The sequence below is a fragment of the Eurosta solidaginis genome, chromosome 1, assembly GCF_040869045.1.
Source record: "Eurosta solidaginis isolate ZX-2024a chromosome 1, ASM4086904v1, whole genome shotgun sequence".
NCBI lineage: Eukaryota > Metazoa > Arthropoda > Insecta > Diptera > Tephritidae > Eurosta > Eurosta solidaginis.
In genome coordinates, this window is record NC_090319.1 from 57971017 (window position 1) to 58043105 (window position 72089).

Here is a 72089-nt window from a genome sequence, read left to right on the forward strand (position 1 = left end):
GTCTCACCCAGCGCATCTAGTCGTATCTCTGCGGTCGAACGCAAAAAGTTATTTTTAAAAATACTCTTTCTAATGTCATTGATGTTCCCTCTGGCGTCCCACAGGGCAGTCATCTAGGTCAAATTCTGTTCTTGCTATTTATTAATGATATTTGTAGCACAATAAAATATTGCAAATTCTTAATGTATGCCGATGATGTACAACTTTTTAGGTCTTATGCGTCTATCGAAGAACGTCCCTTGCTTCAAGCGGATTTAAACTGCCTAGTTACCTGATGCAACCTGAATTCAATGCCGCTTAACCTCAATAAATGTAAATTTATGTCCCTCTCTCGGAGATCTTTGCCAGCAGCCTCTTTTATAATTAATAATTTTTGTCTTCTATCAGTAAACTATTTTGTGGACTTGGGAGTCACGATAGATACTAAACTTAGTTTCAACCTTCATATTATGGTACTGTCAATAAGGCTAGAGGTGTTCTTTCACTCGTGAAACGGTGGTCCAAAGAATTTAGTGACCCTTATGTAACTAAAGCACTTTTCACCACTTTAGATAGATCTATACTAGAATACGAATCAATAGTCTGGAATCCTAAATATCGAGTTCATGCAGATAGACTTGAATGTTGAAATTTGACGTGTGGACTGATATTGCGACTCTTGATACAAATTAGAAAAAAAAAATTTTAAATGGGCGTGGCACCACCCACTTGTGATAAAATCAATTTTACAAATATTATTAATCATAAATCAAAAATCCTTAAACCTATCGTAACAAAATTCAGCAAAGAGGTTTTCTTTACTATAAGGATTGCTTTGGAGAAAAATTAACGAAATCGGTTGAGGACTTCGCCCACTTTTATATAAAAGACTAGAAGACCCGGCAGACGTTGTCCTGCCCTAAATTTGGCTTATCTGCATACATTTTAATAAGCCTTTTCCGTCTGACTCTGCCCTGCCACCCCCCCCCCCCCTCCTCCCTTTTTCCTAATCCTTTTATTCACTCCTCCCTCCGTCTTTTTCGCTTCATCTATCTCCATCTTCGTCTCATTCTCTTTCTCAATCTCCTTCTCTTTTTCTCTTTTCTCTTCTCTCAATTTCTTCTCATTCTTATTCATCCCTTATTGCCTGTCCCAGAAGGTGGTATGTATTTTATTCCAGTCCCAGTTCCACTCCGAGTTTCAGTCCCAGTCCTAGTCCTAAACCCAGTCCCATTCCGTCTCTGGATAATATATTACTCTGTACAAAAGCACTCATCAACAGCTTTCATTTGAAATCCATATTGTATAAAGACTGTCTAGGCATTCACTGGCCCACCTTTTGGCTAATATCTCGAGACCCTAGTCACCCAAGGGTTTTCAAAATTACCCTCTACGCAACTAAAGACTCCTAGGTCAACCAACTGGACTAAATTCCAGAAAGAGGTAGAAACAAAACTGGGACAACCCAAAGAGATTGCCAATGTGGAGGAACTGGAGGAGTCGAATGAATTCCTAACAAGGACGCTTATGACTGCGTATACCAAAGCTTGCCCTCTAAGAAGATTCAGAGGAAAAGCAAAGCGACCGTGGTGGAGCAATGAGCTGAGTCTTCTAAGAAGACAGGTAAAAGAAATGTTTAAGCTCGCAAAAACCGCGGAAAGCGGAGCGTGTCAGGACGAGTACAGGGATCTACTGAGGATCTACAAGCGTGAAATTTCCAGGGCGAAGAGAATCTCGTGGAAAAGTTTCTGTATCCCAAAGACTATAGACCCCTCAGCTTAACATCATTTCTGCTCAAAACCTTTGAGAGGCTGATAGATGTGTACATAAAATCCAACGTGGATGAAAAGCTGCTCTCCACACCACAGCATGCGTACACCAAAGGCAAGTCGGTAGACACCGCATTGCATAGGGTGGTATTATGGATGTTCTTAATTACATTAAAGTACATCCAGCCTTAACCAGATGGATCGGCTGCATGTTAAATTGCAGGAAGATTACATTACAATGGGGATTGTACGAGGCCACGAAATTAGTGGACAGAGGAACGCCGCAGGGAGGGGTGCTGTCACCTCTGCTGTGGACGCTGGTCATCAACCAACTGCTATGGCAATTCAATGAGGGGCCCGTAAAACTTACGGCTTACGCAGATGACGTTGCAATTGTCATAAGTGGAAAGTGCCTTCCAGCGATTAGTCCTTTGTCGGGTTGAAAGTCAATGCGGAGAAGACGGATATGGTCTTGCTTACAAAGAGGTACAAGGCCCAAATTGGATTAGGTCTAACTTAGGAGGGGTAACCGTACAGGAGAAACCTTGCACAAAGTATCTAGGAATAATCCTAGAGGAGAGGGTGAGGAAGGCCTTAACGGCACTTTATGCATGGAAAAGAATGCTGGGATGTACGTACGTTGGGTTTTTACAGCGATTGTAAGCACTATTCTATACTATGGAGTTCTTGTTTGGTAGAAAGCCACACAAAAAGCAACCTACCTCAAAAAGTTAGAGGGGGTATGCAGACTATCAATGCATAGCATTACGGGAGCCCCGAAAACAACCCCGACGGCTGCACTGTATGCCATTCTGCACATTCCACCTGTAGACCTGGTAGCAAAGAACAAAGCGTTAACGACCACAACCAGGCTCGGTGCTTCGGGGCAGCTTGAGCGCCGACCATAAGGCCATAGTAGTATATCGTCATCAATCACAAGACGAACAGACTACATGATTCCCTATCTGCGCTTCGAGTAAGATCTTAAGGCCACAATAGAGGTGGACGGTTGGCGCAAAGGTGTGCAAATGTGGACGAGGTGATACATGTGTAAAGCGATGGTTCCAAAGTAGTGGAAGGAGTAGAGTCTGTGGTATACTGTGCTGATCCGGAAATAAGCAGATCCTACAGGCTGCCGGATTACTGTAGCGTTTTCCAAGCGGAAATAGTAGCCGTAACCAAAGTAGTAGAAACCCTGGAAGAGAATAGCTTAAGCTGTAACCGTGTTAACTTTTATATTGACAGTCAAGCAGCAATTAAGGCAATAATCTCGCATAGCACAGCATCTAAATGCGTGTTAGAGTGTAAGCAGTCTATGGAGAGAATCGGGACAGGGAGAAGCATACATCTATATTAGGTCCCAGAGCATATGGGAATAGATGGGAATGAAAAAGCGGATGAATTAGCTAAAAAGGGCGCATCCCTTGAAGCTTGCTCCGTAGATGTCCCAATTAGATTGGGCGAGATTAAGCGAAGGCGAGAGGTGCACATAATCGACCAAGCGGGAAAGGCGTGGGTTCAAGCGCGGGGCTTTAAAGTGTCGAAGATTATGTGTAGGTCTTACAACCTTAAAATAACAAAGTTGCTTCTATCATTAAAAAGAGAGGACTGTAGACACATGACGGGTATTCTGACTGGACACTGCCTTCTGGCGTCACATGCCTTTAAACTAGGCTTGGTCAGTGATAGCAGATGTAGGAAGTGCGGGTTGGAGGAGAAAACGATCGAGCACGATCTGTGCTAGTGCCCTGCACTTGCCAGGCTAAGACTCCAGCTATTAGGAGTGATACATCTATCAGATCTAGAAGCAGTAAGTGGCTTAAGTTCTAGGTAGCTTCTAGTATTTGCCAAGGGGACGGAGGTATTTTATAACATAGGTCCTGGTTTTTGATAGGGTTTTTCGGTTTGGCCGTTAAAACAAACTTCTGGTAACACTACGGACTCAATCAGTCTATGTGAGGTCCTCCTGGACCGGCCAGTTCAACCTAACCTAACATCTCTTATTTGGCGCTTAGGGCCACATTTTTCGTAAATCGAGGGCCTGACGCTTTTTTTCACAATAATACTCGTATTTTCGTTCATTATTGTTTTAAACTTATTTCGAAAATTATTTTTAATTTTTTAGTTTCATATTATTTGTTTTTAGTTTTTTTTTTTTAACTATATTTATTTATTTGCAGGGATGTAAACTCATTTTCTATTTTCCTATAGATGCCGTCTTAACCTCATTAAATTTAACGAATATATTAAAGATGAACAGACGTTTAAATCGGTAGCAAATTAACGTTCCATTAACACTTAATACAAGATCTCGATTATGTCAACCCACTTAGTTTGGAGCAGTGTTGTTGCTCAAAATTTAATGCACTGCCCCCATCTATGGTTTTGTGGTAGAAGAATACAATAGTACTAATTAGCAGTTTGAAAACAGATGAACTAATTAAGTATAGCCTTTGTACTTTTCTCTATTTGTTCCTTGCAAATACAGTTATTGTACACATATCACACGATCTTTCTCAAATTAATATACAAACTCAGTTGTGCAAATACTTATAGTGATGGAAGAAAGAATGGGGATAATTTACTGCAAAATACTAAGTCAATTATATCAGCAGATATCAGCAGAACTAATATCTTCCTTGGAATAGTGCACCCTATAAAAAGTCGTTGCGATAATTGGAAAGCGTGCATCGAGGAGCGAGTGCGGAAGGCCTGCGTCGCTTTCCATTCTTGTAAAGCGATGTTCGGTAAGAAGTCGGGTCTCAGGACGAAGATGGTCTTTTGCCTGTATGAGGCAGCAGTGCGGCCAGTGCTGACGTATGGCTCTATAGTGTGGTGGGAAACTCTTAGCAAGAAGTGCAACCTCACTAGCCTACATAAAGTCCAACGTACTACGTGCGTTGGGGCCACCGGAGCCTGCCGCACCTGCCCCACTGCGGCTTTGGACCCCATCTTAAACCTGCTACCGATAGACATGTACATACTATGTACAGCGGCGCAAGTCGCACTGAGACTTAGACAATCTGGGTGTTGGAAGGATACTCAGAAGGGGGATGGCAGCATCCTTAATCTACTCCCGATGGGAGTACTAAATTCCGATATATATTACATAATCCCCGCAAAGTTCAGCTTGAGGGCAACATAACCACTATCATTTCAAGTAGGAATGATTGGAAGAGGGGAGCGGCTCCAGTGGGTAGCGGCATACTAATCTACACTGATGGCTCTAAGATGAACTCAGGGCTGGGAGCTGGTATCTTCTCGCACTCCCTAGAAATGTCTACGTCGCTCAAACTACCGTCATACTGCAGTGTATTTCAAGCAGAAGTCCTCACAATTTGGCAGGCCTCTAAACTGCTCGAGGCCAGGAGCATAACTGGCAAAGTGTCTATTTTTTCTGACAGTCAAGCAGCAATTAAGGCGATAGCTGCACCATACACTAGTTCAAAGCTGGTATGGTCATGCCAACAAATCTTATCTGCGCTGACCGACACTCTGGAAATATCCATTATCTGGGTTCCGGGACATAGGGGAATCGATGGAACTGAGATACCTGAGGGGCTCAGCAGAGGGGGTGAGGCAATAGCCAGTGTCGAAGTACACACAGAGAAAAAACAATTTTAAATCGAACAAAGTAGACTTAGTTAAAGAATTTCGTATGGGGCCCAAGAAACTTGTACATCCTACCAAAGTACTTACACAATTTATGCTCAACAATGGAAACAAAGCTTAGGCAATTTATTTATTATTTATTAGGATGATGAAGAAACTTAGTAGGTTAATTATGCCTAAGTTTTAGTTGTGGTATACGCGATTTTAAGTTAATTTTACAATAGCTTTTCTCTGTATACCCCTGGGGGTGGCCAAAGGAGTTATTCGAGATTTTTATGTGAACAAAGCCCGACAAAAATGGGAGAGCACCGCGGGTTGTGTGATTTCAAAAGCCATTTGGCCGGACTACAACGAAATGAAAACAAGGTACCTGCTGGGGAGATCCAGGGCCGACACCCATATACTTATAGTGGGCTGCACTGGTCACTGGGCTTTAGGCACGCATGCGGAAAAGATGTGTATTCCGCACAATGACCACTGCAGACGTTTTAAGGAGATAGACGAAAAAAAGACTGTCGAGCATTTTCTGCGTAAATACCCGGCTCTGGCTGGAACCCGTTTAAGATTATTCGGTAGCTATTTTTTGGAATATCTAGGAAGATTAGCGGAAATAGGGATGGCAAACATTTTTGATTTTATAAAGAGCTCAGGTTGGTTGTAACACATATCCATGTAGTACTCAGTAGGTTCAGGCGAGTTTTATGGCATCAAAACGGCTTTTCTTTAGCTACTTTGGCGACCATGGTCGCAGCTATTATACCTACCTACCTACCTGTTGCAATAAATTACATTTCATGACTAAATAACTTATATTACTATTTTAATTTACTGTATATGCATAATCGCCTTGGTGTTGTTATTATTATTATACCTTTCGTGAACATGAAATGGTATATTAACTTTGGTCCGATGTTTGTAACGGTGAGAAATATAGAAAATAGACTCACCATTAAGTATACCGAATTGATCAGCCGAATTGTTGTAGCGATTAGGTTACTCCCCGAAGGCTTTGGGGAGTGTTATTGATGTGATGGTCCTTTGTCGGATACAGATCCGATACGCTCCGGTAACACAGCACCATTAAGGTGCTGGCCCGACCATCTCGGGAACGATTTATATGGCCAAATTAAACCTTCAGGCCATCCCTCTCTCCCCACCCCCAAGTTCCATGAGGATCTTGGGGTCGCCAGAGCCTCGTCTGTTAGTGAAACGGGATTCGCCGCTCGAAGGTGAGGTTGACAATTGGGTTGGAGAAGCTATATATTGCGCTACACAACCCCTTGAATCCCCAACAACAACAACATCAGGGCGACGAACTGAGTTGATATAGCCATGTCCGTCCGTCCGTACCTCCGTCTGTCCGTCCGTCCGTCTGTCTGTTTGAACGCAAACTAGTCCCTCAAATTTTGAGATATCTCAATGAAATTTGGCACAAGAATGTATTTTTGTATTATATTAGACATTTGCCGGATACGGTAGGATCGGATAACTATAACATATATCTCCCATACAACCGATCGTTCAGATAAGACGATTTTGGTCCTTCCTGCCGCAATTTAGAAAGTATAAATGTGAAACTCGGTGATATATATTCTAATATATCATAGAAGATATCCTGAAAAAATCACTTTGATCGGAGCTATATATAGTTATATCCCATACAACCGATCGTTCAGATAGAAAGATTTTTGGGCATTTCTCCCTTAATTTCCAATATAAAAACGTGAAACTTGGTGATATATATTCTAATATATCATAGAAGATTTCCTGTAAAAATAATTTCGATCAGAGCTATATATAACATATATCCCATACAACCGATCGTTCAGATAAGGGGGTTATTTGCAATTTTTTTATATTTATCTTAGAATCGTTTAGTTATGTACATCTGTTCACTATATATTTCTTATCTTATACAGCGCATTATTTGGATATTAGGAATGGGATAAGATTACTGTTCAGCCCCATTCATGAAAGGTATGAAGTCTTCGGCACAGCCGAAAACAGTCCCGCCTTACTTGTTTTTATTTTTTTTTTTTATTTTTTTTTAGGTGTACCACTTATGCAGGTCTACTACTCGTGGTGAAAAATACTATTGTGCTGATTTGATTTTGTACAGCACTTTTTAAAAAATTTACACGCTCTACTGTGCATATAAACACGTCCATCTCTATGTTTGCTTTTGCAACTATTTTCAAAGGGTTAAGGTTTGCGAAATCTTCACAGGTGAGTATAATTTCCTTCGCAGGTACGTAGATTTTCTATGTGAGTGAGTGAGGTGAGTTTAATTTTCTTCTCAAATACCGATCGTAATTTTTTTACACTTACTTAAAACCAAAAAATGGGATTGGAAAATAAAAATTTATATCTCCCCGCTCGTGGACCCGACTCAAGTCTTCACACTTTCACTTTCAAAAGTCATAGAATGGAGAATTTTACTCTAAATGATCAGCAAACCTGATAAGTAACCAAAGAGAATTACTCCTTAAGATAAAAACCCAACAGCTCTAGTAGATTCCTTTAAAACATATCGTTTTATCCATTCCATAAGATTTATACAGCTTCAATAGAGCAGAGATATTAAAAATGCTCTGAAAGTTATGGAAGTTGCATGTCGCCAATTATCGACACCATGCAACTGCTGAGACTCCGTACTAAATCACCTCAACCGTGCCACTGAATTATTTTACGGTAGTTATGAAGACTGACCAGCATTTAGAGATATGTTTAAGGCGGTCTATGATTATCATCACCGATTAGCCCAAGCCGAAAAACTGTATCACCTGCTACAAGGACAAGAGGACTTCTGCCTCAACCCACCTCTTTATGGCAAAAAACAAAGTCGCACCCATGCAAACAGTTCACTTGCCACGACTAGAACTCCTCGGAGCTGTTTTGTTGTCGAAATAAATAACTCAAACTCAATTTCAATTGAAGTTGCCACCACACGAGCTGCCACTGTGGTCATATTCCTCCATTGTGTTGGCCTGGCTAGAAAAACCCAGAACGTCAGCGACACACTTTGGCGCCACTTACCTAGCGATGACGACCCCGCCGATTTAGGAACTCGACGATGCAAACAACAAGATTTAGTTGACTGCTCGTTATGGTGTAATGGATTCTAATAGCTTTCTAAGCCGAACACATTATGGCCAAGATACACCCCTTCCAATTCAGTTCCTCCGGAGAAAAAATACATTATGGCCGTTTCATCCGTCACACTCAAAACCACCCGATTTCCAATTCGATAGCCCTCACTCATGAGTAAGACGCTAAAATGAAACTCATAATGATAACGTAACGCCATCATTTCCCTGCAGAAATCACTCACTTAGAAGAATCAAACCATATCAGCAAGAAAAGCTCCCTGCTGACCCGAAAAGCAACTAACGATACAGAAGGAATACTACATCTCCAGACTCAAGCAGAAAGTAAAAAAGGAGGAGACGTGCACGATATACATATGTATTAGCAACGAATGCGTTCGCAAATAATGGCCGCTATTCGTCGAACGTGTCCCTTACTACGGTGTATTTTAACGTAACCGGCGTTGACTTCGCTGGCCCATTTATGCTGAAGACGTCCCCCTCGCGACGAGTTTCATACTCAAAAGCATACGTTTTCGGATTTGTGTGCTTCTCTACTAAAACGGTCCATCTCAAATCTTGCACAAGTTAGACAACTGAGGTGCTCAGAGCAGCCTTCTCTCGCTTCGTTGGACGACGTGTATTACTTCACAAAGTAATGTATTATTAAAGGCGGCCACCGTGGTGTGATGGTAGCGTGCTCCGCCTGCCACACCGTATGTCCTGGGTTCGCACCCCGGGCAGTGCAACATTAAAGTTTTAGAAATAAGGTTTTTCAATTAAAAGAAAATTTTTCTAAGCGGGGTCGCCCCTCGGCAATGTTTGGCAAGCGCTCCGAGTGTATTTCTGCCATGAAAAGCTCTCAGTGAAAACTCATCTGCCTTGCAGATGCCGTTCGGAGTCGGCATAAAACATGTAGGTCCCGTCCGGCCAATTTGTAGAGAAAATCAAGAGGAGCACGACGCAAATTGAAAGAGAAGCTCGGCCTTACATCTGTTCGGAGGTTATCGCGCCTTACATTTATTTATTTTTTAATGTATTATTTATTATTTCTTCTTACAGCATATACTAAGCCTAGCGTATACCTATACATATATAGTAATTAATATATAATCTCAATTCTCTGTTTGTTATACTCAGTTGAGGAGCGCTCACAGAGTATATTAACTTTGATTGGATAACGGTTGGTTGTACAGGTATAAAGGAATCGAGATAGATATAGACTTCCATATATCAAAATCATAAGTATCGAAAAAAAATTTGATTGAGATATGTCCGTCCGTCCGCTAACACGATAACTTAAGGAAATTTTGAGGTATCTTGATGAAATTTGGTATGTAGGTTCGTGAGCACTCATCTCAGATCGCTGTTTGAAATTAACGATATCGAATATAACCACGCCCACATTTTCGATATCGAAAATTTCGAAAAACCGAAAAAGTGCGATAATTCATCACCAAAGACGGATAAAGCGATGAAACTTGGTAGGTGAGTTCAACTCATGACGCAGAATAGAAAATTAGTAAATATTTGGACAATGGGCGTGACACGCCCCAATTTTAAAAGAAGTCGTTGAAGATATCATAATGAAATTTGGCAGGAACGTTACTCCTATTACAATATGTATGTTTAATAAAAATTAGAAAAATCCAAAGCTCTTAGCTGAGTATGTAATGTTCGGTTACACCCGAACTTAACCTTTCTTACTTGTTTATTGATAAGCACGTTGTTTAATTTAACACCAACCAATTACACGGAAGTATATCCGCACCTGAAAATATGAGTGCCGGTGCGTATACGTAACATTTTATTATTACGTATAAACATATAAAAAAATTTGCAATAAAATAATATTGCGACTATAAACTGAGATATAACCTATCCTATATTTCAAGCTAGATCAAACTACACACGAGGTGCAAAACAAATTCAAAATCCGTTTAGTAGTTTAGGAGTCCATCGGGGACAAACAATGTGACACGTGATTTTTATATATAAAAATTATGTCAACATTCAACTCCAGTAATGATATGGTGCAGCAAAATACAAAAATAAAAGAAAATTTCAAAACAAGCGTGGCTCCGCCCTTTTCATTTAATTTGTCTAGGATACTTTTAATGCCAAAAGTAGAATAAAAATGTACCAATCCTTGTGAAATTTGGTAGGGGCTAAGATTCTAGTTCATTCATTCAGTTTTTATACACAGTCGACCGTTCCTCCTCTCGGCCGTGAACACGATAACTTGAGCAAAAATCGATATATCTTTACTAGACTCACACGTACTTATCTGAACTCACTTTATCTTGGTATAAAAAATGGCCGAAATCCGACTATGACCATGCCCACTTTTTCGATATTCACATATACGACTAAGGGCCACTCCCTTTTAAAATACTCATTAACACCTTTCATTTGATACCCATATCGTACAGCACACATTCTAGAGTCACCCCTGGTCCACCTTTATGGCGATATCCCGAAATGGCGTCCGCCTATAGAACTATGGCCCACTCCCTCATAAAATACTCTTTAATGCCTTCCATTTGAAACCCATGTCATACAAACACATTCCAGGGTTACCCTAGGTTCATTTTGCTAAATGGGGATTTTCCCTTATTTTGTCTCCATAGCTCTCAGCTGAGTATGTAATGTTCGGTTACACCCGAACTTAGCCTTCCTTACTTGTTTTTGTTTTGCCTTTTTGTTGCTGAAAATAAATATTATGGCCCTGAGGATGCCAAGGAGCTTGGCGACGCGTAGGGTGATATTTTTTAGAAAAAGTACGAGTTTTTACTTGGATTAACTACACTAGACCAGCAAAGCCTAATAAAATTCAAATATAATCTAATTTAAGTTATTTATATGAATCTATTAACTGCCCAAATGGAGTGAGAGATAGGTAGCAGACAAATGACACCAACGCAAGGGTTGTACGAGTTGTATCTGACGCTGTTAACGTATTTAAAGAGCGAAGGCAACATCTGAACGGCGATGCACTTATTATGAGTGATGCGTTACAGTATGAGCTTCGGCTTCATTTTACATACATGGGAAAGCTTCCTAGTGCCAGCGTAGAGTACTCGGGATGTATGCAATGCTATTGGTGATTCGAAAGTTTGCCCGCCTTGCACTAGAATGGCAGTGTTCTTCAGTAATTGTACAATTTGTGTTTAAATTCACTTATGTTATTAGATTTAACTTCATTTCGTCATTCCTTGTAGAATTTTAATCCTTTATAGTACAAATTACATTTGTCTACTTCTGTTCTATAAGCTGGTAAAGTAAAATCATTCCTTCTTCTTGTTGTTATGGATTGAACAGTTCTTACATATTTTATGTTACTTTTCAAATAATCAGGCAAGTTGCCTTCTATTATGTTTCTAATAAACTTCATCGTACGATAAAACAATATCTGTTTAATGCTTAGCCAATTTAGAGCAGCGAGTCATAGCGTTTCCTAAGAATAAATCGCATATCTCGGTTCTGTTGCTTTTGCAGTTTGTAAATTTGGCTATCTCTTATAATGAAGAATAATGTTGGGCAATATATGAAGCGAAGTTCGACTATCGCTCTGTAAACCATTACCTTGTACCGTCTACTTAAATACATACAGGTTCTTTGCATGAAATATATCTTTTTGGATATTTTCCCAACCGTGTAATCGATGTGCTCACTAAAATTGAGTTTATCATCGATTTTGATTCCTAATTACTTGAAAGTACTGACTTTGTCAATAACTGGAAAGACATTCATTGGCGCTCAACGAGCTGTTCAAAAAGAGCTCGCAGTGCTCATCAAAGAAGGAGTTGTAGATGTCGCTGAAAGATTTGCGGTACCAGATTTTTCTTGGCAGTTTATACCCCCTTATGCCTCACACATAGGCGGCCCATAGGAAGCCGCGGTAAAAATCTTCAAGACACATTTTACCAAAGTAGCAGGTAGTTAAAGGTTTACGTTCGAAGAATTCACAACACTCCTCGCGGTGCTTAATTCTCGCCCTCTCTCTCCTACGTCACAGGATCAAGTGATTTATTAGCCCCCACTCCAATTCACTTCCTTCCAGGAGCACCCTTAATATCCTCCCAATCTAGCTCACGATGAAATAATTACGCAAGATATATCAATGGAAGCATTCCCAACAGAACGTTCGCAAATACGACCTACACTACCCAAATGACTGGCGTTTATTTACTTGCCGCCACACTATATATGCCTCTCAAATTAATCTTTAAAATAAATAAAAGCGACATTCTTAATACGCATATACAATAATTATAATTAATAATGTTTACACTTATTTACAATTAAAACAAGAGTTGTGGCGCGTTTTTATTTCTAAAAGTGAAGTGCCGATATTTTCCCTTAAATATTTTCTTAGTGCCCTATACCCCATACAAGTGCAATTTTATAGCGCTTTATAAGAAGCTTCAACAACGAATTTTTTACCTTATATAATGCAAAAATGTCAATAAACACGTTTTGTCCCCATTATTTTTTCCAAGCCAAACTTCTACTGGTTCCCTTTTTCGCCAAGGAACAACCTTAGAATGCTGTTTTTATAGGGTGCAGTGTTCCAGGAGCGATATTGAAGCGCCGCTTATATAATTTATTTAGTATTTCGCACTAAGTAGCCCTATTATTTTTTCCATCATTGCATATAAATAAATAATTAAATAAATAAATCGAAGGCGCGATAACCTCCGAAGAGGTTTGAGACCGAACTTCAATTTCAATTTGCGTAGTGCTCCTTTTAATTGTTCCTAATAATTGGCGGGACTGGGCCTACATGTTTTATGCCGACTCCGAGCGGCATCGACAGGGCAGATGTATTTTCACTGATACGCTTTTCATAACAAAAATACACCCGGAGTGTTTGCTGAATCATTTTCGAGGGTTGACACCGCTCATAAAAACAATTTTTCTAAAGTTTTGATGCTACTTTGCCCGGGAGTTGGACCCAGAACCCTCGGTGTGATAGGCGGAGCACCCTAACACCACACCACGGCGGCCACCAATTACCATATATTTCATATTGCTACTACAGGCTTGGTACACTCACAAACATCAGAGTGCCGATATATTGCTGTGTTAATGTCTTTGTTTTTATATTCAATAACCGAATGTAGCTAAATTAAAATTTTTTCTTGTCACACTTATGCTGCTACAATCACGAAAATTTAGTAGGCTGTCTCTTTTCCAATTCAAAATTCGTTTTTATTTACACAACAAAATTTTGTATAAATAGCACCTACAAATTTCAATTTCCTTCACTTCAAACTTAAAAATCGACGGACAATTTTAAAATAAAATGAATTTAAACAATAATTTCGCTATCCTGTTTGTTGTCGTTAGCTGCGTTTCAACTATTACGAATTCGCAAAATCGCATTATGGGTGGCAGTGACTGCGATATAAAGAATAGTCCATATGTGATGGCAGTATATATTAACAAGCATTATCGTTGCATGGGTGCTTTAATCACTTGGAGGAAGGTGCTTACATCTGCATATTGCTTGGAAAAATACACCGCGTCTGCCATCACTGTTAAAGCTGGTGCAACCGATTTAAGTAAGGCAAGAACAGATCGCGAAGCGAAGTATATAATTCGTCAATTTGATTATGATCCTGACATGGTAGAACAAATGGATTTAGCTGTGAGTTCGTTGTTTGACCGCTTCGGCGAGAGCTTAAATATAAAAACAATACCACTTTGCGAAGCTGCATTAACCCCGGGCGTAAAATTGCGAGTGAGTTCATGGGGTTCGAGAACTGGAAAGATATGGAAGTTTCGCATATACTCCAATCTGCTGAATATGAAGTAGTCCCAATTGACGAATGTAGGCATCGCTATGAGGCGGAAGGGGGATATGTACCAGCAGCAGTAATTTGTTTAATAGATCAGGCACAGAAAAGTGATACGTGTTGGGGAGATGCTGGTGCACCGGCCGCTGCGGACGAAAAAATTTGTGCTGTGCTAAGAGGTGGAATAGAACCTTTAAAAAATATTCTGACTGCATATACAAGTATAAATAATCCATATGTTACAAAATAAAATATATAATATATATAAATATAAAATTTGCGATAAGGCACCGTTAGCTGCAAGATGTTTTTTTTAAATCGTCTGCTGAGTTCAACTAACTAGGCTGAACGCCCCATTTCAGAACTTCTTTCGTAAACATCCTAGCTGACGTCAAAACATAGAATTTATGCTAAGATAGAGCGTTTTTGGAACGGCGGCTGAGATATGATGATATTTCAATAAGCAGTCCAAATGGCAATATTTCTTTCTTTTTTTTTTTGTTATATACAAATAAATAATAAAAAATGTAATTGCGATTTAAAAAAAAAAACTTTGGTTGTATGTAATTAAAGTGTGATGCATGCAAATAATGCCTTAGATTGTGAGATCAAACTTTAAAAATAGCTTTAAAGTTCCCTCGTTTATAAATAGAACATGAGACAAAAAGCAAATAACGAAATAAGTAAGGCAAACTTGATCGATCCATATCGGTATAAAACAGCTGATCCAACCAGTCTTATGGAAATCAATCTATTTGTTATCGATATCATAGCATAACGCCTTTGCCATAACATTACCATAGCCAATTAATTAGTTTTTGGTGTTCAGCCATATCCACAATTTATAAATTTTTGCTTTCGCGAATTTATTCACATTTTGGCGTTATTATTTTTTGTTCTGAAATGTTTTGGCTAAGTACGTAAGTTATTGATTGTGTAGCTTGTGATGTTTTTTCGGGTTTTCTATTTTTATTAGTTCTTCCATATGCACGTTATGAAAAATTGTAGAGAGTGAAATTACAAAAAAAAAGTGAGTTGGTGTGTATGTTCGCTGTGAATTCCACGCGCAGAATTGTTTTGCGTGGGATGTACATTAGAGCAGGTTGGTCCACATTATAAAAAAAAAAAAAAATAGGTGTGAAGTCCGCCCCAAGTAAGATTACTGTCTCTTAAAGTACATCAACATTTGGAAATAAAAATAGTAAGTATATATATGGGTCATTATTTTACAAATCGAACAACTTTGAGATTTCATAATTTTAATTCGGTTCAAACTTTTTTAAGTTGCTCGCACGAAATAAGCAAATACCTGTATCAGGATTTCCTCAAAAAAATTTTTTTTCAGAGATCTGCATGTGCTGAGATTCGAAGGGTAAGCAAACTTGCCCACATTCAAAATGCTATATCCTTGGTTCCACTCTTTCCATCTTTTATAAAATCAAAATAATGAATAAAAAATTAATTTTTTAAATAGTTATTACATACTGTTTTGCCCCACGAATATTTTCGAAAAAATATACATAATATGCGATACACTTTCATCTAAAAAACCCTTTTTATTTTAAGTTCGACAATTTTGTGGTTCAGAAGATATTAACGCATTTCTGACCTGACCTAAGAGCCGTCAGAATGCATACTTTGACAAATTACTCGATGTTTTCTCAAGGTAGTCGTTGGTTTTTTTGTCAGATGTATTTATAAAAATGCCTTCTATACATTTTCGTGGGGTATTTGTGTTTATTTTATTGATTGTATTAAATTAATTAATTAATTCTCTTTCCAAAAATCGTAATTATGCAAAGTCACTTCACCGCATAAATATATAGGATTCAGTTAAAGAAAACTAAACAAAACTTCCTTGAGAATCACATTCGACATGACAGGGTTGCTTTGGCAACAACAAAAGTATCGAGTGATGCCTGTTAACAAATATATACTCTTTGATTGTAGTATAATAGGCAATAGAGTACAAATAAAAAAAAAACAATTTCCATTTTTATACTCAGTTGAGCAGAGCTCACAGAGTATATTAAGTTTGATTGGATAACGGTTGGTTGTACATATATAAAGGAATCGAGATAGATATAGACTTCCATATATCAAAATAATCAGGATCCAAAAAAAATTTGATTGAGCCATGTCCGTCCGTCCGTCCGTCCGTCCGTTAACACGATAACTTGAGTAAATTTTGAGGTATCTTGATGAAATTTGGTATGTAGGTTCCTGAGCACTCATCTCAGATCGCTATTTAAAATGAACGATATCGGACTATAACCACGCCCACTTTTTCGATATCGAAAATTTCGAAAAACCGAAAAAATGCGATAATTCATTGCCAAAGGCGGTTAAAGCGATGAAACTTGGTGGATGGGTTGACGTTATGACGCAGAATAGAAAATTAGTAAGATTTTGGACAATGGGCGTGGCACCGCCCACTTTTACAAGAAGGTAATTTAAAAGTTTTGCAAGCTGTAATTTGGCAGTCGTTGAAGATATCAGGATGAAATTTGGCAGGAACGTTACTACTATTACTATATATGTGCTAAATAAACAAAAAATTTAATATCTTTACTGTATATAAGTAAATTAAGTCAAAATTCAACTCCAGTAATGATAAGATGCAACCAAATACAAAAATAAAAGAAAATTTCAAAATGGGCGTGGCTCCGCCCATTTTCATTTAGTTTGTCTAGAACACTTTTAATGCCATAAGTCGAACAAAAATTTACCAATCCTTTTGAAATTTGGTAGGAGCATAGATTCTATGACGGTAACTGTTCTCTGTGAAAATGGGCGAAATCGGTGGAAGCCACGCCCAGTTTTTATACACAGTCCACCGTCTGTCCTTCCGCTCGGCCGTTAACACAATAACTTGAGCAAAAACCGATATATCTTTACTAAACTTAGCACACGTACTTATCTGAACTCACTTTATCTTGGTATAAAAAACGGCCGAAATCCGACCATAACCACGCCCACTTTATCGATATCGAAAATTACGAAAACTGAAAAAAATGCCATAATTCTATACCAAATACGAAACAAGGGATGAAACATGGTAACTGGATTGGTTTATTGACGCAAAATATAACTTTGGAAAAAACTTTGTAAAATGGGTGTGACACCTACCATATTAAGTAGAAGAAAATGAAAAAGTTCTACAAGGCGAAATCAACAGCCCTTGGAATCTTGGCAGGAATACTGTTAGTGGTATTGAATATATAAATAAATTAGCAGTACCCGACAGATGATTTTCTGGATCACCTGGTCCACATTTGGTCGATATCGCGAGAACGCCTTCACATATATATCTAAGGGCCACTCGCTTTTAAAACCCTCATTAATACCTTTAATTTGATATCCATATCGTACAAACACATTCTAGAGTCACCCCTGGCCCACCCTAATGGCGATATCTCGAAAAGGCGTGCACCTATAGACCTAATGCCCACTCCCTCTTAAAATGCTCAGTAACACCTTTCGTTTGATACCCATATCGTAAAAACATTCTAGAGTCACCCCTGGCTCGCCCTAATGGCGATATCTCGAAAAGGCGTCCACCTATAGACCTAATGTCCACTCCCTCTTAAAATGCTCAGTAACACCTTTCGCTTGATACCCATATCGTACAAACATTCTAGAGTCACCCCTGGCCCACCCTAATGGCGATATCTCGAAAAGGCTTCCACCTATAGACTTAATGCCCACTCCTTCTTAAAATGCTCAGTAACACCTTTCGTTTGATACCCATATCGTACAAACATTCTAGAGTCACCCCTGGCCCACCCTAATGGCGATATCTCGAAAAGGCGTCCACCTATAGACCAAATGCCCACTCCCTCTTAAAATGCTCAGTAACAGCTTTCGTTTGATACCCATATCGTACAAACATTCTAGAGTCACCCCTGGCCCACCCTAATGGCGATATCTCGAAAAGGCGTCCACCTATAGACCTAATGCCCACTCCCTCTTAAAATGCTCAGTAACACCTTTCGTTTGATACCCATATCGTACAAACATTCTAGAGTCACCCTTGGTCCACCTTTATGGCGATATCTCGAAAAGGCGTCCACCTATAGAACAATGGATTACTCCCTTTTAAAATACTCATTACCACCTTTCATTTGATACCCATATCGTACAAACACATTCTAGAGTCACCCGTGGCCCACCCTAATGGCGATATCTCGAAAAGGCGTCCACCTATGGACCTAATGCCCACTCCCTCTTAAAATGCTCAGTAACACCTTTCGTTTGATACCCATATCGTACAAACATTCTAGAGTCACCCCTGGCCCACCCTAATGGCGATATCTCGAAAAGGCGTCCACCTATAGACCTAATGCCCACTCCCTCTTAAAATGCTCAGTAACACCTTTCGTTTGATACCCGTATCGTACAAACACATTCTAGAGTCACCCCTGGCCCACCCTAATGACGATATCTCGAAAAGGCGTCCACCTATAGACCTAATGCCCACTCCCTCTTAAAATGATCAGTAACGCCTTTCGTTTGATACCCATACCGTACAACCATTCTAGAGTCACCCTTGGTCCACCTTTATGGCGATATCTCGAAAAGGCGTCCACCTATAGAACTAAGGATTACTCCCTTTTAAAATACTCATTACCATCTTTCATTTGATACCCATATCATACAAACACATTCTAGAGTCACCCTGGCCCACCCTAATGGCGACATTTCGAAAAGGCGTCCACATATAGACCTAATGCCCACTCCTTCTTAAAATGCTCAGTAACACCTTTCATTTGATTCCCATGTCGTACAACTAGAGACACCCCTGGTCCACCTTTATGGCAATATCTCGAAACGGCGTCCACCAAGGGAACTAAGGATCACACCTTTTCAAAATACTCATTAACAGCTTTCATTTGATACCCATATCGTACAAACATATTCTAGAGTCAGCCCTGGTCCACCTTTATGGCGATATCCCTAAATGGCGTCCATCCATAGAACTATGGCCTACTCTCTCTTAAAATACTCTTTAATACCTTCCATTTGATACACATGTCATACAACCACATTCCAGGGTTACCCTAGGTTCATTTTCCTACATGATGATTTTCCTTATTTTGTCTCCATAGCTCTCAACTGAGTATGTAATGTTCGGTTACACCCGAACTTAGCCTTCCTTACTTGTTTTACTTATTTTTAAAATGTATTTACATACATATATTATTGAAAATAAAATGGGAATGCACACTTCTGCTATATCCCACCTTCTTCTGATCCTTCGGTGTATATGGATCATATCTGCATGCTGAAAATCATTAATTCAATGTTGAAGCCCATTGATTCGATGATAGTCCTGGGGGACTTTAATCTCCCGCATATATTATGGACCATATCTGACGATGATATTGTACCTATTTCTTCAAAGCTGTCCAACAACGAATTTTTATCCGAAATGACTGAACTTTGCCTAAAACAGATAAATATAATTCCTAATATGTTCGGGAGGACCCTTGATTTGGTATTTGTTGACGATACATCAAAATGTACTCTTAGCCGAGCTGAACCTCTAACTGTACCTCAAGACCCTACCTTACCATCCTTCCCTGGAAATAGCATACATATTCGAAACAAATTCTCTGAGTATCGCTGTATGTAAATACGAGTCTAGTTTCAGATTTGACTTTGCGAAGGCTAATTTTAGCAAACTTAATCAAACTTTATCTACAGTGGCTTGGCCCAAATACGGTGGAGATATTGACCAAAATGTTTCTGACTTTTATACGATCATTTACGGTATTTTGGAAAAACAAGTACCTACGCGAAAACGTTTGTCTACCGAACCAGTCCAAATATGGTTCAATAGAGAGCTGAGGTCCTTGAAAAACAGAAAATCGCGCTTCTTCAAATTATTCAAAAGGTCCGGCTCTCACTCCGATTACTTGCAGTACTCTATTTTGCGTCATAAATATTTTGAATTAAACAAAAAGTGCTATAATACATACATCTGCAAGAAGAAAAGCAAAATAACTTGCAATACGAAAGCCTTCTATGGTTTCGTGAACTCTAAACGTAGGGTTAAAGGGTTTCCGTCTGCTTTAAAATACCAGAAAGATTTGTCTAGCGACGGCCAAGATATTGCTAACTTCTTTGCACAATTTTTTAAGTCCAACTATTCCGCTGAACTTAACTCTTTTTCAAATGAATATCCATTTCAACTCAACTCACTTAACACAGTTAATATTCCAACAATATCTCCTCATGAAGTTTTTTCATATTTAACGTCTTTGTAGGAATCTTACAAGTACGGTCCTGATTTAATTCCCACTTGCTTTCTTAAAAAATGCGCTGAACACATTTATCAGCCCCTAACTGGTTTATTCAATCTAACTTTTTTCATTTCTACTTTGTTTGTAGAACAGCAACATGGATTCTGTAAAGGCAAATCTACGATTACTAATCTACTTGAATTCACAACTCATGTTTCTAATGGATTTAGAGAAAATCTTCACACCGCTGTTATTTATACCGATTTCAGTAAAATATTTGACAAAGTATCCCACTCCTTACTTATCTACAAGCTTAATCGGCTTCGTTTCCGATCTGGTCTCACCCAGTGGATCTAGTCTTATCTCTGCGGTCGAAAGCAAAAAGTTATTTTTAAAAATACTCTTTCTAATGTCATTGATGTTCCCTCTGGCGTCCCACAGGGCAGTCATCTAGGTCAAATTCTGTTCTTGCTATTTATTAATGATATTTGTACCACAAAAAAATATTCCAAAATCTTAATGTATGCCGATGATGTAAAACTTTTTAGGTCTTATGCGTCTATCGAAGAACGTCCCTTGCTTCAAGCGGATTTAAACTGCCTAGTTACCTGATGCAACGTGAATTCAATGCCGCTTAACCTCAATAAATGTAAATTTATGTCCCTCTCTCGGAGATCTTTGCCAGCAGCCTCTTTTGTAATTAACATGTCAGTTAATCGATATCAATGAAAATTTTTTTTTACTTAACATTCTTCTGGGCGCGAATTTGTTAAATTCGCTTTGCCACCACCTGGTATGGATCCGCCTTACAAAAATTGCGAACTTTTTACTTGGAGTTCTGTAAATTTTTTTGAGTTTGCCCTTTTGTAGCGCAATCAATTTTAGTCTAACAAAGTACAAATTATCTCAAGTACAAGTTTCTCAAAAGCTGCATTGATTTTTGATTATTTTTGTTTCGCAGCGTATTGCAGATTTTCTGTTTGGACTAAAATTGATTGGGCTACATTAAACTTCGAACAAAAATCTAAATTTTGGTAAAATTTTCTCGAAGTTTCGAATTTTTTCACAAATATTTTGACCATGTTTGCATAGTTTCAGTTACCAAATTCATAGAAATTTTGTCTTAAAATATCGAAAAAAAAGATTTAATTAACGAAAATTTTATATTTTTAAAAATTTCCACTGCAATTTTTCAGTACCCTGCTGTAAATCATTTCACGATTCAGTCAGACACGAATAAAAATCGCTGTACGTGAGAGGACATAGTCACATATCACGTCGTTCCTCAAAAAATCACGCGATCTGTCATCTCTAGCCAGCTTCCATTTAAAGAGCGATTTAAATTTTCGTATCTGGTTATATGGGCAAATCACAAAAACTTTTCCTTTTTTGGATACTCGGGTTTTACACACGGGCAAATAACTTACGGCCAGGAAAAAGTACAAGGACATTAAGTTTGCCTTTTGACTATCCGATATGATGATTTTAAAAATCAAGAAAGTTGATAGTAAGTTTTTGCAGAACATCCAAACGTAAAAAAACGTCGATTTTTACACTTTTTCAAGCGATACACTTGATGTTTTTTTTTTTTGAATTTTTTCGATAATATTTTGAGGCATCGCTGAAACGCTATGAAATTTAAACTGAATGTTGTTTTTGAGACGGGGATTATAAAAGTATGAGCAAAATTAATGTGCCCCTCCAAAGCTCAAAACTATCATCAATCAAAGTAGCGATACTTTTTTTTTTTGTCATTTTCAATACTCACAGTTTTTTGCTTATAGCTTTTTGAGGCAACTGAGTATTGAAATTTGGATTATGCACGATAATAGCATATCAGGGGCGCTTTCAGTTTTGAAGGAAGAGACAGAAAAGTGGAAGCGCTTGGTTGCGTAAATTTTTTCAGGAGCAAGTTTTTTGTGGGCACAGCTACAATTTTACTTTTATCACTTCATACCCGTTTGTTAATTTTTTCTCTACACCACACCACAGTAGTGGAATATTCACGCAAGGAAAGTTATTGATGTTCGTACATGGGGCAAATATACGAAATTTTCGACAAAAATTGGCAATCGTCAAAAAGTGTAGAAAAACAAATTTTTTTTTTTTTAAGCCAGGTTTTATTTAAAAGTAAATGAAAAGAAACACAAATTTGGTACAAAAATTAAAAAAAAATAATAAATAAAAATCAATTAAATTTGCTCTGTATACAATATTAATGTTTTAATGAAGTTCTGTGCTTACATAACTTTATTCATAAAAAATAAAATAGTTTTATTAAGCTCTTATAAATAGGAATGTGTATGGAAACGTCATTTTTAAAAGCTTTATAAGCAGTTCATATTTTATATGGATAAGTTAACAAAGTTAACTAAAATTTTTATAATTGGGCCTTTAATGAAGAGATTTCAAGTGTTATGTTCATTTCTTTATACAAAAACTTAACAAAAAGTCGGAGAACAGAGGCCACATGCGTATAACACTTGCGACTATCTCTTAACTCTAATTGAGCAATTGAGCCAGAAAAAATTATTTGTACATGATTTCCACCTTCGCCACCGTCACAGTCAGTATTTTTTTACACAGTTTTGTTTTTGTTTTTCGATATTGTAAATTTTATAAAATTTCGACGATAAGCATAATATTTTTAGCAAAAGATATAAATTTGTTTGTTTATGCAAAATTGTAGGTTGATACAATATTGACTACAAACATTCTAAAAGATATTTTGCTAGTCATTGAATGAATATGTATATTAAACACACTTATGTACATACAGTAATTGTTATATGAATATAATGTAAATGTTTGAATAAATAACTTGTTTGTTTAAAATATAAAAAACTTGGTTTATTTTTTCATAGTAATTTTTCCATCATATACTCCACCTATATTATGTTTCTCGCATCTACCTCCCGTTTGATACCCATATATTTCAAACTTGTTTTATGGGTCCCTGGAACCATAATTCGTACGAAACCTCTTAAGATGTGGAAATATCGAAATGACAACTACAGTAAGTTAAATGTATTTCAAATACCTGTTGTTTGATATCCATATTGCAGGTAAAAAAATATTTGACGGTTACCTACCCGGTTTCATATTTTTGCCGATATCTCTAAACCGGGTTTCGGGTATCAACAAAATTTTACCTAAATATACCCCAATCGGTTTAAATAAGTACAAACATTTAAGGTTTTCCTGGTTTATATTTTTATCAATATCTCCAAAACCGGATCTCGGGTATTAAAACTTTTTTACCTAAACATACTTCGTTCACATATCTATATGTTTTTAAAGTTTCAAAATAATCGATAGAAAGGTGTTAAAATAAATGTGTTGCAAAATTTGCAGTAAAAAATATTTGGCAGTTATTCGGTTTTATATTTTTACGGATATCTACAAAACCGGGTCTCGTGTATCAAAAAAATTTTACATAACTAACAGTTGCATATATCTCCATATTTTGTTAAAATTTCGATATAATCGGTACGGAAGTGTTGAAATAAATGTATATTTAACATTGGTACCTCAATTTATATATGGGGTATTCCATCCCATTTCGACCAATTTTGAACCCGACCCCTTTAGAATTGGCTGAAAGTTTTTCTTCTTTTTCTAGCTTACGAAAGACGTTTTTCAGAATTCTTTCAAATTTTTTCATCCAACTCCAAAAAACTTATGAATTTAAAAAAAAAACACCGTTTTTGGTTTCAAAATGCTATAACTCTTTCAAAAATTGACCGTTTGGGATCTTTTTTTTTTAAATTTGTTTTTGTACTTTTTCGTACTTTTCGGAAAAAGTAAAAAAAAATTTTAAAATTTTTTTTTGTAATTTTTCAGTTTTTTGAAATTTTTCGAATTTCGCCATTTTTTTTTTCTCTTAAAAAACTTCAATCAATTCTGCAATCATCCCCACTAATCCCGGGTGGGCCGATAATTTTTTTTTTATTTAATTAAAAAAAAAAAAACTTCAAAAATTTTTTTGTAATTTTTCCGAAAAGTAAATTTAAAAACAAATTTAAAAAAAAAAAAGATCCCAAACGGTCAATTTTTGAAAAGGTTATAGCATTTTGAAAACAAAAACGGTGTCCAACTCAAAATAAGTTATGAATTAAAAAAAAACGGCGTTTTTTTCAAAATGCTATAACTTTTTCAAAAATTGACCGTACGGGATCTTTTTTTTTTTTTAAATTTGTTTTTAAATGTACTTTTCGGAAAAAATACAAACAAATTTTTAGTTTTTTTTTTTTCAATTAAATAAAAAAAAAAATTATCGGCCCACTACGGCGTTAGTGGGGATGATTGCAGAATTGATTAAAGTTTTTTATGAGAAAAAAAAAAAAAAAATGGCGAAATTCGAAAAATCTCAAAAAACTGAAAAATTACAAACAAAAAAAGTTTAACATTTTTTTTGATTTTTTCCGAAAAGTACAAAAACAAATTTTTTAAAAACAAAAAAGACCCCAAACGGTCAATTTTTTAAAAAGTTATAGCATTTTGAAAGCAAAAACGGTCGGGTTCAAAATTCGTCGAAATGGGATGGAATACCCCATATATTTTGACCGCTTTTTAACTATAAGACCAATTCTAATTATTCTCGCGGAATTTTGTTCTCGCGGATTTTTTTATTCCTGCGGAAAAATTCCTCCAATTCTGTTCTCCTAGGGAGAAGAATAATTAGGGAATAGGAAATTCGAATTTTCGATGTTAGCTGTTTTGCCAATTGAAATTTTGTTGCACATTTCTATTTTTGTTTAAGAAATTGAAAAGTTTAATTATTGCTGCGAGTTTGTTTAAAATTTAGAAATAAAATATGAATAATACACAATATTGCATTTCATATGGAATTGACTACAATTAGTAATGAATTGGTGCCACAGCAACATCGACAAAGGAGCATAAGAAGAAGCAGACGGCGGGATAACACAAATCCGTTGGAGTTGTCTTCTTCCATTCAGCAAAGCAATTTTCTGGCGGTCAAGTCGAGTTGAATTCGTCTTTCGTCATATGCCAAAATCTATTTAAGCCTTCTTAAAAAATCCTTGCACAATTTCTGGATGGCTGCATCAAATATACCAAGAGCTCTTCTGTTGCTTATGATATACTTTTCGACTTGAAATGTACATATTTTAACACAAATTTGTACAAGTAAGTTCTTTTTTAAAAGAACCATTTTTCTTTAATTATTTTGATACATTCCCTTTAATTTAACAAGTGAAAAAACTCCTAAGAAATGGTAGAGAAATCTCCCTCTCACTCACATTCATAATACCTACTTTTCTCCCGTAACCGGTTTCCGCTTTTTCGAACATTGTTCAGAATAGGAGGAAAGGGAGATGTGAAAAAACTCACAAGGAAATTTTTTTTATTTAGAATACGAGGAATGGGAGAAGGGAAAAACCCCGCACGGAATTTTCGTTTAGAATTGGGCTGTATATCTTTTTGAGGCATTATGTAAGACGAGTAACGGCGATGCACTATAGCTCCAATTTACCCCTCAATGTTCCTAACAAAAAGATATTTGCGTGCTACCATGTTTCAAAAAAAATGTTTTCTCCCAAAAAACCAAAGTTTGGCGGATTTCCCCATATAGTATTCAGTTCCGCATTTGTACATAATATATCTTATTTGTTTTAATTCTTCATGTGTGTGTGTGTTTTTTGTTCCCTTTGCATTTGATCCGCCTCGTCGACAACGCACTCAATCGCGTGAATTTTACTTTCCTAAAGTGTTTTCCCTGTCGGCTGCCAGGCACAAATTGAGTGACTGACAAAATGTCGGTCTACGGTAATTGTTGCTTCCGCTGTTATTGTTGTTGTCGTTAGTGCGCCAGCACATTTTCACACCTACGCTATGCATACAATTTCTATGCACTTCCCTTTCTCTCCACCTATGAATTCTATTTATATTTTGTGGCAGCCCATACAATTGCACAAGTTTTCTTTACTTTTCCTGTTTCGCATTCACTTTATCAGTTAAATGCGTAGCGCAGGCGCATCCAGGCACAAAATGTTGCACGTGAATGAATTATCGAAATCACTGAATCACGCGTGCTTGGCTCTGCTAAAATTGACACCAAAGCTGCTGCTGCCGCTACTATTGATTGTGGTGAGAGCCTTTTGTGAATTCATCTGTTTTTCTCAATATTCCTTCCTCTTATACTTTTTGCTTATATTTTTGTTGTCATTGCTACACTGTCGTTCAATCTACGAGTATTGCGTACACATTGAAACGCATCGAAGCGTGACATATAGGGATATGCTTTGCCGGATATTGATGAAATCTAATGGAAATTCTCTGAGGTGTTGAGGGATGTAGCGCGCGTTAACGCATAGAGGGAGAACAAAATTGTGTTAGGGTTGTTGTTGTAAATATACAAAGCGACCGTCTATTGGGAAAATTTCAAAGCCATATATTTTAATTAATTGTTTTTGTATTTTCCATTTCAAACTTATGCATAGAATTGATTGTTGAATATCTCGCGGGCGCGATTAGCGTTTGTTAATGCTTGTGGGAAATTGACATTAGTGAAGGATTAAATATTTCAGCAAGTGATGTTATGGCTGAGTGCTTATCTTTTTCTAATTCGTTGGTTTGTTGATTTGAAATTTGTTTAATATTAAAGTCTTTGTAAATTTCAACAAGAATAAAATAAAAGTTCACAGCTGTTGCGGTGTATTGCTAGAATTGTTTCCACGCATAGGCACTCATATTAGCTATGTATTTGGAGAATGTCATAAACCAGTTGCGACTTGCGAGTGAACGAACGATGAATGAAATGAATGAGATAAAAATGTGCATTGCTTACTTTTTTTACATTTTAAAAGAAGAGCATGTATCTAGAATTATTTGCACTCACATTAGCTACTTTGTTAGAGTACGGCATAAACTAGTTAAGAATTGCAGTCCTATAGAAGGCGAATGAAATAAATCAAAGCAAGATGTGCATAGTTTATTTTTCCTAAATAAAGCACATGCATCTAGAGTTTTGGGCAATTTCATAAACTATACATTTAAAATATTTCATAAGCCAGTTGAAAATTGCGCAGATATGAAAGGCGAATGAAATAAACAAAAAGGTAATATTTTTTGTCGCTTGAGTGAAGTGCATATAGCTGCAGTCCTAACCAATCTCGTTATCTATGTCTTGAAAATATTTCATAAACCAGTTGTGAATTGCGGTCGCTTGAAAGACGAATGAATTAGGCGAAGGAAAAATGGAAAGAGCATTGGGGTATAATGAGCTCAATTTATGCGAAATAAACTATGTGAATTTTTCTTTCATTTATTTCATTTGCTTTCATATGGCCACAATTCGCAATTGCTTAATGAAATATTCTTAAGATATGCACAGCATTACCACCGCACTAAACTGAAGAAATACTTAAACAAATTGTGGATTAAATAAGGAAAAAAATCAACGCAGGACAGTACAAGTTACGTTCGACTCGACATAGGCTATTGACACAGTCAATCATGTGACGTTACACGAAGACAACTTAAAGGGAGCATCATCTCTTCCTCTAAATCTTAAGACGTGGACAGCGGAGGGAGTATAATCTCTTACTTACAGTATTGAGAGGTGAACCGCGAATTACTTGAGTGATCGGCAAGCAGCGCTACAATTTCGGAATGAAATATCTAACTACAGAAAGATTAAACAACGGATTAAAAGGATGCACTGGACGCAGTAACCTATCCCTTCTTTCGATTAATCAATACGTATTGAGTCTAAACCAGAAGTAGGCGAAATTTCGTATGCAGATGGCTGCCTAGCATAAACAACGGTTCGGAGTCCTTTCATAAATGAGATATGTAATAAAACTAATCTTTGCCGCGATCACGGCACTATCACCAAACAAGTCTACAGGGTCCTTATTCCGATAACGTATCAACAGAACAGACATCCAGCGCGAGTGCAAAGTCGCCACCAAATTCCCAAGTCGCATGCTGGCAACGTTTTGGGACATCAATAAAGAAACTCTGCTTACCACTAACAAACAATTATATAAGTTAATAATAGTCGAAAACGCTATCTACAAAGGAGCGAAACGAAGTGCTGAGCAGGCGGTTTCGGTTGAGTTCCGAGAATGTGGGCCTTCTAACAGACAACTGCTTGAACCTTTGCTACTCATGACGATGAGATGGCATCTCTGTGAGCAACTATAAAGGGATCGAAAAAGTTCCTCAGTGCCCTTCATGGACGGTTAATTATTTCGATTGGTGAGCCCCGTCTTCAGAACTCAATAGCGAAGTCTCGCGTAAATATTGCCCAACTTTGATCTGAACGTTGAAACAGGTTAAGCAATTACTTATCCAGAATCCACCTCGACATACTTAATGTGTGTCCTGCATAAAATATATATTTTTATTGCACGGTGGAAACAGCGTTTCTAACACCATTTGTTCAAAGTCAATTGGTTTTGTCATAGGTGTGTTATCGACGAGTTATTGATTTGTTCTCGAAAAGTTATCAGAAAATTTATCGATATTTTTTCAAAAAGTTATCGATTTATCATCGAGAAGTTATAGATAATTTATAAGAGTTGTCGTTACATTGTAAAAATTTATCGATTTGTTGCTAAAAAGTTATCGATTTACTATCGAAAAGTTATCGACAATTTTTAGAAAAAGTATGAAAAAAATTATCGATTTGTTATCAGAGTGTTGGCAATTTTTTATTGGCGTTTTATCGATTTTCTATCGAAAAGTTATCGATTCGTAATCGAATTTTTATCAGTATTTCAAATTTGTTATCGGCGTTTTACCGATTTACTAACAACGACTTATAGGGTTCTTATGAAACAGATACCGAAAAAACTTCAATAGAAAATGATGACATATCTGTGGTCGTCGATGGCAAACCGATTAGAAAGCAATAAGAAACCGTTGACTCGGCGATAATAAACCGATAACTCGACGATAATAGCTCGCTATCGATAATAAGCCGCTAAGAAAATAATAACTGTCGGTTGTTACAAATAAGAAGCCAACAAAAGTTCTAGACTTTCACCTTATTTTTTTAATTTAAACGGTTTTATTTAACTTAACTCTGTGTAGCGAGCGTTGTTTACGAATTTCGGAATTGAAATTTAAGTAACTTTCCGATAAGCTAAAAGCTCGAAACTTGGGAATATAGTTCAGAACTCGACGGCAATGCAATAAAAAGAAGAAAAATCTGCTTGGTGGCGCATGGATCGATATGTTTAAAAAATCGTAATTTTGGTCCAATTTTGCTCATATTTGGAACACATATTACATACAGAAATAAAAATCGCTTTATGAACAAAAATTACCGATAGGTGGCGCAAGGATCGAGATATTCAAAAATGACCCGACCCACGCTTTTATTTATTTTCCTGATTGGCTTAATGAGGTGTGTGATGACTAGTACCTAGGACCTACCTATTTATTTTCTAGCTTTTAGTATTATTATTACTATTCTTTTCAATAAAATCGTTTAACTTAAAAATTTTTAAAATTTTTTTTTTTATTTATTATACTTTTCAGGAACATGAAGTGGTATATTAACTTAGGTCCGATGTTTGTAACGTTGAGAAATATAGAAGATAAACTCACCATTAAGTACACCGAATTGATCAGGGCGACGAACTGAGTTGATATAGCCGTGTCCGTCCGTCCGTCTGTCTGTTTGAACGCAAACTAGTCCCTCAAATTTTGAGATATCTCAATGAAATTTGGCACAAGGATGTATTTTTGTATTATATTAGACATTTGTCGGATTCGGTAGGATCGGACCACTATAACATATATCTTCCATACAACCGATCGTTCAGATAAGACGATTTTGGTCATTCCTGCCGCAATTTAAAAAGTATAAACGTGAAACTCGGTGACATATATTCTAATATATCATAGAAGATATCCTGAAAAAATCACTTTGATCGGAGCTATATATAGTATATATCCCATACAACCGATCGTTCAAATAGAAAATTTTTTGGCCATTTCCCCCTTAGTTTCCAATATAAAAACGTGAAACTTGGTGATATATATTCTAATATATCATAGGAGATTGCCTGTAAAAATCATTTCGATCGGAGATATATATAATATATATCCCATACAACCGATCGTGCAGATAGAAAGATTTTTAGCCATTTCTCCCTTAATTTCCAATATAAAAACGTTAAACTTTGTGATATTTATTCTAATATATCATAGAAGATTTCATGAAAAAATCATTTCGATCGGAGCTATATATAATATATATCCCATACAACCGATCGTTCAGATAGAAAGATTTTTAGCCATTTCTCCCTTAATTTCAAATATAAAAACGTTAAACTTTGTGATATTTATTCTAAATATCATAGAAGATTTCCCGAAAAAATCACTTTGATCGGAGCTATATATAGTTATATCCCATACAACCGATCGTTCAGATAGAAAGATTTTTGGCCATTTCTCCCTTAGTTTCCAATATAAAAACGTGAAACTCGGTGATAGGGATTTTTTGCCATTTTTTATTTTATATTTATCTCAAAAATCGTTCAGGTATGTATATCTATATATTTCTTATCATATATATCCGATTATTTGGAGATTACGAACGGGATAAGATTATTGTTCAGCCCCATTCATGAAAGGTATGAAGTCTTCGGCACAGCCGAAGACAGTCCCGTCCTTACTTGTTTTTTATTTTTTTTTTTTTTATTTTTTTTTTTTAGAAAAGAGAACCGTGGACCGAAATCCCAGGTATGAATGAATGAATTTTCTAAAAGCAAAATTTTTTTATTGTTTGCCAGCAATTTACTCCAAATTTGAGAAGGCGGTCGAGCTAAATGGACTTCTGATTGATGTTCGCTAAGGGCCGTTTTCACATCTCCAGTTAAGATAGAAGTCGAAATACTGGGTCTAGCCACCCAACAGTCTCCATTATTTTATATGCAGATTAAGTCATTATTATCTTTCCTTCTAAAATTATCTTACCATTTATTGAAACTAATTAAAGCTACTCCTCCTCCGGATTAATTACTTTGGACATCTTACCTGTAAGAAGAGTAAGAAAAACATTTATTGGAAAATAAGTTTATAATGTGAAAACTGTATGTAATGTATGCATGTAGGTGTATGCTAAGCTATAAGTAGACGTATGTAGCACAAATTGATGTGGAATAAAAGATTCTTTCGAAAATTATTTACGAATACATTTATTAAAAAAAATTTCAAATACTGCATATTAAAAAAATTTGAAATCTTTAGAAAAATTAACATCAGTGAATTCAAGCGCCAAATTAAATTTTCCCCTTACACCGCCAACGACTTGTTGCTGCATGTTTGTTTTTGCATTATTATTGTGCACGATTGCAGTTGCGGCATACTTTGACATCCAATGCAGCCAGTCGTTTTTTATTGCAACAACAACATCTGAAGCGTCATTTAAAATTTAAAATTGCAATTACCTGGGCTCAGCAGCAAACAACTAATATAGAGAATAACAACAACAAAAAGTAGTTCATATGGGAACTGACGTCAACAACACAAACGAGTAAGAAGAGGAATGCAACCACCCACACATCGATGCACGCACAATGATGCGATACACCCATCTTCAGCCATGCACACATGTACATTAGACTGCGTCGATTTATTAACAGATAAAACCTTAAAAATCAAAAACAAAAAAAAAAACAAAATTCGTAGGCTCGAAAATTACTTTTTTGGGTATGCGTAGTGGAACTTTTTTCCTCAGCCCAAATCCTATCGAAAAATCGATGGCGCGATATCGGTTAACTTTCGTCCATACAAATCGACTCAGGTTAATGTACATATCTGACATATGAACATATGAGCATATGGCTTTTGTTGCTCTTTACCACAAAAATTGTGTTATGGTTCCTAAAGTTGTCGTTGTTGTTTTTGTTGTTGTCACTCAAGCTGTTGCTTGTTACTTGAGCCGGGAGGATGTTGTGGGGACACACATAGCACACAGCATCTGGCAACACCAATCTATGTGGCAGTTCTTCTTCGTTTCTGCTTCCTCTTGTCATTCGCTGGCGGTTGCAAGTTCGAATTGCAACCGGAGACAGATTCATTGAATCGCTACCAACTGAACTAAGCTGACGCTTCTATACAACATTAATAAGATTTCAATATTTAATAATTTCACACTTTGTAACTTAATATATAAATTATCCACATAATAAATATATGTACGTTCATTTGATACAAAAGTAAATTGGCTAAGTGGTTAACAACCACAATGCTATGAATGGCTGTTTTGTTATTGTTATTCCGACATCCACTCTTTTCCCTCTTTTGCATCTCTCTACTCTTTTGGTACATTTTTGAAATGCTAGCATTTGGGATGGATTGTTGTTGTGATTTGGGAAGTGCGCTGTTTGCCGTTTTGATGTTTCAAGGAGCAGAAATTAAGATTTTGTAAATACAAATTAGGAGCAAATAAAAAGGTTTGCTTGAAATTTATGTAGTACTGGGGTACACATTTGCCTAGCTTAATGTTTGAAAACTTTTTCTTTCCGCGAAGTGTACAAAGGCCGATCTATTGGAAAATCGTCTTTATGATGCGATTTCCTTAAAATTCGGTACGTAAGTTCCTTTTAAACTGGCTTAATATTTGGGACGCTTTCCTTCCCCCTAGTGACCAAGGGGCCATACTTGTCTAAAAAAAATAGCATTTCTCGTGCGGTTTGCTTGAAATTGGTACAGGCGTACACACGTAACTTATTATAGGAGAAACGTTTCTGTCCGGAAAGCGCACCACAGGGCGCGACCTATTGTACTAAATCTTATTTATGACACGATTTCAAACTAATTATTTGGACAGCAGACAGACATTAGACTGAAGTATTAAATTTGTTTATCTGCGGTAGCAACGCGGCGGTAAGCAGCTACACAAATGTATACAACAACAAAGAGCGCATATGGCATGCGCTATAGCCACAGCGAATATGAGATACAGAAACGAGAAGTAAATAAGCAAGTATTCGGAAATGCTGTTCGTGAAAAGTCTAGACTCTGGGAGAGAGATAATGATGAACCAACCGAATAGTATATAAGCAGTGCAATCTATGATGTAAGGAATCTGATCGAGTTTGAGTGAAACATGGGAATACTTCCAGTTGTGAAATTTTAGTTCCATTGTTGTGATGAATGAGGAACATTTTGATATACGGGATATTGGAGTTTATTTATTTGATAGGTCTGTGACTCCAACCGAACAGAACAGAAGGAAAATTTAAAAATCGTCACAATATGCTTTTTAAAGGGTATTTCTTCCACATAAGTTGAGTCTGAAAAAATGAGGCTTTCTGAAACTTATTACTATAGGGTATTTCACTAAAGTGGACACCGCCGTGGTGTGATAGCAGCGTGCTCCGCCTACCACACCGAAGATCCTGGGTTCACGCACCTGGCAAAATAACATCAAAATTTTAGAAACAAGTTTTTTTCAATTAAAAGACATTTTTCCAAATGGGATCACCCTCGGCAGTGTTTGGCAAGCACTCCGAGTGTATTTCTGCCATGAAAAGCTCTCAGTGAAAACTCATCTACCTTGTAGATGCCGTTCGAAGTCGGCATTGTTCCATTCCGCCAATTTGTGGGAAAAATTAAAAGGAGCACGTCGCAAATTGGAAAAGAAGGTTGGCCTAAGATTTATTCGGAGGATATGACGCCTTACATTTATTTATTCACTAAACTCCATCTTACACCGCCTTGACAGCTTTCCGACTAATTTTCCACAATGGCATGCCTTACTTTACTAAATTCACTTTAGAACTGATACTCGAGGCTATGTGAGTTTGCTGATTACCAATATCATACTAGTTTTCCAAATTCGTTAGTGAGCGGCAACTAGTTCATTGGCTTTATTGCCTCCAAACTACGACTAGGTTTTTGGGTATACCAGCAAAAGTCATGTGCCAGTTATGAGAGAGCACGTCACATTTTGTTGTATTACACAGCGTGAAGTTTGATAATGAGATCGGTTGTTTTGCTAAGTATTTGTGCAAAGAAAAGCGCTAAAATGAGGTAAATAGAAACTCAGGAATACGAGAAAAACATTGACTAATTTTTTCTCACAGAATTGGTTTTCTCAATCAATCAATGTAATCGGATGAAAAATGTAATTTTCCGGCGGTAAGCGTCGTAATCAGTGATTTACGCTGACAAAAAGCTTGAAAATGTAGGAATAAAATATAAAACAAATATAAAAAAAACAAAAAACAAATATGAAATTTTTTCAAATTAATGGCACTTGTGTTATACTATGTTCAAACAGAAAAATAAATTGAGGAAATTTCGATTTGAATTGAGTGCTGTTCATACAACTCGATTTAGCTTACACAATAGTAATTTGATAGCTGGTTGGCTCATCTGTACAGCAAGAACATACCTTTGTTCAGACTGTCAAAATGAACACGCACATTATTAGGCGAATGAAATGGAATGAAAACATAAAACTTTGAAATTTTTGTGTGTTGTAAGAAAATGTGTTCAATGTTTTGGTTTCATTTTGAGTTTGCCATCTACTTTTGACAATCCCTACTCCAGTGAAATGAAAGACATAAAATCAGGTGATGAGATGAGCCAACCACATATTTCAGCCATGCGTAACTGACGTTAAAATATACTCAATAAACACACTTTACAATGTTGCATTTGCAGTTTGAAACAATTTATTACGCAATTTTTTTTAAATTGGCAATTTATTATTACAATTTATTATATGACAAATTGCGTAATAAATTGCCCAAATAGTATAAATTGCCAATTTGGTGTGTGTTTGAACCTAGTATTATAGCGGAATTCAGTATTGATTTAAAGAAATAAAAAACTTTAAGTCAATGCTTTACAAAAAAATAACCTCGTCTGGCAACCCTAGTTACTCATACAATTTCCAGAGGAGTAATGAGTAGAACGTTTGACACGCTTGCAAAGATCTTTGAGGTTTCATCGAAATTTGAGCATGTTTTTCATACTTTTTCACATTTCCAAGTACTTTTATTATTTTCCTAATATTTCTTTGATATTTTCAATTCATATAGTACAAAAATTGGAAAGGCTCTGGACTAATCAAATACTTTTACTACACTAGTTTTGCAAAACTAAAAAGGAGCACAACAAAGGAGCCTAAATATTTTCGGAGGTAAATTGCGCCAAGTACTTTTTATACCTTTCATGAACATGAATGATGTTTGTGACATTGAGAAATATAGAAGATAGACTCACCATTAAGTATACCGAATTGATCAGGGCGACGAACTGAGTTGATATAGCCATGTCCGTCTGTCCGTCCGTCCGTTTGTCTGTTTGAACGCAAACTAGTCCCTAAAATTTTGAGATATCTCAATGAAATTTGGCACAAGGACGTATTTTTATATTATATTACACATTTGTCGGATCCGGTAGGATCGGACCACTAAAACAAATATCTCCCATACATCCGATCGTTCAGATAGGACGATTTTGGTCATTCCTGCCGCAATTTAGAAAGTATAGACGTGAAACTCGGTGATATATATTCTAATACATCACAGAAGATTTCCTGTAAAAATCATTTCGGAGCTATATATAATATATATCCCATACAACCAATCGTTCAGATAAGGGGGTTTTTTGCCATTTTTTTTATATTTATCTAAAAACCATTTAGGTATGTACATCTGTCAATATATATTTCTTATCTTATACAGCGCATTATTTGGAGATTACGAATGGGATACGATTATTGTTCAGCCCCATTCATGAAAGGTATGAAGTCTTCGGCACAGCCGAAGATAGTCCCGTCCTTACTTGTTTTATTTATGGAGATACCCATGAACTAGCAGAGCCACTGTCAGATGCTGCAGAATGGGTAACCAATAGAGCCTATTCTGTCATTCCTTCTTAGCGATAACTGTCCCCTATTGGGAGCATCTAGGAAAATGAGGTCTTCCTTAAACTGTATTTAAAAATTTGATGGAGGTATCCGCTGAAGATTCAGGTACCGATAGAACGATTTTCTATTCCGAAGCGTCTTTACTTACTCTCATGCCCCAGGCAGTGAAGCCGTTGTTGTTGTTGTTGTTGTAGTACTTCGCCCCATCCAATAGGTGCGACCCATCACAAATTGTCATCAATATCCTCTAACGGGAGTCCAAGGAAACTTGCTGTTTCAACAGGGGTGGACCACAATGAGAGGGGTGTTAGACGCATTGGTTCCACATTACAATTAAAGAGATGGTTGGTGTCATATGGGGACACATTGCAAACAGGACATACATTTTGTATGTCGGGGTTGATTCTGGATAGGTAAGAGCTTAACCTGTTACAGTACCCAGATCGAAGTTGAGCTAGAGTGACACGCGCTTCCCTGAGGTGTGCGTTCATCCTCCGCAAGTTTTAAGTACTGTTCTTTGAGTACTGGATTCACCGGGCAATTCCTGACATAAAGGTCCGACGCCTGTTTGTTGAGTTCACTGAGGACCTGCTTCTGTTTTTTTTTTTTTTCTTCATACGGCTGAGTTCTCAGGTGCCGTATTTCCTCATATTGCTTCCGGAGATTACTCCTTATGCCCCTGCGTGGTGTTGGCTCATCAATCAGATGTCTGTTGGGATGCCCAAGTTTCTGGGTATTCAACAGGAACTGTTTGGTTAGCATCTCATTTCTCTCCCTGATGGGGAGTATTCTCGCCTCATTATGTAGATGGTGTCCTGGGGGCATAAGAAGACAGTCCGTGGCGATTCTGAGAGCAGTATTTTGGCAGGCCTGTAGCTTCTGCCAGTGTGTAATTTTTAGGCTTGGCGACCATATATTGGATGCATAGCATGCAATCGGCTGGCCAATTGCTTTGTAAGTGCTAATGAGCGTTTCTTTGTCTTTCCCCCAAGTACTGCCAGCAAGAGATTTGAGAATTTTATTACGGCTCTGGATTTTCGGTGCAATTGCGGCTGCATGCTCACCAAAATGCAGATCCTGATCAAACGTCGCACCCAAGATTTTGGGGTGTAGGACAGTCGGCAGCGTAGTGCCATCGGCGTGGATTTTCAAAATGGTTGACATTTGGGACGTCCATGTTGTAAATAAGGTCGCGGAGGATTTTATTGGTGATAATGAAAGGTTTCGCGAGGCGAAAAAACTGGAGAGATCAGGGAGGTAGCCGTGTATTCTGTTGCAAAGCTCATCGATCTGTGGGCTTGGGACTGTGGCCATTATTGTGCAGTCGTCGGCGTAGGAAACGATAGTAACTCCTTCTGGCGGCGAAGGTAGCTTTAATATTTAGAAGTTAAACAAAATGGGGATAGGACACTACCATGTGGCACCCCTTGTTTAATCCCTCTTGGTTTTGATGTTTCGTTTCTAAATTGCACCGATGCCTGCCGACCACCCAGATAATTTGCGGTCCACCTTTTAAGATATGAGGGGAGCGGAATGGCTTCAAGCGTCTTGGCTACTTGGCTCGGGCGATATGACTATACTATGTTAGCTGGTTTTTCTAGGCTTTAGTAGCGGGACCACCTTGGCCATTTTCCATTTTTCGGGAATGACGAAGGTGAAAAGAGTCAGGTTGAAGATATGCGCTAAATATGTGAAACTCTCTTTCCCTAGGCTTTTAAGCATCGGCATGGCTATGTCGTCTGGGCCCACTGCTTTGGATGGTTTAGCATGATCGATGGCATCCCCAACCTCTTAGGCGGTGATGGTAATTGGAGACGCGGATGCTGTGCCGCGGATGTTGTGCCGCTTCATGAAATCGACTATCTCCGTGATTTTCCCAGTTAATCCATTACAGTTTAACTACAGAATTCTGAAGTGCAACGGGGGAGACGTCGTCACTCTGGGAGTAAGTGACGGGTGACTACGACTGGGTTGTGAAAGGCTAGGACGCAACTGCTGTTGTGGCCCTGCGACTGGACGTACTTGGGTGAGCATTGGGGTACCCGGTGTATTTGGGCTTACGGCCTGGCAACATGGCGCTATGAAACCCGTCGGGGGGTTGCCGTCGCGGAGACCAGAACATCTAGGAAAGTGGCACCACCCTAGACAGGAGCTGCATTGAGCGGATGTCGCAAACATATATATTCTGTGCTGGCAAACGGTGCAAAAGGAGGTAGGGACTAAGAGTCTGTTTCCCTGACCTACCTGCTGCCGGCAAAGAGTGGGAAGAAGACGGGGGCAGGGGCTGATGCTCGACATTGCTCCCGACTCTACTACGGAGGTTGTAGGTATGAGTGGGAGCGGCCGTATAAGTTGATGGTGACGTGGGGCGCGAGCAGCAGTGTGTACTTGTTGTCGCTTGCTGAGCAGCGGGGCTGCTGGAAGGTAGTGAGGGGGCGCTAAGGCGTAGACTACGGGATGCCCTTGGGCGTGAACAGCAAGGAGCCACAAAAAAATTATAAAAGTTACGTGGACGTCAGGTTTTGGGATCGAGCCCAGAACAACCTGTCCGATGCAACCAACCCTTGCGCGAGACATACTGACAAGAGAATGACCGTCCTAAAAATATTCTTTTCCGGCAGACGCAGCAAAACCATTTCTCAGGATCGGGGTCAGGAGACGGACCCGCATTGGATTCGATACCTTCCCGGAGCAAGAGAATATGGAGCACTCCCGCTGCAAGGAGCTGCTGGGAGGATGACAATTTGTGGGAGGAAACAAATTAAATGGGGTTGCACTGAAATCACAGTCCTTGGTCGGGAAAAATACCGAGTCCCTCCGGTACATAGAACCGACTGCCATGGGAAACGCAGTGAAGCCGTTGGGCTTGCTGGCTGCCATGAGCAAGTTTTGATATTCTAAATTTTGACCACCTACAGTGACACACACAGGACACGACATCACGACATGATAAATTTGGGTTTCCTCTCTTTGAGCTTTTTTCCATGTTTCCTTTTGCTTACCACTGTAGTCGATTTGAAAAATTCATGCATCGCACAGTGTTGATTTGACCTCATTATCAGAGTAAAAAAAATAGCCCCCAAGGTAAATGAAATATTTTTAATAGGTTTTTTCGGAATTGGGAAAAAACCTGCGCAATAAAACAATAATTTTAAAAAACATTTTTTTTTTTTAATCTAATTTAAACAAAAATAAAAATTCAAGAAACATTTTTTTTTTAATAAACGGTGAAAAATAATTTTTTTTTTTTTGTTTAATGATATTTTCAATCTAGTTTCTCGAAATTAAAAAAATAAAAATTCAAAGCATACTTTAACAAAATAAAAATAATTTGGCAATTGTTTTTGTTTTTTCGGCTTATTGATAAAAGATTTAAGGTTTGATTCGAGCTCAAGGCCAGAACAATAATTTTTTTTTGTGATAGTAATTGTTTTTTTTTTTTTAATTATCCTATAATTGAAAAATTGTATTTTGTTTTTGGAATAGTAAGTAGAAAATTTTTCAGACAACCTTCCATAGCTGCGCAGATAGATCCATTTCGAAGGATTCTAAGCCTTCATCATCAGTACGCTTTAGGTACGCTGCGCTAACCATTTAGCTATACAGTGGTGGTTTGTTTGATGATAAATTGCTTCTCCTATTGCTCTTTACCAACTGTATTTAAAACCAAAATACAATTTTGAAAAATTAGAAAAAAAAAAAACAATAATTATCATTAAAAAAAAATATTATTCTGGCCTTGAGCTTGAATCGAACTTCGTAAAAATAATTTGTTTTCACAATGGAAATTTTTTTCTGAAAAAAAAATAGATTTGGACAAATTCATATGAACACGGTTATTCCGTGTCTGAGGTTTTTTTTAATTTAGTAAACAAGTTTTTTATTCAAAATTCGGGAAAACTATATGAGTTCAAAAAAGAAATTATTTTTTCTCCAGAAAAAAATATATCGTAGAAAAAATATCTTCCGATCGATTTTAATCAAAATTAAAAAAAATCTAAAGATAAAAATACTTGTATTTTTTCAATGACTCAGTATCTGAGCCTATCAATGTCTCAAATGAAATTCCACGTGACTTTTCTCTTCTGTATTTTATATTACGTAAATGGGGTATCTCCAATTTTTTGTTTTTTTTTTTTTTTTGGAATTTGAAAAAACTCAGAATTAAACAAATTTTGTTTAACATATTATTTTATTATGTTTTTTTTTTTCGTAATTTTTTTTTTATACATGGTTTATAAATAGAATATCTCTACTGGTTTTTGTTTTTCAAAATTCGAAAATAACATGTTATTCAACCAAATTCAACCAAAGTGTTCAAAATGTTTTTTTTTCTGTAAACCTTGTAAAAAAATGATTTAGATATATGTATAAATTAGTTATTTTCGAATTTTGATATTATTTTTATTGATATTAGAGAAAAAGCACAAGGTTTATAAACTGCGAAGGCATGTTTCTTCTCGGGAGAAGGCTGATGAAGAGGTGAAATTCAAAAACATGCCCTAGTAACCATCGCCGTTTGTAAACTTGGTAATTTTTCATTAATATCAATAACAACAAGTAAGGAAGGTTAAGTTCGGGTGTAACCGAACATTACATACTCAGTTGAGAGCTATGGTGACAACATAAGGGAAAATGAACCGAGGGAAACCCTGGAATGTGTTTGTATGACATGTGTATCAAATGAAAGGCATTAAAGAGTATTTTATGAGGGAGTGGGTCATAGTTCTATAGGTGGACGCCATTTAGGGATATCGCCATAAACGTGGATCAGGGTTGATTCTAGAATTTGTTTGTACGATATGGGTATCAAATGAAAGGTGTTAATGAGTATTTTAAAAGGGAGTGGGCCTTAGTTCTATTGGTGGACGCCGTTTCGAAATATCGCCATAAAGGTGGACCAGGGGTGACTCTAGAATGTGTTTGTACGATATGGGTATCAAATTAAAGGTATTAATGAGGGTTTTAAAAGGGAGTGGTGGTAGTTGTATAGGTGGTCGCCTTTTCGAGATATCGCCATAAAGGTGGACCAGGGGTGACTCTAGACTTTGTTTGTACGATATGGGTATCAAATGAAAGGTGTTAATGAGTATTTTTAAAAGGGAGTGGGCCTTCGTTCTATAGGTGGTCGCCTTTTCGAGATATCGCCATAAAGGTGGACCAGGGGTGGCTCTAGAAAATGTTTGTACGATATGGGTATCAAATGAAAGGTGTTAATGAGTATTTTAAAAGGGCGTGAGGATTATTTCTATATGTGGACGCCTTTTCGAGATATCGCCATAAAGGTGGACCAGGACTCTAGAATGTGTTTGTACGATATTGGTATCAAATCAAAGGTATTAATGAGAGTTTTAAAAGGGAGTGGTGGTAGTTGTATATGTGAAGAAGTTTTCCAGATATCGACCAAAATGTGGACCAGGGTGACCCAGAACATCATCTGTAGGATACCGCTAATTTATTTATAATGTAATACCTGCCAAGATTTCAAGGGTTTTTTATTTCGCCCTGCAGAACTTTTTCATTTTCTTCTAATTAATATGGTAGGTGTCACAACCATTTTACAAAGTTTTTTCTAAAGTTATATTTCGCGTCAATAAACCAATCCAATTACCATGTTTCATCCCTGTTTTCGCATTTGGTATAGAATTATGGCATTTTTTCATTTTTCGTAATTTTCGATATCGAAAAAGTGGGCGTGGTCATAGTCGGATTTCGTTCATTTTTTATACCAAGATAAAGTGAGTTCAGATAAGTACCTGAACTAAGTTCAGTAAAGATATGTCGATTTTTGCTCAAGTTATCGTGTTAACGGCCATGCGGAAGGACAGACGGACGACTATGTATAAAAACTGGGCGTGGCTTCAACCGATTTCGCCCATTTTCACAGAAAACAGTTAACGTCATAAAATCTATGCCCCTACCAAATTTCAAAAGGATTGGTAAATTTTTGTTCGACTTATGGCATTAAAAGTATCCTAGACAAACTAAATGAAAAAGGGCGGAGCCACGCCCATTTTGAAATTTTCTTTATTTTTTGTATTTTGTTGCACCATATCATTACTAGAGTTGAATATTGACATAATTTACTTATATACTGTAAAGGTATTAAATTTTTTATTAAAATTTTACTTAAAAAAAAAATTTTTTTTTAAAAGTGGGCGTGGTCCTTCTCCGATTTTGCTAATTTTTATTAAGCGCACATATAGTGATAGGAGTAACGTTCCTGCCAAATTTCATCATGATATCTTCAACGACTGGCAAATTACAGCTTGCAAAAGTTTTAAATTATCTTCTTTTAAAAGTGGGCGGTGCCACGCCCATTGTCCAAAATTTTACTAATTTTCTATTCTTCGTCATAAGTTCAACTCACGTACCAAGTTTCATCGCTTTATCTGTCTTTGGTAATGATAATATTGCACTTTTTCGGATTTTCGAAATTTTTGATATCGAAAAAGTGGGCGTGGTTATAGTCCGATATCGTTCATTTTAAATAGCGATATGATATGAGTGCTCATGAACCTACATACCAAATTTCATGAAGATACCTCAAAATTTACTCAAGTTATGGTGTTAACGGACGGACGGACGGACGGACATGGCTCAATCAAATTTTTTTTCGATCCTGATGATTTTGATATATGGAAGTCTATATCTATCTCGATTCCTTTATACCTGTACAACCAACCGTTATTCAATCAAACTTAATATACTCTGTGAGCTCTGCTCAACTGAGTATAAAAACAATTGTATAAAGCAATTTGAGCATGTCTCGCTAATTAAATACAGATTATAATATTGTAACAATTTTAGTGCATTCCGCTTATTTGCAACCTTCTGCTAACGCTCGAATCACTAAACTGTTGAATAAATAACTCCAATATTAAATAATGGAAAATGGCCTTTATGAAAGTACTTCACAATAACACTTCTACTTCTCGACAGATAGCGTGCTTAAATCAAACTGATTCATCGTGCTACTTTTATACTGTTTGGTTTCCTCGTTGGCATATTTCTAGGCGTCTCTATTTCTAGAATTTAAATTAATTAATTTAAATTTTTCAGCTATAACTACAGATGTACGATTATTATAGCTTCTCTCATAGCCATATGCGCGTGTATATGTGGGTGATACTTCCACAGATGATTGTATACTTTTGGGAGTATCTCAGATATATGCATGTGCTTATGCGTTTCTCTTCGCTGCTTGTATGGATATATGTATAGACATAATGATTGATTTGTTGATGTGCATACAAGTCACTGCTCAGTATCGGCTTAGAGATGTTAGTATCCCTTAGTGTTGCTAATATTCGTCACAATATTGATATAATGGTGAACAGCGGAAGTACTGCTTATAAAAGCAATGCTATGAACGCAATGTTACTAAGCTATTAGAGCGTGACTATAATTATATATCCATATGAATGTTGAAGATTTCGAGTTCAATACTCAGCTCCCGAAAAGCTAACTCATAAAGATGTCCTAGTAACCATCGCCGTTAGTAAACTTTGTAATTTTTTTGTTTAATTTAAAGCGTTACTATATAAGTATAATAAAAATAAGTGATTTTAATTTTTAAGTATTTTTACAAGCTTACAAATAAAATTTCGAAAATTTTCATCAACTCAATTTTTTGTTTGTATTTATTTTTTTTTTATTATTATTATTAAAACCTTTTGAGATAGCATTATAATTTTATTGTTACCGAGTCTTTGTTTTCATTACGAAACACTTTAAATAAAATTGAAAAATCTCGCTTTGTACAAATGTAAAAATTAAAAATTTTATTTCGCGCCACTATCTATCTATGGCCACTATCTATCAAAACGGCAAAAAATGCAAATGACATATCAACTTTTTATTTGAATCTATTATTCATTGGTTTGACCAAAAATAAGCCCTGACACACAAAGGTATTTCTGCTCAATTAATTTTGGTGACACTTCAGTGCTAAAAAATTATAGAATTAATCAAATAAAATCACGAAATAAATGCAATATTTTATTTGATTTCCAACTAAATGCATATGTAGCCCATAAGCTTGCATGTATACTTGAATGCAGATGTTGTTAGTTATTGGAACAATTTCAATTTATACGCTTCAAAAATATCAAATCAATTAATCTGCCTGTCAGTTTAGTATTTCATTTTTTTTTTTTTTTGTAAACTTCTTTTATTGATGAGTTAACCGAATAATTATTTTTTTGTTTCATTCAAAGCGTGAATTATTTTTGCTCGACTCTTTGTATGTTTTATTCAGATTTAGAATGAATTAAGATTAAGATTAGATTAAGATAAAGATTTATTCATTCATTATCCTTACAAAATTCACAAGTATGTATGTAACAAATAAATATATTAAGCTAACAGATAACATTATAATGCAAGAAAAAGTATTTTAGTATTGAATGCCATCTCAAAATTAAATTAATGGAATTACAAAAGTGTATGGGGTGAATAGAAAAAAAAATTATGACGATTAAGAATAACAACTTAAAGGTTAAATTTAAGAATAACAACTGCGTTTAAATTACTAGGTGCTAGGGTTCAGCAAATTTTTGATTTTTGTGTGATAGTTGTAAGAGAAACTATTTAACATTCCGTAAAAATTCACGTAAGTTCCTAATGACACGTACAGACACAGGCAACGCATTGAAAAATTTATATGAGACAATAGTAAAGAAATTATTGAAATGTGTAGTACGATAAGTGGGAACAACAACAAGTCCGTGTGAATTCGTCCTCAGGTTATAATTATCCGAATGTAGGCTATGTAAATAACCAGAGCGAACAAAAAATATTTCTAGGCTTTTGAAATAGTACAAATGCTTAACAGGAAGTATTTTCAGGTCTCTGAATAACTCCATGGAGCTGTGAAATCCATTACGATTACATATTTTTCTTATGACGCATTTTTGGATAGTTAGAAGTTGCTGTTATTTTTTTTTTTTTTTTAGAAGTTGCTGTAATTTAGTGAAAGATGCACCTCCCCAGCAGCTGATGCCATATTGGAGCTTAGAGTGCACCAAGGCATAGTAAATACTTTTGAGCGTAGCGTTTGAGCAAATCTTTCATAGACTATAAAAATAACGAACAGTAGATCGCATGTACGACTTCAAACTAGAAATATGCGTAGACCAACTTAGATTTTGGTCAACAGAAACACCCAGGTATTGAAAAACGCTTACTTTTTCAATTGTTAAACACGCATCGCAGCAGTTTATTTCCGCATTGAAAGTTGTATCAGAACACGATAAACTATTGAGTGCAAAACGCTTGCAATCAGTGGCATGGAACACAATTCCAATATCAGGTGGTTTTTTTGGATGTAGGTTAAAGTACATCATCTGCGTTTTTTTGCCGACAGTAAGCTTATATGAAGCAAACCACAACCTTAGCAAATGTACGTCATTATTGATGCCTGCTACCAAATCCAGATGGTTCGATGCAACATAGGCAATAACAAGGTCATCTGCGAAGGCGATAACCTTCCCAGAGAAAGGCAGTGAAAAAATTGAGTTCAAGTAGACCAAAAATAGTAACGGACCTAAAACAGATCCCTGAGGCACTCCTAAGTTAATAATAACAGGATTACTTGAACTGTTTCCAACCTTCACTTTCTGCACTCTGCTTAACAAGTAAGATTTAAACAAACTATATATAAAGCCACGTAAGCCCGCGCAATACAGTTTGTCTAATAGTATCTGGTGATCTACCATATCGAAAGCTTTCGTGACATCTACAAACAATCCAGCACAGTTCTTTTTCTTGTCTAATTCGCTGTGTAAAAAGGTACAAAATTCTAACAGAGCATCTTCTGTTGACCGCCCACATCTGAATCCAAATTGCATTGCATTACTAATACTATGTTCAAACAGAAAAATAAATTGAGGAAATTTCGATTTGAATTGAGTGCTGTTCATACAACTCGATTTAGCTTACACAATAGTAACTTGATAGCTGGTTGGCTCATCTCTACAGCAAGAACATACCTTTGTTCAGACTGTCAAAATGTGCGTGTTGATATTAGGCGAATGAAATGGAATGCAAACATAAAACTTTGAAATTTTTGTGTGTTGTAAGAAAATGTTTTCAATGTTTTGGTTTCATTTTAAGTTTGCCATCTTCTTTTGACAATCCCTACTCCAGTGAAATGAAAGACATAAAATCAGCTGATGAGATGAGCCAACCATATAGTTCAGCCATGCGTAACTGACGTTTAGATATACTCAATAAACACACTTTACAATGTTGCATTTGCAGTTTGAAACAATTTATTACGCAATTTTTTTTAAATTGGCAATTTATTATTACAATTTATTATATGACAAATTGCGTAATAAATTGCCCAAATAGTATAAATTGCCAATTTGGTGTGTGTTTGAACCTAGTATAAAACAATATTTGAAATGTTTTCGCTTACACTGACAGATGCTGCCCAAATAAACAAAAACAATGTCAATTAAAAGATATATAAAATCCAATATGCAAGAACATAAATTGGCTATGATACTAATAAAAAAAAAAAAAACACAAATAGTAATTCGCAATAGCATAAATACGAGAAGCAACAAAGAAAAAAAGAAGACAAAAAAAAACAAATCAAAAATCAACAAGCAAGAAACAAGACAAAGCAAACAATGCGAAATGCAATATTTGTTAACGAAACCATAATAAAGATAACAACAATAGCAACAACAGCAAATGTCACGTCAAATAGTAACAAACGGGGTTACTAACAAAGAGAATCACACAAAAAGGAAGGAACGCTAGCAAATGTGATTCTAGCAAATCGCATACAATCTTCTCAATCAAGTCTATAAATGAAGGTCATAAATATCACGCGTGTATTTTTTCTGCTCCTTACCGCTTTACTGGTCTATGGTGTTAGCAAAACAAATATGTAATAAAAAATAACCCAGTAGAAAAAGTAACTAGTAAGAAGCACTTGCAGAAGCTGCACGCTAGCACCAAGAGCAAAATCCAACGTTAATTTTAGGGATGTTCAAAATTTTTTATATTGAAGTGCAAATCACAAAACATATACAGAATTATATATACAATAACACTTTTTTAATTAAAAAAACAAATTATTTTAAATGTTTAAAGAATTTTGATGGTCCGCTTAATGAATAAATTTTGAATAACAATTCTCAGTGCTACAATAATTTTGAAAAATTTTTTGTTATCAATTTGTTAGTTTAAATTTGAATAACATACCGAAGTTCCTTGGCTTCATATGGAAGTGCTTTTTCTTTGCACTTTCATATGAAGTTTAGGCACTCTATGAATCTATGAGGAAATATGGGAATGCATGATTTTTTTTTTTTTTTTTTTAAAGTCCGGCGGTCCAAAACCTTATACTTTTGGGGTAGCCCTAATATTTCTTTTGTTTCAATAAGGTTAACAGAGGTGATCGAACGGTTTAAGCTATCTATGTTAAAACATCGCACAGATGAATAAACCGTTCGACAACAACCGGTGCTAACATTTTTATAAGTTTTCCGCCACTTGGATTTTGATTGCTTACCGATCGCACGCAGCCGTCCTGTTCCAGATTTTACAAGGTAACCTGTAATTAAATATTGTTACATATATACATATTAAACAATAATTTATAATTATTAAAAGCACTTTTATATTTTATCCAAATAATATATAATTATTAAAAGCACCTTTATACTTAACATTAATACCAACCTTTTTATTATTTTCGTTCCATTGAAACTTGACCGATCAAACTTTCGGAGTTTTTGGTTCGCGTCAAGACAGTATCTGTGCCTATTCTTCAAGGCAAAACAAAAACAAAAGTGCTATAAGTGTATAGGGGTTCAGAAATTCTGGTTAATTTTATAACTTCAAACCAGAGGTTGTAGAGTCAGCTAAGTAATGAAATAGTTATTCAAGCTCACTTCACACATATTATTATACTCTTTATTTTAGCAGTCGGCGGCCACCGTGGTGTGATGGTAGCGTGCTCCGCCAACCACACCGTATGCCCCGTGTGGTTGAACACGGGCAAAGCAACATCAAAATTTTAGAAATAAGGTTTTTCAATTAGAAGAAAATTTTTCTAAGCGGGGTCGCCCCTCGACAAGCGCTCCGAGTGTATTTCTCCCATGAAAAGCTCTCAGTGAAAACTCATCTGACTTGCAGATGCCGTTCGGAGTCGGCATAAAACATGTAGGTCCCGTCCGGCCAATTTGTAGGGAAAATCAAGAGGAGCACGACGCAAATTGGCTTACATTTATTTATTTTTTTTTAATTTAGCAGTCGCTAAACAAGGTGAGTAGCAACATCGAAATGTGCTATTGCTCATTTACGCATTTGAAAAAACATAGCATATCTACGAATAATTTTTTACTACATACATGCGTGCATACGTCTGTCCTCGTTGCTCGTGAATCAACGACTACAATGATTTTACTCTTACCAACTTAGCCACAATTTCAATTTTGATGACCATTGTTTTGAATCCGTGGTGCATATAGCCAGCAGAGCTTCAAATACAAACTCAGCCTCTTTTTGCAGTAGCATGTGTATATAAGAATAGTATATAAAATTTGAGCATAGAATTTGCGCATGAGATGTTTGCTGCTCCAATTACAAATGAAAATTGCTTTACTGCTTGGCTGAGATGTAGTATGAGTACCGAATAGTTTTCCCCTGCTCAACGAAGCTCTCAAGTGCACATCTACGTTTAACCAAAGGTTCAGTCTATTAAGATTCAATTTTGAGAGTACATGCTAGGATTTTCCAACACTGTAGTGCCACTGAGGATATCTTTACAAGGTTGCCACCTACATATGTGGCATTTTTAAAATCCAATAACACATACAGCAGCGAACACGAAAATTGCATTAACAAATATCGTCAATTAAATCCTATGTTTTCTTAATTTCGATGTCTTTTACGATAAACTTCTATGTACTTTTGTCACTGAAAATATGCAAATCAATTTAAAAAACTTTTTGGAAAAACGCCGAAAAAGTTTTACGAAAATTTCAAACTTTTTATTTAGATTTTTTTGAATATGCATTTTTGTAGCCTAATCGTTTATAGTCTGACAAAGTTAAAGTTATAGGTCCGTCAAAATACGCTTGGATTTTTGACATTTTTTTTTTTCGAAGGGTGTTTCATTTTTTCGTATAAACAAGTAAGGAAGGCTAAGTTCGGGTGTAACCGAACATTACATAGTTACTCAACTGAGAGCTTTGGAGACAAAATAAGGGAAAATCACCAGGTAGGAAAATGAACCTAGGGTAACCCTGGAATGTATTTGTATGACATGGGTATCACATGGAAGGTATTAAAGAGTATTTTAAAAGGGAGTGACCTATAGTTCTTATAGGTGGACGCCATTTCGGGATATCGCCATAAAGATGGACCAGGGGTGACTCTAGAATGTGCTTGTACGATATGGGTGTAAAATGAAAGGTGCTAATGAGTATTTTAAAAGGGAGTGGGCCTTAGTTCTATAGATGGACGCCTTTTCGAGATATCGACATAAAGGTGGACGAGGGGTGACTCTAGAATGTGTTTGTACGATATGGGTATGAAATGAATGGTGTTAATGAGTATTTTAAAAGGGAGTGGGCCTTAGTTCTATAGGTGGACGCCTTTTCGAGATAACGACATAAAGGTGGACCAGGGGTGACTCTAGAATGTGTTTGTACGATGAAAGGTATAAATGAGGGTTTTAAAAGGGAGTGGCCCCTAGTCGTATATGTGAAGGCGTTTTCGAGATATCGACCAAAATGTGGGCCAGGGTGACCCAGATCATCATTTGTTCATTTTAAATAGCGATCTGAGATAAGTGCCCAGGAACCCACATACCAAATTTCATCAAGAGACCTCAAAATTTACTCATATTATCGTGTTAACGGACAGACGAACGGACGGACATGGCTCAATCAAATTTGTTTCGATACTGATGATTTTGATATATGGAAGTCTATATCTATCTCGATTCCTTTATACCTGTACAACCAACCGTTATCCAATCAAAGTTAACATACTCTGTGTGCAAAGCACGCTGAGTATACAAATTAGACGGGGTATGCAGACTATCAATGCTTAGCATTACGGGAGCCCTGAGAACAACCCCGACAGCTGCACTGTATGCCATTCTGCACATTCCACCTGCAGACGTGGGAGCAAAGAACATATCGTTAACAACAGCAACCAGGCTCGGTGCCTCGGGGCAGCTTGTGCGCCGACCATATGGCCATAGTAGTATAGCGTTATCAATCACAAGGCGAACAGACTGCCTGATTCCCTATCTGCACTTCGAGGGCGATCTTAAGGCGAGGTGGACGGTTGGAGCAGGAGTGCTTAAATGGCGGACGAGGCGATATATGTGTACACAGATGGTTCTAAAGTAGCGGAAGGAGTAGCGTCTGCGGTATACTGTGCTGATCAGGAAATAAACAGATCCTACAGCCTGTCGGATTACTGTAGGGTTTCCAAGCGGAAATAATAGCCGTAACCAAGGCAGTAGAACCCCTGGAAGAAACTAGCCCAAGCTGCAATCATGTTAACTTTTATATTGACAGTCAAGCAGCAATTAAAGCAATAATCTCGCATAGCACAGCAACTAAATACGTGATACGTGTTAGAGTGTAAGCAGTCTCTGGAGAGAATCGGGACAGGGAGAAGCATACATCCCAGGGCATATGGGAGTAAGTGGGAATGAAAAATCGGATGAACTAGCTAAACAGGGAGCATCCCTTGAAGCTTGCTCCTTAGACGTCCCAAATAGACTGGGCGAGATTAAGCGAAGGCGAGATGTACACACGATTGACCAAGCAGGAAAGGCGTGGGTTCAAGCGCGGGACTGTAAAGTGTCTAAGATTATGTGTAGGTCTTACAAACTTATAGCGGTTTCTTTTCTGAAATAAATTGTTGCCTAAGTAAATGGTAAAGCCTTAATAGTGTTCATCTCACCATATTCACTCATATCACAAATCGCACAAGAAGATTGCGCATTGCGCATGTAAAAATTAGATCATCTCTTTTTTATGGGCAATTCTTACGTCATTTTCCTTTAGCACTTGTTTTTTTCTCTCTTTCTTTCATTCGCTCAAACAGTCAACTGTGACGTAGATGCGCAGAACGAAGCAATTTTGAACTCGTGAATGCACCATCTGGTAGTTGATCTGTGCACTCATATTAACAGAGTATATGTGGAACTCAAGAGCGAATTGAGAGTTTCACAGAGTTGCACTGCCACACCGCCATTTTATACAGGGTAAAAGTGTAACGCTTTTGCGTTGCGAGCAGGAAACAATTTTCACAAAATAACGAAATACCCCGTAAAAGCGTTGCCTGTTTTTTTGAATAGAACAACAACCCTTGCGCGGCGTACAAAAAGCGTAACACTATAGCCAGAAAAGAAAACGCTAATAGACTAACAAAGTTGCTTCTATCATTAAAAATAGAGGATACTGTAGACTCATGACGTGTATTCTGACTGGACACTGCCTTCTGGTGTCACATGCCTTTAAATTAGGCTTGGTCAGTGATAGCAGATGTAGGAAGTGCGGGCTGGAGGAGGAAACGATGGAGCATGTTCTGTGCTCGTGGCCTGCGCTTGCCTGGCTAAGACTCCAGCTATTAGGAGGGATACAGCTGTCAGATCAAGAAGCAGCAAGTGGCTTAAGTCCTAGGAAGCTTCTAGTCTTTGCCAAGAGGACGGAATTATTTTATAACATAGGTCCTGGTTTTTGATAGGGTTTTTCAGTTTGGTTGTTAAAACAAACTTCTGGTAACACTAAGGCCTTATTCAGTCTATGCGAGGTCCTCATGGACCGGCCAGTTCAACCTAACCTAACAGTAACAAGGTTGTTTTATTTGAAACGACGTAAACTCATTTTCAAAATTCCTATAGAAGCCGTCTGAAACATACTAATTTTACGAACATGAGAAAGATGAAAGGATGCTTAAATCCATTACAAATTAAGGTCTCATTAACACTTTAAACCAGATTTTGATTATGTCATCCCGCTTAAGTTCGAGCAGTGTTGTTACTCAAAATTTATTGCACTGCTCCAAACTCTGGTTATTTGGCAGTATAAGATAGAACATATTGGCAGTTTGGAAACAAATGAAACTAATTAAGTGCACGCTTTGTTTTTTTTTCGTAAAAATATAAAGCTAACATAATAACAAATTTCCATGGAAATGTTATTTTGACATGAGTGCGTGAGTGCGAGGAGCTTGAGCTGCTAGCCACCAGGAATAACGCCCGAAAATTCTACCAAAAAATACGGCGACAGACGGAAGGTTTTAAGACCGGGGCAAACTCCTGTAGGAATGAAAACGGCGACCTTGTAACTGATGTCCAGAGAGTGCTTAGATTATGGAGGGAACACTTCTCTGCTCTCCTAAATGGAGGCAGCAATTCACCGCGCAGAGATGAAGAACCCGATCCCGCAATCGATGATGATGGAATATATGTCCCCCCGCCCGATTATGACGAAGTTAGAATAGCAATAACCAGATTGAAAAACAACAAGGCCGTGGGCGCTGATGGATTTCCTGCGGAGCTATTCAAGTTCGGCGGCGAGGAGTTGGTAAGGCGCATGCAGCAGCTTTTTAGCAAAATATGGGCGGACGAAAGCATGCCCGACGGTTGGAATCTAAGTGTTCTTTGCCCAGTCCACAAGAAGGGGGATACTGCAAAATGCACCAACTATCGTGGAATCAGCCTTCTTAATATCGCATATAAGGTCCTTTCAAGTGTATTGTGCGAAAGATTGAAGCCCACCGTGAACCGGCTGATTGGACCTTATCAGTGCGGCTTCAGACCTGGTAAATCTACCATCGACCAGATTTTCACAATGCGCCAAATCTTGGAAAAAACCCGTGAAAAGAGAATCGACACACACCACCTCTTCGTCGACTTTAAAGCCGCCTTCGACAGCACGAAAAGGAGCTGCCTATATGCCGCTATGTCTGAATTTGGTTTCCCCGCAAAACTTATACGGCTGTGCAAAATGACGTTGAGCAACACCATCAGTTCAGTCAGAATTGGGAAGGACCTCTCCGAGCCGTTCGAAACTAAACGAGGTTTCAGACAGGGTGACCCCCTATCGTGCGATTTCTTTAATTTGATGCTGGAGAAAATTATACTAGCTGCAGAACTAAACCGCACTGGAGCAATATACTATAAAAGCGTGCAATTACTGGCATATGCTGATGACATTGATATCATCGGCCTAAACACCCGCGCTGTTAGTTCTGCTTACTCCAAGCTGGAAAAAGAAGCGGTAAAGATGGGTTTGATGGTGAATGAGGACAAAACGAAGTACCTGCTGTCATCGAGCAAAGAGTCAGCGCATATGCGCCTTGGCAACCACGCTACTGTTGGCAGCCATAATTTCGAAATAGTAAAAGACTTCGTTTATTTGGGAACCAGCATCAACATTAGCAACAACATCAGCACTGAAATCCAGCGAAGAATCAATCTTGCCAATAAATGCTACTTTGGACTAGGTAGGCAATTGAAAAGTAAAGTCCTCTCTCGGCGAACGAAAATCATACTCTACAAGTCACTTATCGTACCCGTCCTGCTATATGGGGCAGAAGCATGGACCATGACAACAGCAGATGAAGCGGCTTTGGGAGTGTTCGAGAGAAAAGTTCTTCGAAAGATTTATGGACCTCTACGCGTTGGCGATGGCGAGTACCGAAGAAGATTTAATGATGAGCTGTACGAGCTATACGCAGACATCAACATAGTCCAGCGAATTAAAACGCAGCGGCTGCGCTGGCTAGGCCATGTTATGCGAATGAAAGATGATGCTCCGGCCAAGAAAGTGTTTCTATCGGAACCCGCCTATGGAAGCAGAGGTAGAGGGCGGCCCCCACTCCGTTGGAAGGACCAGGTGGAAAACGATTTAAACTCCCTTGGTGTGACCAATTGGCGCCGGTTGGCGGAGCGAAGGAGCGACTGGCGCGCCTTGTTGGACGGCCATAACCGTTTAGACGGTTAAGCGCCAATTAAGTAAGTAAGTAAGTAAGTATAAATATTTTGTATTTTTCATCATTAAGGGCATTGAAATTTTAATTAGTGAAAAAAAGTGTTTTTATTCTTGTTAAACGTGTTTGCTTATTTTTCATGCACACGGCCCAATTATGTATAAATAACGCCCACAAAATTGATCTTGGTGTAGTTTTACTTAAAAACCAGTGGAAATAGTCTAAAACTAAAATGTGTTTACACAATTGTTTGGCGCTCTTCTTTGTCATGCTTGGCTGCAGTTTGACTTTTTCGAATTCGGCATATCGTATGCTAGGTGGCAGAGTATGGACTATAGACAGAAGTCCATATTTAGTATCAATACGTGGTGGTTAATGTCTTGACTATATTTGATTATTCTTGGTGCAGTCGGCATTATAGAATTCTAGTACATTATTTCGATCGAGCAATGATTTTTGCTTTTTAGATCCTGGGACACCGGGCATTATAAATGGAAAAATTGCTTACAAATGTAACTAATAATGAAGTTCTAAGCTTTTTAAATGAAAATATTTACCCTTAATTGCAGGGTGCTGTTATACATCGACTACTGAGTGGAAAATCCCCCCAACTCGGCTGAACGCGCCATTTCAGAACTTTTTTCATACACTTTGCAGCTCACGTCAAAGCATATAGAAATTATTTTAAGATAGAGCTTTTTCGAAACGGCAGTTGAGTTATGGTGATATTCCAATTAGCAGTCGAAATGGCGATATTTTTTTGTGTTATCTTCAAATAAATGTTTGTAAAAGCAGTCGGTAAATTGGGGTCATCACAATCAGGATTATGTGATAACACCGCACAAAGTTTTCCATTTATAACGCCCGGTGTCCCAGGATCTAAAAAGCACAAATCATCTGTATCATGAGCAGCACAAATCATTGCCCGATCGAAATAATGTACTAGAATTCTATAATGCCGACTGCACCAAGAATAATCAAATATAGTCAAGACATTAACCACCACGTATTGATACTAAATATGGACTTCTGCATATAGTCCATACTCTGCCACCTAGCATACGATATGCCGAATTCGAAAAAGTCAAACTGCAGCCAAGCATGACAAAGAAGAGCGCTAAAGAATTGCGTGAACACATTTTAGTTTTAGACTATTTCCACTGATTTTTAAGTAAAACTACACCAAGATCAATTTTGTGGGCGCTATTTATACATAATTGGGCCGTGTGCATGAAAAATAAGCAAACACGTTTAACAAGAATAAAAACACTTTTTTCACTAATTAATATTTCAATGCCCTTAATGATGAAAAATACAAAATATTTATACAGCTTGTTAAAATAACATTTCCATGGAAATTTGTTATTATGTTAGCTTTATATTTTTACGAAAAAAAAAAAACAAAGCGAGCACTTAATTAGTTTAATTTGTTTCCAAATGTATGTTCTATCTTATACTGCCAAATAATCAGAGTTTGGAGCAGTGCAATAGATTTTGAGTAACAACACTGCTCGAACTTAAGCGGGATGACATAATCAAAATCTTGTTTAAAGTGTTAAATGTCAATTAGCAGTCGAAATGGCGATATTTTTTTGTGTTATCTTCAAATGAATGTTTATAACTGCGATTTAAAAAAAAATATTTTTAATTGTATGCAATGAAAGTGTGACAAATTTAAATGCCTTAGGTTGTAAGATGAAACTTTATTCTTAGCTTTAAAGTGCCCTCTCTAATGAGTAGAACATGAAATAAAAAGAAAATTGCTGAATAAGTACTTTATGGCTCTGGAAAACTCCGCATATATTATAGATCCAGGGCTGTCATTTCAAACGATGAATATAAATATGTGAAACTATGGAATTGGTAGCAAATTGTTAATGTTGTTGTTGTATTAACAGTGCTTCGCACCATTCAATGGGCACGATCACTCACAAATTGTCATCAAAGTTCTCTAACGGGAGTCCAAGGAAACTGGCTGTTTCAACAGGGGCGGACCATAGGGAGAGAGGTGTTAGAGGCGTAGGTTCCACATTCCAATTGAAAAGACGGTTGGTGTCATGCAGGACATACATTACGTATGTCGGGGTTGATTCTGAACAAGTAAGAGTTTAACCTGTTACAGTATCCAGAGCGAAGTTTGGCCAGGGTGTCGTGGTTGTGTGCCTTCTTCTTCTGCAAGGGTAGGAATTGCGCGTCCTGGCAAAGGTGTTTACCGATTCTGTGTGGATTTGGCTAAGGGCCTGCTTATGCTTGCCTGGATCAAACGGCTGTGTTGGCAGGTGCCGGATCTCGTCATAATGCTTTAGGAGATATTCCCCTAATCCCCGCAGAGGCGGTGCTAAATCAAGCAGTTGTTTGCTAGGATGCCCTGATTTGTGACAATTAAGCAAGAACTGCTTGTCCAGCATTTCGTTGTGCACTTTAATATTGAGCTCTTTAGCCGCACTATGTAGATGGTGTTCGGGGGTCATAAGGATACATCCGGTGGCAGTTCTGACTGCAGTATTTTGACAGGTCTGGAGCCATTTCCAGTGTGTATTTTTAAGACCAGGCGACCAGACTGGTGACGCGTAGCTCATGAGCGGCCGGCGAATTGCTTTGTATATGGTTCGCAACGTTTCTTTATATTTTCCCCATGTGATTCCGGCAACCGACTTATTTTGTTGCAACTTTGTACTTTAGAAACAATCTCGGTGGCATGAGCCTTGAAGGTTAGAGTATTATCGAACGCTACCCCTAAGATGTTAGTGTGTCACCATCGACGCGTACGTCCAATATTTGCGCCGTCTGTTGCTTCCACGTCGTAAACAGGGTGGCCGTCAATTTTGTCGGTGATAATGCAAAGTTGCGCGAGATCAAGGAACCGGAAAGATCGAGGAGATAGACAAGCGGGAAGGTGTGAGCCTTCTATGTCTTGGAGTAGCGTGCCGTGGTTGACTGCGTCAAAAGCTTTTGATAGGCATTTTACGGTGCGTGGCTAGGCGAAGATTTGCCATGAAATGAGGAAGCAGAAAGGTTTCCAATGTCTTAGCTACTAGCGAAAGGAGTGATATCGGTCGATAAGACTCGCATTCGTTAGCTGGTTTGCCAAGCTTTAGTAGTGGGAATATCCTTGCCATTTTCCATTTTTTGGGAATAACGAAGGATTCCAGTAACAGGTTGAAAAGATGTGTGAGGTATTTTATTCTCTCATCGCCAAGGTGTTAAGCATTGGCATGGCTGGTTCGTCGGAGCCTATCGACTTGGAGGGCTTGCCCTTGTGGATGGCTGCTTCAACCTCTGTGGGGTGATGGCAATGGGTGGGACGTCGTGTGTATGTTTATGGGCTCGTCTGTTAGCACCACGTCTGGCTTTGTCTACAGAAGAATGCATTATAAATTGTCGGCAAAAGCCCGTGATGGCTGTTTCGTCGGGACCTATCGACTTGGAGGGCTTACCCTTGTGGATGGCTGCTTCACCCTCTGTGGGGGTGATGGTAATGGGTGGGACGTCGTGCTTATGAGCTCGTCTGTTAGCACGACGTCTGGCTTTTTCTACTGAAGAATGCATTATAAATTGTCGGCAAAAGCCGCTCGCGCATTTCATCGAATCAAATAAAGTTTTGTCACCGAAGGCTATAGATACTTTTTCATTGTGTTTAGTTGGATTAGACAAGGATTTGACGTTGACCACAATTTATCAACACCCGCAGAGAGGTTGCGGTCTTTAGGTGCTCCTCCCATTTGCTACGCTTATGTTCATTTACCAGCCATATGATATACAAGTTAAGACTCCTAAAAGGGAATCTCTAGGGTTGAGATGTCTCGCAAGGTCACGTTCTCTTGCTAAAATTGCGGCTTCGGCCGGGAAATGCGGTATGATTTCAGGTATTCTACCGGCCGGATGAAGCGAGCAGAAGCTGAAGTGATGACCTTGCGGAACGCACACTCGCCTTGCCGGACATCAGTCGAAACGGGAAGAGCAGCAAACGATTGATTTATAAAGGTTGTGTAGTCGTCCCAATTGGTTTTTTAAAATTAATGAAAGTCCGCTTTTCAGAGGTGATAAAATTAGCAGGTCGCTCAATTGAAAGGAGTATGGGCAGGTATTCTGAAGCCAAAGCAAGGATCGATTGCCATTAACGCATTCTATGAGCTCTGCACTGACAATTGAGATGTCAGGCGAGCTGTGGCAATTACCTGCTATTCTGGTGGGGGCATCGCCGTTTATCGTGCAGAGAGTCGTATTGTGTATTTGCTTTGCTAGCTGCCTGCCTCTGCTGTCGACTGGCACGCTGGAATGCCAGAGATCGTGGTGAGTGTTGAAATCGCCAAGGATAAGACGGTTTTCGACACAGAGTAGCGTACTGATATCAGGCGATAGCCACTTGGACAGCAGGTGGCAGGGAGAATATATATGTTAATTATTTCTAGGTCAACATCGCCTGACCGGATGGTTATGCTTTGAGTTTCTAAGGTATTATCTCTGCGGCTGATGTTAGGTGTAATGAGTGATAAAAGCAAGGCCGCCACCATTACCCCTTATGCGATCTTGCCTATGAATATTGTAGCCATAGCAAGTTCGGAGGACCGAACTGGCAGTTAGCTTTGTTTCTTGAATTGCGGCTATACAGATATTATTTTTATTCATGTAGTCAACTATCTCTGCGATCTTGCCAGTTAAACCGTCGTTACTCTGGGAGTCAGAGATGTATGAAGGTGCCTTGAATCCTTCCTTTGTCGAGTGTGTTGTCCAATTGCTGCTGTTGTACCTGGTGTCAATGAGTTGGTACTAGTGTTTTGGCAACAAGGTGCAGCGAATGTACCGGTCGGACGGTTGCCGTTTCTAAGCCCAGATCTTCTATGAAGGTGGCATAGGCCAAGGCATTAACTGCATTGGACCGATGCCGCGATCGTAAATACTCTGAGCCGGAATACGGAACACACGATGTGGGGGACAAGGAGTTGATGACTCCTTCTTGCGCGAGTACCAATGTCGGAAAGGGAGGGGTTGTAGCGATGGGTTGTAGCGGCCGCGTTACGTGGAGGCGCCATTTGGTGCGAGCAACAGCGGATGGTTAATGTGGACTGCTCAGCAGCGTCGCTGGTGAGGTGGTGGAGGTACGTTTGAGAGTGAACCGCGAGACGTCCTTGGACGAGAACAGCAGGGAGCCACAAAGGTTTTATAGAAATTTCGGGGGCGACCAAAGCTGTGTTTTAACCCAGACAGCGTGAAAGATACAACCATCTTTTACACGTGACACACAGGCAAGAGTATGACCGTCTAAATCCTTTTCTGACATATGCAACAGAACCACAGGGTTGGACCGTGGTTAGGTTCAATACCTTCCCGGAGCAGGAGGGTATGGAGCAGTCCAGCTGCAAGGAGCTGCTCCGAGGATGACTATTTGTGGGAGGGACGCAAGAAATTAAATGAGGTTATACTGAAATGACAGCCCTTGTTCGGGAAAACAAATAACGACTCGCTTCGGTACGAAAAACCGGCTGCCATGGGAAACGGCAAATTGTTAATCTAATGAGTTGTCGTGTTCTGGTGACTAGTTCACCATGTTATTTGTTCAATTTACCATTTTCGAGCTATTATTAATCAAAAAACGCTTTTCGATTCGATGTAGAACAAGATAGGGATCCTGATGTAATTCAAAGAATCCATACAAGTTTCAGAAAAATATATCGGCAGTGGATGTCTGGGCTGTCGGTGACCAAGAACTGCCAACCTCCTAATCAAGGGTGTTATGCGGACCGTGCCTATTGGATGCTTCGAAGCCAGGTATTTTCGGCTGTATTTGAACGGAGCCTTCTCGCGAAGTAATGACGGCCTTACCACAGCAACGGGTGTTGTTGTGGCGGACGGTTTTTATCTCCATTTTTAACATACGTACGCTGAGCGTGTTATGTAAAAAATTCACAATATCTTTGTATATATGCGAATTATTTAAAATATATGGAAGAGCACACAAATGGGTATATAATGTTCGGTTCCGTCCAAACTTAAACTGCCTAACTTTTTATACTCAGTTGAGCAGTGCTCACAGAGTATATTAATTTTGATTGGATAACGGTTGGTTGTACAGGTATAAAGGAATCGAGATAGATATAGACTTCCATATATCAAAATCATCAGTATCGAAACAAATTTGATTGAGCCATGTCCGTCCGCCCGTCTGTCCGTTAACACGATAACTTGAGTAAATTTTGAGTTATCTTGATGAAATTTGGTATGTGGGTTCCTGGGCACTCATCTCAGATCGCTATTTAAAACTAACGATATCGGAATATAACCACGCCCACTTTTTCGATATCGAAAATTCCGAAAAACCGAAAAAGTGTGATAATTCATTACCAAAGACGGATAAAGCGATGAAACTTGGTAGGTGAGTGAACTTATGACACAGAATAGAAAATTTGTAAAATTTTGCACAATGGGCGTGGCACCGCCCACTTTTAAAAGAACGTAATTTAAAAGTTTTGCCAGCTGTAATTTGGCAGTCGTTCAAGATATCATGATGAAATTTGGCATGAACGTTACTCCTATTACTATTTTTTAAGTCAAATTTTAACAAAAAATTTAATATCTTAACAGTATATAAGTAAATTATGTCAACATTCGACTCCAGTAATGATATGGTGCAATAAAATACAAAAATAAAAGAAAATTTCAAAATGGGCGTGGCTCCGCCCTTTTTCATTTAATTTGTCTAGGATACTTTTAATGCCATAAGTCGAACACAAATTTACCAATCCTTGTGAAATTTGGCAGGGTCTTAGATTCTAGGACGATAACTGTTTTCTGTGAAAAAGGGCGAAATCGGTTGAAGCCACGCCCAGTTTTTATACACAGTCGACCGTCCGTCCTTCCGCTCAGCCGTTAACACGATAACTTAAGCAAAAATCGATAAACTCAGTTGACGTACTTATCTGAACTCACTTTGTGTTGGTGTAAAAAATGGCCGAAATCCGACTATGATAACTTTTTCGATATCGAAAGTTACGAAAAATGAAAGAAATGACACAATTCTATACCAAATACGAAAAAAGGGATGAAACATGGTAATTGGAGTGGTTTATTGACGCAAAATATAACTTTAGAAAAAAACTTTGCAAAATGGGTGTGAAACCTACCATATTAAGTAGAATAAAATGAAAAAAATCTGCAGGGCGAAATCAAAAGCCCTTGGAATCTTGGCAGGAATACTGTTCGTGGTATTACATATATAAATAAATTAGCGGTACCCGACAGATGATTTTCTGGGTCACCCTGGTCCTCATTTGTTCAATATATCGAAAACGCCTTCACATATACAACTACCACCACGCCCTTTTAAAATACTCATTAACACCTTTCATTTGTTTCCCGTATCGTACAAAAAATTCTAGAGTCTCCCCTGGTCCACCTTCATGGCGATATCTCGAAAAGGCGTCCACCTATAGAACTAAGGCCATGCCCTTTTAAAATACTCATTAACACCTTTCATTTGATACTCATATCGTACAAACAAATTCTAGAGTCACCCCTGGTCCACCTTTATGGCGATATCTCGAAAAGGCGTTCACCTATAGAACTAAGGCCCACTCCCTTTTAAAATACTCATTAACACGTTTCATTTGATACCCATATTGTACATACACATTCTAGTGTCACCCCTGGTCCACCTTTATGGCGATATCTCGAAAAGGCGTTCACCTATAGAACTAAGGCCCACTCTCTTTTAAAATACTCATTAACACTTTTCATTTGATATCCATATCGTACAAACAAATTCTAGAGTCACCCCTGGTCCACCTTTATGGCGATATCTCGAAAAGGCGTCCACCTATAGAACTAAGGCCCACTCCCTTTTAAAATACTCATTAACACTTTTCATTTGATACTCATATCGTACAAACGCATTCTAGTCACCCCTGGTCCACCTTTATGGCTATATCTCGAAAAGGCGTGCACCTATAGAACTAAGCTCACGCCCTTTTAAAATACTCATTAACACTTTTCATTTGATACCCATATCGTACAAACAAATTCTAGAGTCACCCCTGGTCCACCTTTATGGCGATATCTCGAAAAGGCGTCCACCTATATAACTAAGCCCACGCCCTTTTAAAATGTTCATTAACACTTTTCGTTTGATACCCATATCGTACAAACAAATTCTAGTGTCACCCTTGGTCCACCTTTATGGCGATATCTCGAAAAGGCGTTCACCTATAGAACCAAGGCCCACTCCCTTTTAAAATACTCATTAACACTTTTCCTTTGATACCCATATCGTACAAACAAATTCTAGAGTCACCCCTGGTCCACCTTTATGGCGATATCTCGAAAAGGCGTCCACCTATATAACTAAGCCCACGCCCTTTTAAAATGTTCATTAACACTTTTCGTTTGATACCCATATCGTACAAACACATTCTAGAGTCACCCCTGGCCCACATTTATGGCGATATTCCGAAATGGCGTCCACCTATATAACTAAGCCCACGCCCTTTTAAAATGTTCATTAACACTTTTCGTTTGATACCCATATCGTACAAACACATTCTAGAGTCACCCCTGGCCCACATTTATGGCGATATTCCGAAATGGCGTCCACCTATATAACTAAGCCCACGCCCTTTTAAAATGTTCATTAACACTTTTCGTTTGATACCCATATCGTACAAACAAATTCTAGTGTCACCCTTGGTCCACCTTTATGGCGATATCTCGAAAAGGCGTTCACCTATAGAACCAAGGCCCACTCCCTTTTAAAATACTCATTAACACTTTTCCTTTGATACCCATATCGTACAAACAAATTCTAGTGTCACCCTTGGTCCACCTTTATGGCGATATCTCGAAAAGGCGTTCACCTATAGAACCAAGGCCCACTCCCTTTTAAAATACTCATTAACACTTTTCCTTTGATACCCATATCGTACAAAGAAATTCTAGTGTCACCCTTGGTCCACCTTTATGGCGATATCTCGAAAAGGCGTTCACCTATAGAACCAAGGCCCACTCCCTTTTAAAATACTCATTAACACTTTTCCTTTGATACCCATATCGTACAAACAAATTCTAGTGTCACCCTTGGTCCACCTTTATGGCGATATCTCGAAAAGGCGTTCACCTATAGAACCAAGGCCCACTCCCTTTTAAAATACTCATTAACACTTTTCCTTTGATACCCATATCGTACAAACAAATTCTAGTGTCACCCTTGGTCCACCTTTATGGCGATATCTCGAAAAGGCGTTCACCTATAGAACCAAGGCCCACTCCCTTTTAAAATACTCATTAACACTTTTCCTTTGATACCCATATCGTACAAACAAAATCTAGTGTCACCCCTGGTCCACCTTTATGGCGATATCTCGAAAAGGCGTCCACCTATATAACTAAGCCCACGCCCTTTTAAAATGTTCATTAACACTTTTCGTTTGATACCCATATCGTACAAACAAATTCTAGTGTCACCCTTGGTCCACCTTTATGGCGATATCTCGAAAAGGCGTTCACCTATAGAACCAAGGCCCACTCCCTTTTAAAATACTCATTAACACTTTTCCTTTGATACCCATATCGTACAAACAAATTCTAGTGTCACCCTTGGTCCACCTTTATGGCGATATCTCGAAAAGGCGTTCACCTATAGAACCAAGGCCCACTCCCTTTTAAAATACTCATTAACACTTTTCCTTTGATACCCATATCGTACAAACAAATTCTAGAGTCACCCCTGGTCCACCTTTATGGCGATATCTCGAAAAGGCGTCCACCTATATAACTAAGCCCACGCCCTTTTAAAATGTTCATTAACACTTTTCGTTTGATACCCATATCGTACAAACACATTCTAGAGTCACCCCTGGCCCACATTTATGGCGATATTCCGAAATGGCGTCCACCTATATAACTAAGCCCACGCCCTTTTAAAATGTTCATTAACACTTTTCCTTTGATACCCATATCGTACAAACAAATTCTAGAGTCACCCCTGGTCCACCTTTATGGCGATATCTCGAAAAGGCGTCCACCTATATAACTAAGCCCACGCCCTTTTAAAATGTTCATTAACACTTTTCGTTTGATACCCATATCGTACAAACATATTCTAGAGTCACCCCTGGTCCACCTTTATGGCGATTTCTCGAAAAGGCGTTCACCTATAGAACTAAAGCCCATTCCCTTTTAAAATAATCATTACCACCTTTCATTTGATACCCATATCGTACAAATACATTCCAGAGTCACCCCTGGTCCACCTTAATGGCGATATCTCGAAAAGGCGTCCACCGATAGACCTAAGGCCCACTCCCTCTTAAAATACTCTTTAATACCTTCCATTTGATACACATGTCATACAAACACATTCCATGGTTACCCTAGCTTAATTTTCCTAAATGGTGATTTTCCCTTAATTTGTCTCCAAAGCTCTCAGCTGAGTATGTAATGTTCGGTTACACCCGAACTTAGCCTTCCTTATTTTGTATTATTATTGTGCACGATGGCAGTTGCGGCATACTTTGACAGCCAATGCAGCCAGTCGTTTTTTGTATTGCAACAACAACATCTGAAGCGTCATATAAATTGCAATTACTTACCTTGGCTCAGCAGCAGTCAAACAACTAATAAAGAGAATAACAACAACAAAAAGTAGTTCATATGGGAACTGACGTCAACAACACGAGTAAGAAGAGGAATGCAACCACCCACCATATATATAATACTTCTATATCAATAGCTTCCTATCTTCCTAATGTGCAAATTTTCTGTCAATCATTATTTGCTGAAACTGTGCAAATGTATGTTATACGCATGCGCGGGCTTTGCTAGCGTTAGTGAATTGTAGTAGCGTGTGTAAAAAAAGTATTAAAGGGGCAACAACGGGTCACTATCACCTTTACCCAACTTCTGCATACTAATTGTTATAAAATCTCAGTTTAGTTGATTAAACAATGAAAAGGCCAACAAATACAATACAAGGCTTGATGTATTTATTATTTAAACATGGGCTGCAGCCATACAAAGTACATTATTTAAATAAATAGTAAAAAAAAAAACAAGGCGAGAAATTCATATTTTTAAAATGAAAAAAAAATCAAATATATGTATATTTATAAAAATGTACTTATACATACATCCTAACAAGCATTTCTTTAAACGTTGTGAGTTTTTTAATGATGTAAATTTTTGATGAAGTAAACAAAATAGGAGTCCAGTACTCACTGGCTGCTATTGGTGTTGAAATAATATCAATTTTGTAAATTTTTTTCTAACGTACTCTTTTTCGTCCGTGCTTTTTTTTCGTTTCAAAAAACAAACGAATATCCAAATAACAAGTAAGGAAGGCTAAGTTCGAGTGTAACCGAACATTACATACTCAGTTGAGAGCTATGGAGACAAAATAAGGAAAATCACCATGTAGGAAAATGAACCTAGGGTAACCCTGCAATGTGGTTGTATGACATGTGTATCAAATGGAAGGTATTAAAGAGTATTTTAAGAGGGAGTGGGCCTTAGGTCTATCGGTGGACGCCTTTTCGAGATATCGCCGTTAAGGTGGACCAGGGGTGACTCTGGAATGTATTTGTACGATATGGGTATCAAATGAAAGGTGGTAATGATTATTTTAAAAGGGAATGGGCTTTAGTTCTATAGGTGAACGCCTTTTCGAGAAATCGCCATAAAGGTGGACCAGGGGTGACTCTAGAATATGTTTGTACGATATGGGTATCAAATGAAAGCTGTTAATGAGTATTTTGAAAAGGAGTGATCCTTAGTTCCATAGATGGACGCCGTTTCGAGATATCGCCATAAAGGTGGACCAGAGGTGTCTCTAGAATGTGTTTGTACGATATGGGAATCAAATGAAAGGTGTTACTGAGCATTTTAAGAGGGAGTGGGCATTAGGTCTATAGGTGAACGCCTTTTCGAGATACCGCCATAAAGGTGGACCAAGGGGGACTCTAGGATGTTTGTACGATATGGTTATCAAACGAAAGATGTTACTGAGCAATTTAAGAGGGAGTGGGCATGAGGTCTATAGGTGGACGCCTTTTCGAGATATCGTCATTAGGGTGGGCCAGGGGTGACTCTAGAATGTGTTTGTACGATATGGGTATCAAACGAAAGGTGTTACTGAGCATTTTAAGAGGGAGTGGGCATTAGGTCTATAGGTGGACGCCTTTTCGAGATATCGTCATTAGGATGGGCCAGGGGTGACTCTAGAATGTTTGTACGATATGGGTATCAAACGAAAGGTGTTACTGAGCATTTTAAGAGGGAGTGGACATTAGGTCTATGACGCCTTTTCGAGATATCGCCATTAGGGCGGGCCAGGGGTGACTCTCGAATGTTTGTACGATATGGGTATCAAACGAAAGGTGTTACTGAGCATTTTAAGAGGGAGTGGGCATTAGGTCTATAGGTGGACGCCTTTTCGAGATATCGCCATTAGGGTGGGCCAGGGGTGACTCTAGAATGTGTTTGTACGATATGGATATCAAATTAAAGATATTAATGAGGGTTTTAAAAGCGAGTGGCCCTTAGATGTATATGTGAAGGCGTTCTCGCGATATCGTCCAAAATGTGGACCAGGTGATCCAGAAAATCACCTGTCGGGTACTGCTAATTTATTTATATATGCAATACCACTAACAGTATTCCTGCCAAGATTCCAAGGGCTGTTGATTTCGCCTTGTAGAACTTTTTCATTTTCTTCTACTTAATATGGTAGGTGTCACACCCATTTTACAAAGTTTTTTCCAAAGTTATATTTTGCGTCAATAAACCAATCCAATTACCATGTTGCATCCCTTTTTTCGTATTTGGTATAGAATTATGGCATTTTTTTTCATTTTTCGTAATTTTCGATATCGATAAAGTGGGCGTGGTTATGGTCGGATTTCGGCCATTTTTTATACCAAGATAAAGTGAGTTTAGATAAGTACGTGGGCTAAGTTTAGTAAAGACATATCGGTTTTTGCTCAAGTTATTGTGTTAACGGCCGAGCGGAAGGACAGACGGTGGACTATGTATAAAAACTGGGGGCGTGGCTTCGACCGATTTCGCCCATTTTCACAGAGAACAGTTACCGTCATAGAATGTAGGCCCCTACCAAATTTGAGAAGGATTGGTAAATTTTTGTTCGACTTATGGCATTAAAAGTATTCTAGACAAGCTAAATGAAAATGGGCGGAGCCACGCCCATTTTGAAATTTTCTTTTATTTTTGTATTTTGTTGCATCATATCATTACTGGAGTTGAATTTTGACTTAATTTACTTATATACAGTAAAGATATTAAATTTTTTTTAAAAAGTGGGCGTGTTCTTCATCCAATATTGCTAATTTTTATTTAGCACATATATAGTAATAGTAGTAACGTTCCTGCCAAATTTTATCATGATATCTTCAACGACTGCCAAATTACAGCTTGCAAAACTTTTAAATTACCTTCTTGTAAAAGTGGGCGGTGCCACGCCCATTGTCCAAAATCTTATTAATTTTCTATTCTGCGTCATAACGTCAACCCATCTACCAAGTTTCATCGCTTTAACCGCCTTTGGCAAAGAATTATCGCATTTTCTCGGTTTTTCGAAATTTTCGATATCGAAAAGATGGGCGTGGTTATAGTCCGATATCGTTCATTTTAAATAGGGATCTGAGATGAGTGCCCAGGAATCTACATACCAAATTTCATCAAGATACCTCAAAATTTACTCAAGTTATCGTGTTAACGGACAGACGTACGGACGGACGGACGGACGGACGGACATGGCTCAATAAATTTTTTTTTCGATACTGATGATTTTGATATATGGAAGTCTATATCTATCTCGATTCCTTTATACCTGTACAACCAACCGTTATCCAATCAAAGTTAATATACTCTGTGAGCTCTGCTCAACTGATTATAAAAACGTATTACTTCCTTACACAGCTGTGTCCGCTGATTATTAAAGATGTCATTGCTAAATAAATTTTCGATGGCTATGTGACCGTCCATGATACTATTGAAGAATGCATCACTTGTATTTTGAAAAATTTTATTTAGCAAACTTAATTTTGCATTTCCAATTGGGCATGCCTCGAGAACTCGTCTTAAAGCTTTCTCTGGCACTATACAAATATTACATACGTCCACAGATGGTGCGAAAAACGGACCTTTATTTTTGTGCGCTGAAAGTAAAGGCATTTCTTCACCCATCAATTTCCCTTGATATGTGGAACATTTTATTTTCTTTTGTACCTTCATTTTCCTTTTTTGAACGAAATAGCCTAATGTACAATATTGATAGAACAAGACGGCTTGTTGAAACATACATATATTTAAGCGCCTTTTTTACAAAAATTTAACGACAGCCTTGAGATTTTCTCTTCTTCTCTCGTTGTATATCTGTACTGTAATGTTTGACAGGCTGCACAGTTCAGTAGTAGTGATATAGAAGTATTACATATATGCCACCCACACATAGATGCACGCACAATAATGCTATACACGCATCTTCAGACATACACACATGTACATATCTGACATATGAACATATGTCTTTTGTTGCTCTTTACCGCAAAAATTGTGTTATGGTCAGTGTTGTCACTCTACCACTATAGTGGTAGATCTACCACTATTTAGGATAAAATCCGGATCTACCACTCCTACCGCTTTTTTTGAAAATCTACCACTTTTTTATTTGCCTGCATTTGACTATGTTCTTTAAGTTGCTCACAATGACCTGAAATTAAGGTTTTTAAGTATGTTGAAAATTAAACGTAAACACACTCTGTATAAGTTTTTCAAATTTTCACCAAAGAAATGTGTGATTTTTATAACACTTACGTACCTTCGAAAGAACTTATACAATTTTATGTAAAATTTAACTTTGTTGATGGGAAATTCGTGCCAAAAACTTTGTAATAATCTGATTTTTCGACTGCTGAGTGGAATATCGCCGTATCTCTGGCGCCGTTTCGAAAACGCCCTATCCCAGAAAATTTTGGAATAACGCCCTATTGCAGAACTTGTTTCAAAAACGCTCTATCTGAGCTTAAATTTAGTAAATTTGTGACATAAGCTGGGACGTTTATGAAAAACATTTTGGGCGTTCTTCAATCGAGTTCTGAGATAGGTCGTTTTCAAAAGAAAAACTGAAATATGGTGTTTTTGAAAAACATTCTCAGATAGGGCATTCTCGAACTGGCAGCCGAGATACGAGCGATATTCCACTCAGCCGTCGATTGCAGTATCCGATGGATGCCTTCGATGTCACGGATGTAAGTTGTAAGATTTAAAAAATAAATTGTTTTAATGCACAAGTCTATTTCATTAGATTCGGGCTATTGGTATTCGTTGGATACCATTGAAGTAATTTGTTATTTTAAGGTTTCTTAGTAGTATTATTATATGTTTGAACTATGTGTTATGAAAAATGGAATATTTGGAGACTGTAAATTAACTTTCGTCGTATCCACACATGGTTTGTTAAAGTTCTTGGTCGGTAGTTCGCATTTGATTATCAATTTCAGCTGTTAAGGTTTTTGTAGTAAAAAAATGTTCAAAGATTAGTTTTTTGATACTTGTTCAAATAGTTTATTAAAAAAACGCCTAAAAACTACCGACTATTAACTTCGGAATTAAAAACTAGGTGAGAGTCTCACTATTATTTAATTATATTTTTTTATTTGATAAGGTCTAAAGCCTATACAGTATACACGTACTCTTCATACAGATGTTTGTATGTATGTTGTTAATGCACTTGAAGTTATGTTCGTTTTAGTCGTTGAATAATAATAATTTGAAAAAAATTGGTTTTAATGTTTCTGAAAATTCTACCACTATTTTCAGGAGATCTACCACCCTTTTTTTGAAAATCTACCACTAAATAGATTTTAGAAGTGACAACACTGGTTATGGTTCCTAAAGTTGCGGTTGTTGTTTTAGTTGTTGTCACTCAAGCTGTTGCTTGTTACTTGAGCTGGGATGATGCTATGAATGGCTTTTTGATTTGCTAATATTTCGGATGAATTGTTGTTGTGATTTGGGACGTGCACTGTGTGCTGTTTTGACGTTTCAAGGAACAGAAATTAAGATTTTGTAAATACGAATTAGAAGATAATAAAAATGTTTGCTTGAAATTTTGTACAGGGGTATCTCTTTGTCTGAGTTTTTTTTTTTGAGGAGCCTTTCATTCAAGGAGGTAGACCAGGAAAGGACCTATTCTAAATGATCTGATTTGCTTTAAATTTATGTAGTACAGGGGTAGACCTTTGCCTAGTGTACCAGGGGCCGATCTATTGGAAAATCTTATTTATGATGTGATTTGCTTGAAATTCGGTACGTTAGTTCCTTTTAACCTGGCTTAATATTTGGGACACTTTCCTTCCCCCTAGTGACCAAGGGGCCATACTTGTCTAAAAAAATAGCATTTCTCGTGCGGTTTGCTTGAAATTGGTACAGGCGTACACACGTAACCTATTATAGGAGAAACGTTTCTGTCCGGAAAGCGGATTACAGGGCACGACCTATTGTAATAAATCTTGTTTATGACATGATTTGAAACTAATTATTTGGGCAGCCCTTTGAATAGGATAATATATGGTATACCTTGTCTTCTGTAGAGGCAGAGGCACAGGAAGTGACAGGTGCAGAAGACAGAGTGAGGGAAGAGGGGAGGGATAGGGAGAGAGAAGTTCAGAGGCAGAGGAAAGGGATAAAAAGGCAGTGCAAGAGAGACAGAGGGCGATATTGAAGGCAATTAAAATTTAAAAGAATAAAGGAGGAAAAGTAGCTTCTTGAGTGTAAAGTGAAAAAATGATTGTATTAGGGATACAACTAAATTAACTGAATTTTTCTAATAAGGACTGATGTATGAAATTTATTTACCTGCGGCAGCAATGAAACGTAGAAGGTACATAATCTATAGTCACTTGCTCTAAGAGAGCGGAGCTATCAACAATCATAGCATTGAGCCCTCCTGTTTCAGCAATAAGCGGTCAATCCCTATCTGAAAGCATTTTACTAATTGTTTGAGCAGTTTGTGTTGAGCCCAACGCTTCGGTAAGCAGATGAAATAGCCAACAGCTACACACATGTACATGAGCGTATATGACATGCGCTATAGCCACAGCGAATATGAGATACAGAATCGAGAAGTAAACATGCAAGTATTCGGAAATGCTGTTGGTGAAAAGTCTAGACCCTGGGAGGGAGATGATGATGAACCAACTGAGTAGTATATAAGCAGTGTAATCTAAGAGGTAAGGAATCTGTGTGAATTTGAACACGTTGAAAGCGAAGCAGTCGAATACTTCGAGTTGTGAAATTTTGGTACCAGTGTTGTGATGAATAAGGAACATTTTGATATACGGCATATTTCAGTTAATTTATTTGATAGATCAGTGACTCCAACATGCTCTCAGAGAAACCTCATCTGCGTTGCAGGTGCAGTTCGGAGTCGGCATAGAGCAAGTAGGTTCCGTTCCGATAATTTGTAGGAAAAATTAAAAGGAGCCCGACGCAAATTGGAAGAGAAGCTCGGCCTAAAATCTCTTCGGAAGTTATCGCGCCTTTAATTTATTTATTCTCTAAACTCTATCTTACACCGCCTTGTTGTCAGCTCTCCGACTAATTGTTCCACAATGGCGCGCCTTATTTTACTGAATTCACTTCAGAACGGATACTCGAGGCTATGTGGATTTGCTGATTACCAATCTCTTACCAGTTTTCCAAGTTCGTGAATGGGCGGCAACTAGATCATTGGCTTTATTGCC